This window comes from Homarus americanus, unplaced genomic scaffold, assembly GCF_018991925.1.
Source record: "Homarus americanus isolate GMGI-L3 unplaced genomic scaffold, GMGI_Hamer_2.0 scaffold33468, whole genome shotgun sequence".
Lineage (NCBI taxonomy): Eukaryota > Metazoa > Arthropoda > Malacostraca > Decapoda > Nephropidae > Homarus > Homarus americanus.
Window position 1 is genome coordinate 4,251,517 of NW_024714177.1, and position 67,886 is coordinate 4,319,402.

Below are 67,886 nucleotides of genomic sequence, written 5' to 3' on the forward strand. Positions count from 1 at the left end.
ACTCTCAGACCACTCTCTCTCCTCTCAGGCCACTCTCTCACTCTCAGAGCCCTCTTTCTCCTCTCAGGCCTCTCTCACTCTCCTTGGGCACTCTCTCTCCTCAAGCCACTTTCTCTCGCTCTCGCAACGCTCTCTCTCACTCAGGCCCCACTCTCTCACTCTCAGGCCACTCTCTCACTCTCCAGGCCACTCTCTCTCTGCTCCTCAGACCCTCTCTCTCACTCTCAGAGCCCTCTCTCTCCTCTCCAGGCCACTCTCCCTCCAGGCCGCTTTCTCTCACTCTCATGAGCCTGCTCTCTCTCTCACTCTGAGCACTCTCTCACTCTCAGGCTCCTCTCTTTCACTCTCAGACCCTCTCTCTCTCTCAGGCACTCTCTCTCACTCTCGACTTGCGCTTTCTCCTCTCAAACCTCTCTTTCACTCTCCAGACCCTCTCCTCTCCTCTCAGACCACTCTCTCTCCTCTCTAGGCCACTCTCTCTCACTCAGACCCTCTCACTCTCAGGCTACTCTCTTTCACTCTCAGACCTCTCTCTCACTCTCAGGCCACTTTCTCTCACTCTCAGGCCACTCTCCCACTCAGGCCACTTTTCTCTCACTCAGACCACTCTCTGCTCTCAGACCACTCTCTCACTCTCAGGCCCCACTCTCTCACTCTGGGCTACTCTTTTCACTCTCAGATTGCTCCTCTCTCACTCTCAGGCCACTTTCCTCTCACTCTCAGGCCACTCTCACTCAGGCCACTTTCTCTCACTCTCAGACCACTCTCTCACTCTCAGGCCCACTCCTCACTCTCAGGCCACTCTCTTTCCTCTCAGTCACTCTCTCTCACTCTCAGGCCATTCTCTCTCACTCTCAAGTCACTCTCTCTCCCTCTCAGGTCCTCCTCTCCTCTCCAGGACGCTCTCTCTCTCACTCTCAGAGCCCTCCTACTTTCACTCTCGACCACTCTCTCTCACTCTCAGGCCCTCTCTCTCACTCTCAGGCCACTTTCTCTCACTCTCCAAACCCTCTCTCTCACTCTCAAGCCACTCTCTCTCACTCTCAGGCCACTCTCTCTCTCACTCTCAAGTCACTCTCTCCTCTCAGGTCACTCTCTCTCTCACTCTCAGGTCCTCTCCTCTCAAGCCTCTCTCTCACTCTCAGGCCACTTTCTCTCACTCTCCAGGCCACTCTCTCTCACTCTCAGGCACTCTCTCTCACTCTCAGGCCACTCTCTCTCCTCTGTGATCACTCTCTCACTCAAGTCCTCTCTCTCCACTCTCAAGTCCTCTCCTCCTCTCAGAGCCCTCTCTCTCACTCTCAGAGCCACTCTCTCTCCTCTCAGGCCCTCTCTCTCACTCTCAGGTCCTCTCTCACTCTCCAGGTCCTCTCTCTCACTCTCGGAGCCACTCTCTCTCACTCTCAGGCACTCTCTCACTCTCAGGCCACTTTCTCTCACTCTCAGGCCACTCTCTCTCACTCTCAAGCCACTCTCTCTCTCACTCTCAGGCCATTCTCTCACTCTCAAATTCACTCTCTCACTCTCAGGCCACTCTCTCCCTCTCAGGCCTCTCTCTCCCTCTCCAGGCCCTCTTTTCTCACTCTCCAGGTCACTCCTCACTCTCTCTCGCTCTCAGGCCACTTTCTACTCACTCTCAGGCCACTCCTCACTCTCGGAGCCACTCTCCTACTCTCAGGCCACTCTCTCTCCCTCTCTGGGCCACTCTCTCTCTCCACTCTCCAGGCCACTCTTTCTCACTCAAGTCCTCTCACTCTCTCGCTCTCCAGAGCCACTTTCTCCTCTCAGGCCTCTCTCACTCTCAGGCCACTCTCTCTCCCACTCTCAGGCCTCTTTTCTCCTCTCAGGAAGTCACTCTCCTCTCAGGTCACTCTCTCACTCTCACTGGCCTCTCCTCTCACTCTCGAATCCTCTCTCCTCTCAAGGCCCACTCTCTCTCGCTCTCAGGCCCTTTCTCCTCTCAGGCCACTTTCTCACTCTCGAGCCACTCTCTCACTCTCAGAGCCACTCTCTCTCACTCTCCAGGCCTCTTTCTCCTCTCAAGCCCTCTCTCACTCTCCAGGTCACTCTCTCACTCTTGTTGCTCTCTCACTCTCAGATCACTCTCTCACTCTCAGGCCACTCTCTCTCACTTTCAGGTACTCTTTCTCACTCTCAGGTCCTCTCTCTCTCACTCTCAGAGCCCTCTTTCTCACTCTCAGGTCACTCCTCACTCTCTCACTCTCAGGCCACTCCTCTCACTCTCCAGGCCACTCTCTCACTCTCAGGCCACTCTCTCCTCACTCCTCAGATCGCTCTCTCACTCTCAGGCCACTCTCTCTCACTCTCAGAGCCCCCACTCTCTCTCACTTCAGGCCCTCTCTCTCTCACTCTCAGAGTCACTCTCTCACTCTGGGGCGCTCTCTCTCACTCTCAGAGACGCTCTCTCTCTCTCACTCTCAGGCCACTCTCTCTCACTCTCCAGGCCTCTCTCACTCTCAGAGTCCTCCTCTCCTCTCCAGGACGCTCTCTCACTCTCCAGGCCTCTCTCTCACTCAGAATCCTCTTTTCCTCTCAAGACGCTCTCTCACTCTCAGAGCCACTCTCACTCTCAAGGGCCACTCTCTCTCTCACTCTCAGGCCACTCTCTCTCACTCTCAGATCACTCTTTCACTCTCAGGCCACTCTCTCACTCTCAGGCCACTCTCTCTCCCTCTCAGGCCGCTCTCTCTCACTCTCTCACTCTCTCTCTCTCTCTAGTCTACACGGGGGATGAACCCAAAATGGCGGTTCTTTTTTTTTCTCCTTAGCTGGATTTTACGTCCTTAATATCGACAATGGTTTAATTTATGGTTTAATTTACTTAGATTTTTATCCAAGCAAGCTTCAGGTGGTTTAATTTATGGTTTTAATTTGCTTGAATTTTGTCCGACGAAGCTTCAGGTGGTTTTAATTATCAGTTTTAATTTACTTAGATTTTATCCGACGAAGCTTCAGGTGGTTTAATTTATGGTTTAATTTACTTAGATTTTATCCGACGAAGCTTCAGGTGGTTTAATTTATGGTTTAATTTACTTAGATTTTATCCGACGAAGCTTCAGGTGGTTTAATTTATGGTTTAATTTACTTAGATTTTATTCGGCGAAGCTTCAGGTGGTTTAATTTATGGTTTAATTTACTTAGATTTTATCCGACGAAGCTTCAGGTGGTTTAATTTATGGTTTAATTTACTTAGATTTTATCCGACGAAGCTTCAGGTGGTTTAATTTATGGTTTAATTTACTTAGATTTTATTCGATGAAGCTTCAGGTCTCAAGTTTTAAATAATTACGGCTTCATATCGTCAAAATTTCAATCCTGCAATTGAGTCGTTTTCAAACTTCGAGTTCATGACGTCATCCGGATTCATTAAAGGGTGTTACGTCATCGATCTTACTCACTTAAAAGTCTTCTGAAAATACCTCGTCCTTCGATACTGGGGCTTATAATTATTCGGGATATTTTTAATGGTGTTTATAGATTATTGTTACAGATAAACATAGTGTATGGTCTTTCTTATATAATTGTTGGCGCTGTGGTACGATGACGTTTGTAGTGACGTCATGGTTATATGATGACAGGTGGTGACGTCATGGTTATATGATGACAGGTGGTGACGTCATCCGCATGGAGGGAGTTGCTGAGGTATGGTAAAATGAAGCCTTAGTTCTCCGTTTCACCTTAACTCTCTATAATCGAATTCGTTGTTATATTGTAATACATCTATATATTTTACAGTACTCAGGTTTAAATAAATAAATAAATAAACCCACTGGTATTTACCTGGACACACTCACATAAAACATCTATTTATCAGTAAGTTAATTTATCTTGTCTTGAGGCTGAACGACTGTGTAAAAATCAGTCTTTCCGATAAAAAAAATATATATACTGTTAATTAAGCTTTATTTATACTTTGGATTTATTTTAGTATATAAATTGAACTTCATTTCACGTTTGGATTTGTTACACTAAAATTTTATCCTTAAATCCATCGAGACTGACGGGCGGATGTTGGATACTGAGGCAACGCGCGTATCTCTCATATAGTCATGGGTTCGAATCTCTTCCCAGGATTCCCTCCGGTTTCCTCCTGGACTAAAACTAATGATTAAGTTACCTGGATGTAAATAGTATATCCAAAATAATAATGAAAATAATAATGAAAATAATAATAATAATAATAATAATAATAATAATAATGATGATAATAATAATAACAATAAAGAATAATAATATCAAACTTGGTATCTTTATTTCAGAATTCCTTACACATAACAGTTTAAAAAATATATAGGAACATGAAGAACAGTACCAAAAATTATATTATTGTAACAAAAGACAGATAACGTGTGTGACCCCCTGAGCGCCTCGGATAGGTTAGCTCAGCTCAAAGCAGCAGACATACTCCAATCTAGCGGCTCACAGCAGATATACTCTAGTTCAAGGCAGACATACTCTACCTCAAAGCAGACATACTCTACCTCAAATCAGGCATACTCTAGATTACATCAAGCGTACTGCGGATCGAAGCAGACAAAATCTAGATAAATAGATAGACAGATATGTAGATAGATATATAGATAGATAGATAGATAGATAGATAGATAGACATATATTCAGTATAATCACCATACAAGGGCATATTGGCTCAACGTAAGGTAGACAGTTCAGGTAATATATACGTAATAATGAACAATAAATCGAATCATGTAAGGCAAGACCAAGAAAGTTATTAAACGGACGTAAACTTTTCAATTTACTTTACTTTACTGCAGACACTTAACACGGTCTAAATCATTGTCGACAACACGGTCTAAATCATTGTCGACAACACGGTCTAAATCATTGTCGACAACACGGTCTAAATCATTGTCGACAACACGGTCTAAATCATTGTCGACAACACGGTCTAAATCATTGTCGGTCTAAATCATTGTCGGTCTAAATCATTGTCGACAACACGGTCTAAATCATTGTCGACAACACGGTCTAAATCATTGTCGACAACACGGTCTAAATCATTGTCGACAACACGGTCTAAATCATTGTCGACAACACGGTCTAAATCATTGTCGACAAACAAGGTCGTGTCAGTGGCTCTACTCCATACTACTGTGATCAAGGGCGTGATTCGGGGGTGAGAAGGGCGTTGTCCAGTGTTAACTCCTACCCAACTTGGCAGGTTTTCTGTCTACTCCGACGTCCTCCTGTACCCACACTGGTCTAGACGATAAATGACGGAGAAAATAATAAGAAAAATAAATACATAGATTTTAGGCCTAGGCAGACATTCTCTCGTGGAAGTAGACTATAGACTACAGTTCCTACATTATTAAAACAGAAGCGCCAGCACAAGCAATTAAGAGCGCCAGGCGATTCCTTCCACCCTTGCAATGACACGACTATCGAGGTTACTGTCAAGCGAACGTGCTACCTGCTTTACCGCCACCCCTCAATGATAAACTTATGGGAGCTACGCCAGACGAACCCTCGCCAGCCTCATAGTGCTGTATCTAACTGTTAAGATCTCGGCCCAAGTTATGGAAGTCTGCTAGGCTAACGTTCGCCCACTTCGTACCTACAGTGGCGCACTTTTCTGACGTGTAAGTTGTGGAAGTTACGCTAGACGTATGTACGCTGCACTTTTATGGTAGGGCGAGTTGATGTCGCAGGTGGTCAAGATGAAAGGGTTCCTCTAACACTGGTAGTTTCAGAGACCTTGATAATATCTTCTGGACCTTCGTCACGTTCCTAGGAGTCGACCACACAAAAGTGTTTGGTGCGCTTTTGAAAATCCGGGCGTCGAGGAATGTATCTGGAGACTATCTGGGGTAGTGGGTGCGTCCACGTGGTGAATGTGGTGATGGCGATGTGCAAGCAGATCTGGTGCCGCCCTCCCCTCCCACTCCTCCCCCTCCTCCGCTGGGCAGGTCCCGGTGGCGGCGGCGGGGACGTAGGGCCAGCCTCGACGCCTCGCCGGAAGCTGGGACGTGCCTGTGCGTAACAGGAGAATTGTTCCTCCGTCAGATGGCGGCGTGGATGACCGATGGATACTGTGGGGGACGTGGCCGCTCTCGCACCGAGGACCACAAGGCTCAAGTTTCCTTTTGGAGGTTGCGCGCGCCCGTTTAGGCCGGCCCTCCGCCGCCCGCCCGCCAGGATTAGACAATGTAACCCGGACGGGCATTCCGACCAAAAATACCACCTTTGGCAACGACCGCAGCGCCATCTACTAAGTATAAAATTAACCCGCAACGCTGAAGCAGTAGTCACTTCAGGTCTGCCTTTTGCCCCGTTAACGTGGTGTGCTAGAGGCTAAGTCAAGATGGTAAGTGTTCTTCAACTCTTGGATACCCACGACTTTAGTGAAGCAAACAAACTAATATGGTGAAGAGCCCATACCCAGTGCCCTGTGGATTGTATAGTGTGTTGAGTTATTGTGCGATGATCACACCAAGCCCTACTACACCCGAATCTACTACAGTGATACACTCAGTGTTGAGCCAGGGTGTAGTCTGCTACAACAGCCCCGCCCATAACTGCAGGCGGTGCCAACCGGATGTCTGTGTGTATGTGTGTTAGTTAGCATCCCAGTGAAGTTCGTTTTCCTGTCAGCAATACGGAGAAGACGATCATTCAATGATCTGCAGATGAGAAAGTCTTGCCTGTCACCGAGCACAGAGATAAAGTGCGCTTGTTCAGCCATGGTTCTGTTGTTACTGGCATGTTTGATATACAGTACTGTACACACCTCAGAATCCTAACGCCAGGTCTCCCTACACCGGCTACATTCACACAAATTCGACTCAGTTTCGATTCACAGTGCTTTATTTTGTTTTTTATTTTATGTTTAGTTTATAATGCAATATTGATATTAGCGTCACAGCATTTCATCATTAGGATGGATTGAGTTACATTTGTAGTGAAGCTTTTCATTATATCTAAAAAAATATTAATTGATATATGAATTAGTCTTTTTTTAGTTTTGCCTGTGCTTTTATTTATTTCTGTGATTTACTTATGTATTCTTCCCTTTTCTCCTTCCTCAGGCCGCGGATCTCAGTGCTCGTGATGTTGAGAGTAAGTAAAAAAAAAAAGTCAGTGAGTAAGGACATACCGCCAACATTCCACTGGATACACTCCAGCGACCTCATGGCAGCTAATGTTGAAAAATAGCTCTCGCCATCTGTCCGATGACTCTTGATCGCTCGCACCACAGCAGTGCTGCTGTTTGCAAGTCATAAAATAAATCATGCATAGAAAGCTATAACTAGGAGACATAAGCCTAATGTGTCGCATATTAGAAAAAAATTGAATTGTTACGTCGTAAACATTGAATCGAAGACTGCATTCATTTGTGAAAAACTTTCAAGAAAAAAATTACGCTGTATTCAATAAGTCTACCTTCGTGAATGAAACTTTAGTTTATAACAAGAGTTACTCCTTCAACTGCGATAACTACTTGACAAACAAGAGGAGGATCAAATATGGGAAAGCGTGGAGGCAGACGGTAGCCTATCACCGGCAGGTACTAAAAATACCGCGGGGGGGTGGGGGGTTGGGGGGGGGCAGCCAGCCAGCCCGCCCGGCCCTGCCCTCACTAACCGCCCAGCACCTCGCAAAAATTCTCCCGTTTATAATTATCTCGTAAAATTCTCTAGTCACTCTCGGATATGCTTTCGACTTAGAATAAATGAATGAAAATAACTTTAAGATAATTTTTGGGAAATAATTCCCACTTGGAACTACTTTAATATCAATGTAAGAAATAATTTCGACTTAAAAAAATACATAAAGATTACTTGTTATCCTAATAGAGAATAAAATCGACTTCAAACAATTTAATAACTTATATAATTGTTGTAAAAAACAATTACAACTTTAAGCAATTGTTTGAAAATAACTCCTTGCCCTCGGCCACATTTTTCTTGGCTTGCGTCACCATTCAAGTTCAGTATTTGCTTACGACATTGACAAGACTTGAGGTTAAGTTAATGGATATTGGTTACCATACACTGAAGCCAACCAAGGAAGGAAGAACCAACCTCTACACAGTTTCCAGCGTTGATGGGTGTGATGAGGCCAATTATGGTACAGTACTCAAGCGGTCTCACGGCCACGTCAGCCACCGCCGAATAGTTGGTCGACTTTCTCTAAATAAGGAAAGGCATCTTAACTAACTTCAAGCTCTCCTTACTTGCTGAAATTTTCTTTGAGAAAGCATAACCCTTTTTATTATTTTGAGTCAATAACTCGATTGAAAAGTCAGACTATACGCGCTTAAAGACCTTAGTTGTTGATGCGCAATAAAAACATTTTAACAATAAGTCAAACCTTCAAATTCCCTCGCCGACAAGCGCAAAAGACACTAGATAATGGAGACGGTTATTAGACCACGCTTGGTTTAAGTTCTGACCATAATAAACCCATAACCGAATTAAGAACCAATAACCACATAATGACAAGCACTTATCAAAATTTACGTGATAAATAAATGAACCTTGATGGACGCTTGACACCATACACTCGTCTGGTGTGGTGAACCCTAGGATGACTAAACTTTTGTTATCATTACTATACAGTTGCCTCTTGTAGCATGGCGAGGGTCCAGACGTATACACCATCCAGCCATTATGGGCTAGACATAGTCATCACTTATCCAACTCTTATGACGTCTTCAAAGTCGCCCAATATTCACTTACTCAGATGACAGATGACAGCTGTAGTGTATTATACTTACACCGCTAACATAGATATTTTGGCCTTTCTCGTTTTTTTTTCCGCTCTTTGATTCTTATTGCATTAATTTTATTTATATTTCTTTAGGGAAGTCATTTACACAGGAAGAAGTTTGTCTTTATTTATATAGCACTCAAGCTTGGAGTGAAATTGGCTCTGACACTGAACGTTTAATTATTAGGTATGACAAATTCTCAGTAACAAAGAAATACAAACGGCTTTTGTATCAGAATAGTCTCGCCCTTATCATAAAGATGCTCTGATGACTTGTGAGAGATGGAAACGAAATCAATTTTAATGGGTAACTAAATTATACCATTAACATATATATCAATATAATATTCGCCTTTTTAGCAAATATGTCAACCAATTCCTTTATTCTTATAGTTATTGAATTACTTTGTCCTTATAAGTATTGGACCATTTATGTAAGTAAGATCACCGAGCGCCATCATAGAAATACGACTTTGTTATCGTTAAGTTTAGGAATGAGCGGTTATCAAGGCTATAGATAGAGAATATCCATGGAGCTGTGGAGACGATATCCAAAACTAGTTGAAGAAGCGATATCCACGAGCTGTAGTGAAGGAACATCCAGAGGGTTGTAGTGAGGATATCAATTGGCTGTTGTAGACGGGATATCTAAGGAATTGTAGAGAGGGTTATCAAGGGGCTGAGACGAGATATCAAATGGACACTGGGGAGGATATCCAAAGCGCTATACGGGATGTCCACAGGTTTATAAAAGATATCAAGAGGGTTGTAAACGATATCTAGAAGGTAGTGGACGATATCTAGAAGGTAGTGGACGATATCTAGAAGGTAGTGGACGATATCTAGAAGGTAGTGGACGATATCAAGAAGGTAGTGGACGATATCTAGAGGGTTGTAAACGATATCTAGAAAGGGCACACTCACAGAAAGCAGCTTGTGCGTGTGTGTGTGTGGGCGGGGTACTACCTTATTTGGTCTGGTACTATTTTGGGCGACACCTGATAGCATTGCGACCTGCCAAGAGTGTTAGTGGGAGGTAGAGGGTGCCAGGAGGGGGAGGGGGGGGGGTGAGGGTGAGGGTGCCAGGGAGGGGATGAGGAGAGAATGAGGTTGCCAACTATGCTAGACAGACTTTATCAGAAACAGCTTATAAGGCGGTCTTGGTGTAGCTAGGATTTCTACAAAGTGAAAACAGTTCTTCTTTTGGGTAGATATTAACTTCTTACTTTTGGCGACAAGAAAGGAAGTAATATAATGCTTTCTTACTGTAGTATTAAGTCATAAGTGTTAGTTCTAGTTTCACAACGTCTCCTGGTAAAAACTCCACATTTGAGATCATAGTTTTACTCTGTACTTTTTTTTTAAATTTGGTCGCGATAAAAATTTTGCATTATAGACAGCCTTCTTCATCATAAAGTTCCATAAAAGTTTCGTATGTCGTTTGAGGAAAGGAAGAAAAATTTACCTTATTTAAGAACATCAACCCCGGAAAAAAAATTACAGCTTACTCTTCGATTTTATGTAGAATATAAAGGTTATAGCATTTTTTTACACTCATGTTCACTACCTAATATGATGGCATAAGTAGTTGTTCTAGTGTGTCCAATTAGGTACCAAAAGGTTTATATGGCGTAAAAATAAGTAAGTAAACACATCAAGACAATACAAAAATTACACTCATTTTAATTTATCTACGAGATACTGGAGTTCTACAGTACATGTGTTGTTTACGTCGTAAGTTTGTTTGTGACAATGTAAACAAACATATGGGTCCAAGCAACGCACCTTTCGCGCCAAAATTGTTCGTACGCTAATTTCCTGCCGTCGCTTCCTTCCGCAGGGGTGAAATTCGCCTTCTCCATCTACGACTTCGAAGGCAATGGCACCATGGATGCCTTCTACATTGGCGACTGCCTTCGAGCCTTGAACCTCAACCCTACCTTAGCTGTCATAGAAAAGGTTGGAGGCAAGGAAAAGAGGAAGGAGAAGATGATCAAGTTGGAGGAATTCATGCCTGTCTTCGCTCAGGTTAAGAAGGACAAGGACGCCGGCTCCTACGAAGATTTCATGGAGGTCCTCAAGCTCTACGACAAGTCTGAGAACGGCACCATGATGTACGCTGAGCTTGAACACATCCTCATGTCCCTTGGTAAGTCTATGACAACGCTTCTTCCTCAAGAGAGTCACGGAAGTAGCTCAAATTTACTCTCCGTCCTCAGCTTACTTCATATTCAAAGCAGTTAGCGGTTCCTCGCTGCCTTTAGCTCTTAAAAATTTCAGTAACATCTTCATATTAAGATAAAGACGAAATATTCAATGGCAGTTGTGACATTCTTAAGATAATTTGTTTGTTAGGTCACTTTTGGAACTTAAATGTTACCTACAACATTTTAGCAAGGATGAAGGTCATCTTACCAGTAACCCAGGCCATCCTACCAGTTACCCACGGCATCCTAACAACAGCAGTAGTCTTGTTACATTACTTAATACTTATCACACAAGGTATTGCGTGTGTGTGTCATTAACCAAGTGCTGCATCCCCAGGTGAGCGTCTCGAAAAGTCCGAATTGGAGCCCGTACTGAAGGAATGCTGCGACGAGGAGGATGAAGAAGGCTTCATTCCTTACGAGCGTGAGTATTCCACACCACCCTATGGCAACCCGAATTCAGGGGACCTGCGTCAATAGCATCTCTTTGTTGACCCCCTAAAACTGAAGGAATGCTGCGACGAGGAGGATGAAGAAGGCTTCATTCCTTACGAGCGTGAGTATTCCACACCACCCTATGGCAACCCGAATTCAGGGGACCTGCGTCAATAGCATCTCTTTGTTGACCCCCTAAAAGTCCCCGGGAAATCATTCTTTTAATTGATTTCGTGGCAAGTGGTTCCCCCCTCCTCCCCTCCCCCCACGTCTATGCGACCTAGGGTTTGCACTTTTCCATATACAAGGAAAACCCAACCTATTATCTTTTCATTATAACGAAAAGATTATAAACTTGTTTTGTACGAGTTTAGTGAAGCCCCATCTTATTCCCCCTCTCCTCCCCCAATGGTTTTAAGCCCCTCTAAACCCCCATTAGCTGAAAATCGTAAAATAGTGGACATTTCCCCCATAAAATGACATGGTTTACATCCCTCCCATGCCCCATTAGTTGAATATAGCGAAACATTTTCCCCCATGAAACGACCTGGTTAAATTCCTCCATCTCCCACTAGTTTGAAATAGACAACTTCTCCCTTTAAAACTGCTTGCTGTAATATATACAGTAAGAAGAGTATGCATATGCCCCCATCCCCCATCATCCCTCCATACGCCCCCATATGGAAAAAGACTCGTTAAATTACCGCAAAAGTAAACACCGCATCAAGTAGTACTCAGATTAGCTCTATGCTAGCCATCTCTTTCTCATTCCTTATTATTATCTCCGTTAAAACGTGTTATTATTGAAATGTTACATGTTATTCCGTAGATTTCATTGTCAAAAGTATACATTAATGTTTCTTTATATTTCTTACAGTGTTTGTTCCTTTCTAAATAAAATTTTCATTGTAAGCGATAAATTTGACCTTAAAAATTGTCTAATAATATTTAGTTATACTTTACACTTGGTAATTTATTCCCAACTTAAAAGAATATAAACTTATTGATTTTAATCTTATTTTCTTCTATGTTGTCACTTAAAAACTAAAGTAAGAATTCTTATTAATATATAATTATAATCATATATGTCTTTAAACATCATTGTTTGTCTATCACCGTCTTTTATGTTTTGCATTCACGAGAAAGGCATAAAACAAACTAACACCTTCATCAGTAACTCCAATATAAGTCTCAATAATCTTGTCATTTTCATATTTTCTTTCAAACTTCGCGCGTCTGGCTCTAACGGTATCCTGTAGGCGTCTTACCAACAGTAGTAATTGTCTTTAGTTTGCTCAAAAGTCTAGCATGTTCACATCATTTTGCTCAAATGCTGTGTTGAACAATATTGGATCATTTTGGTTCAATTCTCATGAGCTTTATTGAAACTTCTGTATTTAAAAATCATCTTTATTTTGCTCAACAGTCTTTCGTTACTCATGTTCATTGTCCTTGAAAAAGAGTCCACCGTGCCCTACTAAAGGCGCGGCCGCTGGAATAATTCACTTTTATAGCAGTGAATTATTCTGTGTTGCTTGTGTAGCCTGTCTGTCACCTCCTTGCTAGTGTGTGTCCCCTTCCTTGCTCGATCACATCCTCATCTCCGTTCCAAACACCGCCAAACTCCTTGTCTCCTGAATTTTCTGTGTGTAATCCTAAGCTAATTCCATTGGGTGACTTTCTCTTACAGCTTTCCTTACGAAACTCTGCAAAAGCATCAAGTAAAACTCCAGAATCATGCGTAAGTAAGTGTGCGCTAAGCTGGGACGAGAGTGTGCGTCCCAGCGTCTCCCTCACCCTAGCGTCATTTTCTCGCCCTACCATAAATTTGTGATGATAATCTAAATTTACCAGCATGGTTTATCCTTGACTTTATATAGCGGAGATAGATCGTGCTTATGAGAGATTATCATCTAAAATTACTTCCAATTACCCAATAGCCCCTTTGTAGCTAATTGCCCTCTCCCGTTGCACACCCTTGGGTCAATAAATATATTTTTACGAAGGAAAATTATAGACTTATCCTTCTTTGTAGATTTTTCATACTCATTCAAATTAATGTTTGAAGTTTTCTTAATGTAACACCCAAAGAGCATCCCCACTGTAGTTGTAAATAGTCCTCCCTCGTCCCACATGTATCCCATTTACTCCCACCAAACCCTTTTTATTGACAAACATGTGAAAAGCTTTGGTTAAAGTGTTAAAGTATCCTCCATAACCCCACCCTGAAACATGATTTCTTGGGCGTATATAAACGGACGAGAAAATACTTTGTGATTTTTTTTTTATGGAAAAGGTACAACCATTCCATAGAGCGGAAATGACGCCGTATGGTGATGCATTTTCTGTCATCTCCCTTTTTTTTTAAGGATTCAGATAACCATTTTTATTTTACTCTGGGTGTTTGAGGAATTTAATCCTTAAAAAAAGGATCAAACCTCATATTTTTTGTGTACCAAATTTTTTATTTTAAGACTTTCAGGGATTTCTTGCATATTTTGATTACAACTTTCAAATTATTTTTACAGCGTTCCTTAAGAGAATTTTGAGCTTCAAAATCTAGAGGACAATTCTAGTAAGTTTTGGTACAGTGATGATTTTGATGTGTATTACTGTATATGTGTAGATTTTTCCGCGTCTTAACAACTGGCAGATAGTGCGCCTGGCCGCTCATAACCAATTATTTTTTGTCATACATTTTCGTCCGTTTTCGTCTATTATTTTTGTTATTTTATGTTCCCAGTGAAGAAACTACATCTTCATATCTTGGTAATACTTTCTTTCTTGTTTTCCCGTGATTATATATTTTTGTTTCCGTTCAAGATCAGTGGTTCATTGCGCCTTGCGGGTTTCTCTTTTTTTCTCTTATTTTTGTTGAAATTTTACGTTGTCGATAATTCGTGATTCTTCTTTGATTTTCTATTTTACACTCATTTCCACTTTTATTTTATTTCTTATGGGCTAACTTTAAGAATATATACGTACATGTATATATTTACAAAATGCGCTTCCAATTATATTAGTCTGCAATAGATTTGGCTTCTAGTTAAACAACAGAGCACATTTAATAGCTCTAATAGACTGCTATAAACAAAATTACTAGTATATTATATGAAAAGGCATGCTTAGTGTATACAATTCGGTCTTTGAATTTAGTGATATAAAAGTACATACAGAATATATTTTTAGTATAGAGATTCAAAAGTTCTAAATGACAACAGTATTTTTGTGGTAAATTTCACTGTTCATTACATTTAGAAAGGCTGCATGATATTTTTGTCTATTTGCTTTTGTAGAGTAACATATAATATACAATTTTTATCAAGAGTCTAACATGTACTTTTCGTCTTCACAGCTTTCCTGAAGAAGATGACCGCCTTGCTCTAAATACGTCCGCCATCTTCTTTTGTGACGTCATCAGAGTGCGCATGCGTGCAACACCACCGCCATTCGGAGTGTCAGTGTGCAGTGTACAATCATTCTGTGGGCTCGACCAAACCACAGACATTTATTAGCCATATTACACAAAAATATAATCTATGGAAAAAAAAAGCGAATATGAGTGAAAAAAATTTATTTCCATATTTAAGAAATGTGAGCCACCCGTTACATGCTCATTATGTCCTTCTGTCTGTATGTGTGTGTGTGTGTTCGTGTAGCGTCGAAGGTCCCATGGATCAGTTGAACGTCTCCTTTCTCATCCACGCGGGGTGAAGGAGGGGTCAAGGCAGCGGCGACTCGTGTTGACTCGTAGACCTGAAGTGACCACTGAGCGATCCGCCTATAGTTGACTACCCGACACCACCTGGAGGTAGGAAGCTAGAAGCCATTAAAACGACGCCCGCGGCCCAGCCCAGACGACCATCCATCGCCATCTTTCCTGGGCGGCACGGGACCGTCACAGAAATAAAATACAAAACATCTGACATCCAGCATCACGGCCGCCCGCTGCCTTCATTGACCCCTCGTCCCCATGAGTGCCTCTGAACGCGCCCAGCGAGGTGACCAGGGGGAGTGTCTCAGTCAGCCAGTCAGTAAACAAAGGCCCCACAGTCAGTCGTCAGTCAGTCAGTCCGCTTGGAACGGCATCGTTACCAACTGCTGTCTGTAGACACATTGGTTAAGTTCTTTATCGTCTCAATAAAACAAAACAACATCATGGTGACTTTTTTTATTCCTCCACGAACGAAGCGAATGATGTTGAAATGCATACATGAACAAATAAAAAGTGAATTATAAAAGGTTTTAATAAAATAAAATATTTGTATTCTGTCTTTTTATTATCTCTGAGCTAAAACAGAACCACTTCACTATAAGGGTTACATACTGAAACACCTGAGTAGCTATGTTGACGCTTAATGACTAAACGATATTGTATTTTTTTCACTAATACACTCTATTAAAAAAACTGATAGAACACATCAAAGTAACTAGAAAAATCATGTTTATTTCTCGACAAAATCCAATGGAAGAAAAATTCAGTGATTTTCCAAAATTAGATAAAATGGGAGACAGTACTGGGCGATAACTGTCAATGTCATATATTGTGACTTAAGCAGAGTACATTAGCTAATACGGATTATCTGTTTAGGTTGATTACCTACTTCCAAAAGACGATCGTTATTGTCTTATAAATCTCATAATGTTTACTTGTCGATAATTAATTATTGGATTTGTTAATCTTAAGCGCGCTAAAAGACTTTAGTTGTTGAAGCGTATTACTACATCATAACATCATTCAGCCTCTCAACATGAAATTTGGAATCTTGTGTTACACTGCGTTGATATAAAAAGAGCCAAGTATCGTTGCAATATTTTGATTGGGTTCAAAGTTATAAAGCTGATGCAATTCTTGTTTGGACAAAAATTATTGTTTTATACTCCAAATTTCATAAAGTATTATTGTAATGGTGTACTCCCCCCTCGTTAATTTTTTTGCCTTTACAATTTGAAACGCTGGGTGAAATACTTTGATATTTCTCTGGTGCATCGTTACATGTTGGCATGCGTCCACCCTTCATCGGTAGCATTTGGAAAAGAGATATAATATATATTCAGAATTCTTAATAGAGAACTTAAAAGTGATAATGAAGGACTAAAAGTTAATGACAAAGTAATATTAAATAACGTTATGCAGATGATACTGCTCTTACCACAGATAACGAAGAGGCATTACAAAAACTCGTTAACAAATAGTGGAAAAGGTGAAAATATGGTTTTAGGGTTAATGCCGTAAAGACTAAAGTAATGGCTGTTTCCAAATTTGAAATAAATCCTAAAAAAAATAGTGAACTGCGGCTCCCCAGTGTACGAGTGCTCGTATAAAAATTTCATAAACCATGGAGTCGTTGCAGCAGTCACCCATAATTCCACTGCCGTTTTCTATGGTGTGCAAACATCACGTCTCTTTCTTTTATCCTCTTCACCACTGACCGGCTCGTTAGCTGCTTGGGCGATCGGTCACGTCTCTGATTACTTTTCCTTTTCTTTTATCCTCTTCACCAAAAGATCGGCTCGTTAGCCGCTTGGGCGATCGGTCACGTCTCTGTTACGCACTGTTGGCAAGTACTGGGCATGCACTGGCTCCTGAATGTACCTGAACCCGCTCCAGTGTTGGTCAAGTCTTCTCTTGAAAGAGCTCACACTCGGTGCCGTCACAACACTTTCTGGCAGATTGTTCCAAGAGTTTACAACCCTCACTCCGAAAAAGTTTGCCATCACAGCTTTCTGGAATTGCGGCTTCTTCAATCTTGAGCTGTGTCACACGATCTGAGAAGACACGTGACAACCTTCGCCTTCCTCCGATCAAGGTCACTCAACCCGGTCAAAGAACAGGGGTAGTGGAAATCCACAGACTCCTTCTGGACCAGCACATAGAAGACATGCCATGCGTGGCACTAAGGGGGTTCTTCCTTCGTCGCCGGAACCTCAATGACCTACACCTCCGTCACGCCTACGATCATTTGGTGAGCATGAATCTAAGTAACGTATTAAAGAACACAAGGACAATTCCATGTGTCTTTATTTTTCCATTAATTCTGAGGTATAACTTGTCGATTCACTCACATACTGGAAACGATTTCTGTAGACGTGGCTTCCTGTTGCAGTCCCCCACTTGGAAAGTAATGCTCATACACTAGGGAGGCACATCCACCAACAATAGGCTTTTCAATCAACCCTTCAAAGCCTTTATTATGGTAGACAACAGGGAACTTAAAGAAGTTTGAAAGTTTGTGTATTTGGGAAGGAACAATTGCTGTGATGGCAGATGTATGGAAGAAATCTGAAAAAAATAGGGCAACCTAGCAAAACTAGCATTTAATAAACTGAAACACCTTATGAAAAGGGACATACCTTCAATTTGAGAAAAAGGCTGCTAAAAGCTTCATATGGCAAGGACTGATGTATGGATCAAGCGTGGACACTTTCAGCAGACACCAGAAAAAGGTTGGAGGCCTTTGAAATGTGGTATCACAGGCGAATGGTAAGCATAAATTATACTGACAGAAAAACAAACGAAGAATCAGTAAGATTAGCCAAAAAAAAAATCAAGGGAAATACTTGAAATGTACAGAAAAATAAAAATTTGACACTTTGGCCATTTAATTAGGGATGAGGGAATAATGACAGAAATATAAATAGGTAAAGTTGGGGGTAGAAGGGCCAGGGGAATGCAAGGACTGGTTGGAAGTACTAATGTACGCAGTACAACAGCTCGAGAATGTTTAGAGTGGAGACTGTGGTCGCCAACCCTCAGAGATGAGGAGGGTACTCCGAATGACGAGTGTGCAATATATATATATATATATATATATATATATATATATATATCTTGATAAAATCACACGGGAAAATGGGGATATGTAAATATTCCAAACAAAACTGTCCAAATATCTTAGCCTATTATTGTTTTAATTAGAAGCTTATGCTACTTTTATCCTCTTCGCCACTAATCGGCTCGTTAGCCGCTTGGGCCGTTGGTCACGTCTCTGTTACGCACTGTTGACAAGTGGTCTTGAAAGAGCTCACACTTGGTGCCATCACTTTCTGGCAGATTGTTCCAAGAGTTCACAATTCTCACTCCGAAAAAGTTTGCCCTCAGTGTTTTCTGGACTTGTGGCTCAGGGGTGGATCCCTTTTCATCAGAAAATTTCAATACTTTTATTTAATGCAGTATTGTACTCAGGCATTTTTGCAAAGTAAAAAAGTATTACTCAAGTGCACACGGCTTCAAAATGGCAAAATGCCCATGATATAAATCATTTAAAAAATTCTGGGGTTTACAGCCCCTAAAAAAAACGGGCCGCTATGCTCGCCATGTTCCCCCACCTACAACTTCTTGGACCCCCCTCTTGATATTCCTGGATCCGCCCTTGTCATCTTAAACCTCGAGCTGTGACCCCTTGTCCTCCAGCTCCAGGATGTACGTAACAATATATTCAACTGAGTGGTACTTGATGTTTTGGGTCTGCCCTGACTATATGTTTTTTTTTTTGTAACTATTGTCTTCTCGGAGTGTATATACTACATTTTTTTATTAACATTTGACATAATTTATTTTAGAGACTAGGAGAATAATGTGTTTTGTGCTACTGCTGTACTCCATAATTATGTAGTGCTATAAAAAGTTAACGAACAACTTAAATAGTAGGAAAACAGAGGGATCCGAAATTGTACTGTGACATAACAGTTTATTTCTTATAAATGACATCAGACAAATGGGCCCCAATTATTTCAGAAGTTTGTTGGAATTAAATTGAGTAAAGCCTCAGGAAGGTTAGGCACTATTGGTTTCATTATATAATCAGCAATTATTTAGTGCGACCTAAGGATATGTGGCTCCAATTTTCCCCGTTATTAATAGAATATACTGTAACTATTTGGAAACAGTTACTGTGTTACAAATTAAAGAATTTTGTGGGCGAGAAATTACGCCTTAATTTAACCTGACTGTTTGAAATTATCGTTTATAACAGCTGGAGCGAACTACTTTATTTGTTCCCGTAATTCATATTTCAGGATATATTATGGATTAAAAAATAAAAGAAATCGGAATATTATGATGAATAAGTATAACTATAAAATGGAGTTGTAGAAACTTCGACCTTATAATTACGGAAGAGGAAGCTCCCGCCAAACACCCTTGTTCGAATGTTCTAAGAAACAATAATAAATAAAAACAACAAAATCTCATGCATAGATCTTGAATATAGCAATTTAGATAATATAATATGAGTTATATTTTAATATATATATGTCTAAAATAAAAGAGAGTGGAAATAATCGTGGTATTAACTTTGGATTCTCGAAGAAGTTAAGGGAATCGGACGAGTGTCTCTAACAATCAAAACAGACGCCATATTGCTCGTCTTGTTTACCTTGTCCGTTAGTGTCTTTAGGAAGGTTTTTCCCTTCTATTATTACATCTTGGTATGCCTATCTCTTTAGTCTAAGGTAAGTTGTGTTCATAGTTTAAATTTGAACGTATGGATAGAGAGATTTTACTGATATATGACATGAATTAGATTATCTGACGAGTGAAATGACCCTCAGCTGTTACCCCAAAACGTACTGAAACTGAGAGAAATTGTATAATTTCTCTAAATGTTTTTTTTTTAATGAGTATTAGGATAATATATTGGTCATCAGTGTAAATATATGAATATCAGGATAAAAATTTATAAAAACGTGAAAATAAATTACAATTAACGAGTAACACAGTACCGTAATTGATGCCACAGACGGAAGGTTGTCAAGTATTACCTGCTGAAGCTGAGGCCCGTGACCTGCATAATTCTGTGTATTTAATTGTGAGAGAAGTTTCTATGTTTATAAACCAAAAAATTCAATAATATTGCTTTATTCTTGCTATTGTTCGGTAGAAATCAGATTTTAGATTGGCCACTGCAGTGCATTATTCAGTGTAATATGTCAGAAATTTCACGTTGATACTGAATTTACTTACTACATGTATACAAACAATGATAAACAGTAATTTGATTTAATAAGTGATAGATGAAAAAACTCTTTAAAGCTGTTTCATTGAAATGTTTAGGCAAATTACACGGAAGTGAGCATGCTTGGAACTACTGTATATTAATTTATGTATAGGGAAATACAAAGAAATATACTTTATATTATTTTTGCCAGAAATATGTACTGTATACTCAGTTTTTACCTTTTTATTTCACTTATAAAAATAAATTTTTCATTACACAAGGTGGACAGAGCTTTGACATTGTGGGAAATTGTGGGGTAAAAACAGTAACGGTAGATGAGATATTTATCACCAGAAAAAATTATGGAAATGCACCAATAATTGTGAAGATGTTCCATGCATAATACTAAGAAAAAATATGGAAACAAATAGCCTACATTACAGATCACAGCAAAATAGCTTGACAGGTTGTTTTGGGCTATTTTGCTGGTCCATTGTTTAAGTAATAGACAGAATTATATAATAGTTTTTGTTGCATTATGTAAAAAAAAAACGACCTATGATATTTATGTACAAAAAATAATATTTGTTATATTTAATTATCCTAAATTAGGGATAACTAGGAATAATATCTGTGGATATGGTATGTAATTGTGTAGCCGACTCACCACTCAGTAGAACACAGAGCTGAGGATCAGTAAATAGTTGAAGACATAATTTGGATACACTAGTATGGTGTTTTGTGTGTTTAAAGATAATTTCAGACAAAACTAGATGGTTTTCTTCTATGACACTTTAAGGGCATTTTACCCATAACCAAGATATTGTGAGTTGAAAATCAGAATACTACCGTACTAGGAAAATTCTAAGCTGTGGCGAGAAATACAGGGAGGTTTCTCTCACAAATGACCTAGAACAGAGATATTTAATATACTGGGGGTTACGGTTAGGAAGTTAGGTAGGTTTGGTTGGTTAGGATAACTAGTAATATGTGGTTGATAATACAATAAATTCTATTGTATTATTACTTCTATTACATAAACACTGGACCGACAAAATACCCCAAAACAGCCTGTCAGGCTATTTTGCTGTGACTGGTAATTTAGCCACTGCCATATGGAAACGACAATGCACAGAACCTGACCTAACGTACCCAACTCAACCAAACCTACCTAACCTTACCCTAACTTCCTAACCGAGCCCCCCAGACTCCCCGGCGAGTAAAGCAGAAATAACTTGTACCACCAAAATAATTTTTCTTGAAGCGGTATAGTTAATTTTTTGCTTTTTGTAGACGTAAGAGTTCGAGCATTTTTACAATGAAACAAATAATGCTGTTAACTGTAAGTTTTCTATTGCAATTTGAACACTTACTCATCCTCCCAAATAGTCCATGTTCACAGGTGAACTCATGCATATGGTCTTGATCCTCCACAAGCAGAGATTACTTGCTATGCAATAAATAACAAACTGAACACGACACCATAACTACATCAATGAAGTAAGAGAAAATTTTACTAAATTTAAATTGAGAATCAGTGATGAAGAGAATAAAGTAAACTTACAGCAGAGGTGTGTGTGAGGTGCATGTGTTTAAACTGAATAGGCCTAACTCATTAAGTAACAAAATATGCTACTGACAAACCTTCCACTGCCTCCACACATACATTCACCTCTGCCACACAGAATAAACACACCCATGCTCTTCGTTTTTCTTATTTTATACTTTTATATTATACAGGTAAAAAAAAAATTACCAGACCACCTGAGTAACGACATGAATCTTGGGGGAAAATCTAAAAGATATGTTTTTTATTTTGTGGGTCATTGTTATTGAGTTTACTTTGTGGAACAAAATGATCTCAAACAGAAAAATCTGGGTTGAATCATTGTTTGATGAAAACCAACAAACCAGGAAATCTGGTTTTGATGTCTGACGAGTATTTACATTTCAAGATGAAATTTGTCTGACATCAAAAATTATATACCTTTATTTTATTTGTGCTGTGGAATGGATGATAATTAGATGGGAATGAATTGATAAGTCTGATGATTAACTCACTGGTATATTTTACAATATTTTGTGAAATATAAAATCTGATTTACTAGTTCTTTCCAGATATGGACCGTGAATATGAAAGACGTCTATTGCGTCAACAAAATGGCCCCGTCACTTCTCCAACTTCACCTTTGTCGGTTTGTTTTATTTTTGTTTTGCTGCCTTTTCCTTGGTAAGTTTTTGTTCAATACAATATATGTACAGTACACCACTGTACTCCATTTAGGGTACATACAGCATCAGGTTCACTATTTGTATAGAATAAACATTTTATTGGTTTTGAATTTTTTGTGCCGTATGTTTTATTTTTAATGTAAATCCCACAATTACTCTTATTGGTTGCAGCCCCGTCGTCAGCTGACTCACATATCGGTCCAATCACCAAGTAAAGACCGCACGGGTGATAGATTTATTCCAACTCGTGCTGGAGCCAACTGGGACGTTAATTTCGCTCTTATTCAAGTAAGTGATTGATAAAAATTTATGGTGCTTGATTGTGTGGAAGTGAAAGTTGTTTGGGCACCATCATGTATTTAGCTGAAAGATGGTTGCTATTTGTTACACTTTGTAAAGCTAAAGATTGAGGGTGTGAATGAAATTTGCTTGAGAAAACCCTGTGATATTTACACTAACAGCTTTGAGTTTAGTTAATTATGATTTGCTATATCTTTTCAATTTCTTTGCTTGTGTAGCTCAATATTTATATTGGATTGAATTATTATTTAATTTGTTTCATCATTACAGGAAAATAATAAAGTAAATAATGAAGTGCGTAAAGGTCGTGAAGGAGGGGAAGGCAAGGATGGCGTTGCGTATACTACACTGTTACGCAATGAACTTCTAGGCACGGATATTGAGGATCTGAGAGACACTCCAGATGAAAGACGAGCACTCTCACCTGTTCAGAATCCTAATCTATACCATGTAAGTTAAGCTTCTTGTACATTAATATAAATCATATGCTATTTTTTATTTTGAAAGTTAACTGAATATAGTACAGTATTGTGGTACATTTGTCATACAGAACCTGGCAGTAAGTGCAACCTTATTCAAAACGCTCATGTTTCAGCTAAGTTAAGAAAGATTAATCGTATGTGTATGTGTTCATTTATGTGTTGATATTGATTTGATTTACTGTTTTTCTTGACAGTTTTCCCCTCGAAAGAATCACATGAGAGAAGATGCTCTTTCACCATATTCTTTGTCTCCTGTTAGTGCCAAGAGCCAAAAATTGTTACGGTCCCCAAGAAAAGCTGCACGGAAGATATCAAAAATCCCCTTTAAGGTATAGAAACATTGAATTGTAAGGTGGCTTCCTTCATTGAAGTGTGTGTATGTGTGTGTGTGTGCATGCGTGCATGCATGCGTGCTGAGGTGGAGTATTCATAGTTGAATGCATTTTATGCCAATAAGGATAGTCTATCAAGCTTTGCTCCCTGGACTGGATGTAAACATCTTGTGTTTATTGTTCGTGTCCATTTCTGTGAGAAAGCAGTACCTGTAATATGTTTTCCTTTTAAAGGGCTCCCAGAAAACACATTGATAAGCTTTACATGAAAGTTTTACAAACATATACAGTAAAAGCTTGAAAATCTGGACCTTGTAAGTCCAGATTTTGGATAGTCTGGACCCTTTCCGTGTAAGAAACATTTGTCCAAACTCATAAATATTTGTCAGTTGAAATCCCCACCATGTGCAGTCATATGAAATTGCTGTCAGAGAGCAATCCCTTGAGGCCTCTCTTCTACTCTCAGACCCATTAGTGAGCAGTTTTTCCCCCATTCTGAAAATAGACTCACCCATAATGCTGCACTGTGATTGGTTAGCTTTAAGTTCAACACATATTCTGAGGTGCTCCAGACCATCTCTTTATTTGCCAGAAATATTTTTTAAAAAGTCTGGAAAATCCAACAGTGGTCTGGACAGTTTGTGTGTTTGTATGTGCAGTTGAATGTCTGTGAGTGGGTGTCGCACAGGTCCTACCTTCATATATATTGTATTAGTGCACCATACTCTCTACCTGCACTTATTTACGTGAACTTTTTATGTAGATTACGTATTGTCTTTAATTGGAATACTGGAAAAATTTAAGAAATGGGTAAAATTGTGTAGAATACAGGTATCCCTCAAGATATGAACGGATTAAGTTAAAAAAAACAACAAATATCTTTAGGTGAATTTTCTTATCTCAAATTGAAAAACATGGGAAAAATAGGGTTTGGTTCCCCAATGACAAAAATACCCCAATATCATACCCCCTAAAACACTAAAACAGTTCACAAACAAGACAAAACTTACTTGTATATATGCATTTACTAGACAGGGCAAATTTATTTTTATATACTGTAGATACTATTTCACATTTCCCATCTTCAGTTAAATGGAAGAAGCTGAGAATGAATTATATAATTTGTTATGATTTACATTTTAATTTTTTTCTTTTCCTTCAGGTCTTAGATGCACCTGAACTTCAAGATGATTTTTACCTCAACCTTGTTGACTGGAGTTCTCAGAATGTTTTATCTGTGGGTCTGGGACACTGTGTTTATCTGTGGTCAGCTTATACCTCACAAGTTACTAGACTCTGTGACTTATCTCTGGATAATGATTCTGTAACATCCGTCTCCTGGTCAGAAAGGGTAAGTTTTTTCGGTAATAAAGCTTCAACATGACAACTATGAATCCCAAATCTCTCCCTCTAGAAAGTCTGTTGGAGTTCCATGTACTGTTGTAAGTTAATGGTTTGAGATATACTTGGAAGTCAGCCAGTATTACTTGATATCAGCATTGCTGTTTTGTATATGTTTGGAAGGGAATGTGCTTGAGTGAGAATGGGTGACTGAGATGAGGTTAAATCAGTTTCAGGTTAATAGGATCTCAACCCAAATAGACCTAAACCTAACTTGACTATTAAGATTAGGTCCCTTTAGGATTAGGACTGGACCCCAATACAGAGGGTCAGTTTAGCTTGGGACATGTTAATCCCTGGCATACATAACATACAACTGTTGGAATATAATTCTCGTGGGATGCTTTGTGGAAGCTTCTGGCAACTGTCCCGAGGCAGTATAGGCCTCTCATCCATTAGTAATGAATAGACCATGGCTGAGTCAAGATGTACTGCATTTGTTTGTGTGTAGCCTTCCCCTGAAGGAAGAAATTTATGTTGTTATAATTGATCCTGGAGACAAAGGTGACCCTCCCATAAATAGTGAATGTGATGCAAGTAAAGTTAGTAGCTTTCCTCAAGGTTGAACTAGTGACTGTAGTAAATCTAAGGAGGATTTGAGTGTAAAGGATGAAGAATATGCTAGTGCTGTTTGGGTAGGTTCCACCCCTACCTCTGACATTCCCCCCATCCAGTAGGCAATGACCATAAGCTACCATTACTGTCCTCAAATGGGTAAGACTTAGGCACCAGTGACATTGTAGGTTCTAACTTGTTGGTAGTTGCTTGGGTTGGAACACCCTTACCGGCTCAGTTAAATTACATGATATGTTTAAATACATCACTACAGACTAGTACAAGGTGCATGGTTGACAGTAGAAGTATAAGAACATTATTGCTATCATTTAAAGAATTATATTTGATATACTCTATTCAAATTATTAATTGGAATTGAACTTCAATAATATGAGATCAATGCCTTTTTCATGTCACAGCAGTTTCAGGATAGATATATATTAATTTCCAAATACAGTACCAAAAAAGCAGGAAATTGAATAGTTATTCCTTTTTCCACTATTTTTTGGGTGGAAAAAATTGATTTAATCAAGTGATTAAATAAATGCCAACCCTGTTGTGCATAATGTTTTTGTTTTTGTTTTCTTCAGGGAAATCAAGTTGCTGTAGGAACACACAAAGGTCTTGTTCAGGTTTGGGATGTTGCTAGTAGTAAACGAGTTTGTGTTCTTAATGGGCACACTGCACGTGTAGGAGCTCTAGCGTGGAATGGAGATGTTTTATCATCAGGTTCCAGAGATCGGCTCATCCTACAAAGAGATGTGAGAACACCTTGTATCATCCCGGACAGAAGGCTAGTAGGACACAGACAAGAGGTAGGAAATTCTGTTCCTATGACTAATAGAGGAAAATAAAAAATTATGTAATACCAGAGACTAAAATTTTCACAGTTGAATATAAATAAAGAATTGTAAATAAAGAAACAGTTTGCTGGCAGAATTGTGAAATTGTTACTGACCCATTCTATATGGTTATAATTGGTAGGAGGCAATTGGAGCTGATTAATATTGTTTTATATTTGCTTGCCATTTTGTGATTTCCACTCCAATGATGATTTTTCCTCTGTGCAGGTGTGTGGGTTAAAATGGTCTCCTGATAGTCAATATTTAGCATCTGGTGGGAATGACAATAAACTTTTTGTGTGGAATCTACACTCACTTACCGCAGTCCAGACCTACACAGAACACAATGCAGCAGTTAAAGGTGAGTGTTTGGCTCTTGTTACCTGGATCCTTCAGCAATGGCCATGTACTTTTTGTATGTGTATCAGATATTGAAGTATTTATACTTATTTCCATTCCACGAGTATTTCTGTACCACTCTTACCTGTTGTCTGTATTATCTCTCATGAAATTTCTGGAACTTTTACTAATTAAAAATTGACACTATTACCAAACTCAAAAGTAAGATTCAACTTATTTGTATGTGACATTGTCTGATGCTTATAATAATCCATTTTGTTACTGTATTTACTCATGCATGCATGGAAGCACACACACACAAGAATAGATACCATAATACAAGTTCAGTGATTTGTTTTATTATAATAATCTGTTATTTTATAGAATTTGGTGAAAGTTATTTTTTATACTACTGTACAGTAACTAAAAAAGTATCTGTGCATACATTGTGTGAAACAATGTGATACAATGGACGATAGGTATTGGGATAGGCATGATGTCTCCTTATACCATGTGAAAGTAATCACTTAACTGTACAATTTTACTTTTGTTCAAAGAAATGTATATATTCCCTTTATGTGTTTACCCTTTGGACAATTATTTCTTTTACCTGTACGGTATTGTACTTATATATATGTGTGTGTGTATGTTTACACAAACACTCATATATACAATACAGGTAAAATAAATTACAGTCTCTTGAATGAACAGATCCCTGTCCCAGTTTAAAAAATGCCAGCAACTTTAAAACTACCCTAAGACTTTCTTGGGTACATCCAGGGTGTCATCCGCAAATAATTGAGGTCCATGAATTAAAAATCGGTGAATTGTCAGGGCATGCTGTACCTGTAAATACACAAAAATCTGTATGCATGGCCTATAATAGAGCAGTGCACAGGTCAAAAATAGACTTTTGAGAACTCACAAGTCCAAGTATCACTTGTTTAGCTTTAATTTGCTTTAATGATCAATTTTTTGGGGCTCATTCTCACTTAACGTTAGGCCAAGATTCAGTGTAACGATAGCTTAACTCACTGGGAAGGGGATATCCCTCTTAGCTGGAATAATTGGAGGTATTTTGGGGACATGAGGCTTAAATCGAGCGGAGTATGACATCGGAGTCAGCGACATGGCTGGCAGACGTATGAGAGTGCCCGGTAACACCAGCTGATGGGTGACTGTCTGAGTACAGCTGTACTGAGAGCCAGTACCTAACTATCAAGAGCATACGAGAGTCCGAGGAAAAATGGACTTTTTTCCACGTGTTAAAATCCTAAGCGGCTAAAAAAAAAAAGAGTAGGTTTAGTGTTGTAAGGTATCTTGAGTCGTAAATCCCACATCCTCTCAAATTATCCACCTTGCACTATAGACAATACAGACCCGCTCAACCCGGAATTTTGGCCAAACTGGACAGGCCTTACCCCCAATTAATCCAGATTAGAGGAAGTTTACTGTATAGTGGATTTTGGTACAGTATACTGTATAGAAGTTCAGTATAGAGAGGTAATAGTGTAGATTATATTTAAGGTTTTGGTTTAGGTGAAAGGACAGGGTGAAAGCGTTTAATGAGGTGGACAGGTGTGCTGTGGGAAGCATCATTAATTTCCATAGTCTTGATCACCGCTGCAGAAGATTCATGTGTTAGTGATAGACCATTAAAAGTATGACATGTATTTTTATTGTTATAGAACAAACTTCATTGAGAATTTCATGTTGTCATCTTATACATACAATTTTACTGACAGCTATTGCCTGGTCGCCACATCATCATGGGTTACTCGCCAGTGGAGGAGGGACAGCTGATCGCTGTATACGTTTTTGGAATACATTAACGGGTCAGCCTATGCAGTGTGTGGACACTGGTTCTCAAGTTTGTAATTTGGCATGGTCGAAACATGCCTCTGAACTGGTAAGTTTGGATTATCTTAAAGTAATTGCATTATTAAGTGCACCACTTCACAAGGTAACAGCATTGACAGTCTCTGAGATTTGATTTTAATCATTGACTATAAAGGGTTAAGAAGTTGAAATGTGTTGTAGTTGGACGGACACAGATTTTTTTTTTTTTTTTGTTAAGGGACCAATAGTGTATGCAAATTTGTCATATAATCTAAGCCAATAGTGACAGTGAGAAGGCCTATACTGTGTCGTGTTATTTTGAAGCGTTTTCTCAGTCAGACCAGTTTGCTTGCTTTATAAAAAGTTGTAACAGTTATCTAATGCTGTGCCGCATTATAGTGGTTTAAAATGTTTTATTTCTGGGATTGGAAAAACCATAAAATTGTCAAAGTTCTAGGCACAGTGATGGGCTGGATGTGGCCTGCAGGCTGTATTTTGTCCAATCTTGGTCTAGGAACTCTTCACTTCCATCCTCTTCTAGTAGTGATTCTGCAGGGGTTACATTAACCTCTTTGTTTTGTTTTATGTCTCATACTTCAAATGCCTTAGAGTGGAGTAGCCACTTCTAACGTGTAAGTTTAGAGGAGTTGTGGGAGGCTACAAAAACACCTTCAGAAGGGCAAAGTCATAGGTCAGGGGGAAACTGTAGCAGGTAGATCTTCCTGGTTTCATTATATTGATGAAATAGTGTTTTAGTGAAAATATGACCCATGGGCTTCCAAAGAACTCTGTACCACCATTAGGTTTCAAGTTAATTGGAATAGTAGGCTGTGTGTAATTAATCTCTGGATGTAGGGTGTGGAGAAACTTTATAATTTATTTGAATGGTTGTTGTCTCACACATGAATGAGAGACTATAAGTGCATAGAAACCTTTAGTTGGTACAGGACGTAAATTATGTAAATTAAAAATAAACACCTAAGTGCGACCAGTTGCATAAAGTGTAGAAACGATTAATAAATATCTCAGGTTATTCAGAGATTAGCTTTTGCATGTTCAAAAGGGGTTCTCAAAGAGACACAAGAGAATTATGACCTACATTGTTAAGTAAGTATTTTCTTGACAATAGTTTCAGATTACTTTGAGGCTTCAAGTGGGCTGCTCCTTTAGGTAAAAGATGTGATATCTGTCTGTTAATTTTAAGGACGCTGGTCGTTCTTATAAATTGAAGTTAACCATTATTTAATATACCTGTAGAAATAATATCAGTAATGATCTTAATTTAGGCTTGAAAAGAGCTTGGAGGATCTTTAGATAAAATCTTCAGGAAAAAAGTGGTCTTCTGCATTGACAGATTGGATGATTGATTCTTTGAGACCATGAGACAATCTTGGGGGATGTTCTTTACCGGGCTGGCTACTTGATGAACAAAGAGTGAAATGGCACGCTGCAAGAGCAATACATGTACACACATTATCTCTTGTTTGATGTCTTTTATTCCTGTTAAAGATGTGTTCTGCTTCTGTACTACTCGCCTTATTACTTCACACACGTCTGCATCACCTACAGTATTAGCAGCTCATCCTTCACCAAAATCTCTTGAGGCCTTGCTCTCCACTCTTTTACAAGCTGCTATTTATTTATAGAATATCCTTATAGAGTGTGAGTTTATAGAAAAATGGCAAATATCTAACATGTACTTTTCTTTCAGGTCTCCACTCATGGTTATAGCCAGAACCAAATTTTAGTATGGCGATACCCATCGTTAGCACAAGTGGCCAAGCTGACTGGCCACACGTACAGGGTACTTTACTTGGCTATGTCACCGGATGGGGAGGCGATTGTTACTGGTGCAGGAGATGAAACTCTCCGATTTTGGAATGTTTTCAGTAAAGCTCGATCTCAAAAGGTCGGTAATATTTATGTATTGTATTATGTATACACAGTAAATCTTCTCAATAACCCATTAACAGAGCATCTAGGAGCAAAAATGCTCTTGATGATTCCTGATGTTTGAATAACCATACTCGTAAAATAATTTATTAATGGAGGCTGCTTTGGCTTCACTAAGGTTTTTTATTTTGCACAGGGCATAATCTTATTTGCTATCAACATAAAATGTACTGATAAAAATTTATGGTAATTTTGGATTGTCATACACATACATACTTGTAAAATTGATTGTTTCTTCTTTCTTTACAGGAGTCCAAATCAGTACTGAATCTTTTTACTTCCCTGCGATAGTTGCGTTGGAGATGGAGAAATTCAAATGGTGTTCTGTGCTTTGTAAATAGTGGGTTCAACAGGTGGTGTGTGTTTGTATGGTCAGTCAACTTTTTATATATATATATGTATATTTATCAAGTGTAGTATAATGTATATACTTTAAGAATGTTGTAGATCTTTACCAATCAGTTCGTCTTTACATGGATCTATTTTTATTATTTTCAAGTACTATTATTCATTGTTCTGTATTCTCAAATTATTCTCTTATTTTCTCCCTTCTCCAAATTGTTTATCAGTTTGTTTTAAGAGAAATATTTTCATATGTTCTCTCTTTCTCTCTCCTTTTTTTTTATCTGTTTTGTTTTGAGAACTTGAAGATTTTCAAGTGTTGGGCTTTGGGGGTTTGACCACACAATGTCACTTGTTTGCTGGTAGATGGGTTTGTTATTTTGTTGTTAGCCAAAAAAATATACTCATTATTTTCCATGACAGTCACTAGAAAAAAATTTATTTTTTCATCATGATGTAACTTATAGCCACCTGGTGTATTGTGGATCATTGTTTACCAGAGTGAAGAGATATTTTGGCATGTGGACCCTAAGAGAAGGTTATAGTTGGACAGCCACTCGCCACCCAAAAGGGTAGAGGTGATTTTTTTTTACTTATATATATATATCTTGAATGTAAAGTCCTGCTGTCTTTAAGGTCATTTCAGCTACAGACTTGTAAACCATTATTTGCTTCTGTATGAAGAGTAATACTAGTTAGTAGTTTTTTTTTTATTCTAAGAGATATACAAACGATAGAGGGGAAAGTGTACCCAGAAGTGTGGACATGTGAATTGTTGGTTTTTGTAATCATCTAAAAATTCATACTAGAGTATTCTCCAGGATTTTTGTATTACTAGACTAGAAGATTTTATATTAGGCAGCTCAAATAGGCATCAGATGTCATGTTGGTTTTTAGTTGTGATCACTTAAGTTTTCAGAAAGCTTAAGGTACATGTGATGTGAAAATTCAAGTGTCATATGCCGGTATATTTTGTAAGTCGATCTATCACCTTATCCTGAGTCAGGGCAATGAATAGAGTACACAGAGAGGCTATGAAGGTGAAAACTTAAATGTTCATGATGTTATACAGTTGTGAATTATTGTCATCCACTGAGCATTATTCCATCATTTTAATGCAACACTTCAAGACTGGATGAGTCTAAAGATACTTGCATGTATAAACGTGCTACATGGAAATTACATAACTTAGCATTGGATTCTAGTGATGCTACTCTATCTACATAACACATTAGGTGATTCACTACTACTGAATACATGTTGTATGTGAAAAAAAATTTCCCAGTGTATACCAGTACTAATTTATGTTAATGTGCCCTTCCAACTTCATAGTGAGACTCCCATTATGAATGGTTCATCCCAGTTTGGTACCTGTTATCGTAACATGTATGGCATTCAAGTAGCTATAGTACCTTCCACTCACCTCAGAGGGTAGGACAGTTAACTTGCAAAGAGTTGTTATCATCTTTCACTTTTGTATTGCCTTATAGGCCTTGTTGAGGCTCCTTTATTCAAATTTTGTATATTATTTAAATCTTTAGAAAATTTGTACTATTTCAGTGTATCAGTGAAAAATACTTGAATATATGAGCTATTTAGAAAATTGGTATTTTTTTTATCCTAAATTGCTTAAGTTTAAAGTGTAATTCAACACTGTAATAGTTTGTGTGTGAAGAATGATCTTGATTGACACTTAATAAATTATAAACCATTGGAAACAGTTTAAAATTTTTATTACAACAAAATTGAAGTAGATAATATAATCCATTTGTTGCTTTTGCATTCCTTAAAGATAAATTGCATCTGTTAGATTTGACTCGAACATGACATTTCTCAAATTGATAGAGTTATGCGTTACTAACAATGTTTTTAGTGCAACTGAAAAATTTTATAAACAAATATTTGGCATGAGCATGGGTAATTGTCTTTGTGCTCCTTTAGCCTGTATTTACATAGAGTTTTTTGAAGCTGGATTACTACCCAACAAAGGTGACTTTATTCCTCTATGATATAAATATTGTTACGACCATGTCGTATTTTTCTATTATTTTTTATAACATGCTTCCATGTTCCATATTATTCCTGTAATGATGTGTTATATTTATTATTATATGTTCTAATTACCATACCCTGTGCTGTTAAGGTTCTAACTGTTATTATTTGTTCAAGCCCATCTTATTTCTTCATTTAGTATTGTAACAAGCATTCTTTGTTTCTCTAACGACCATCTGCATCGTTAAACAACCCATGTTTCACCAGCGTGTCGCACTGGCGGGAGCCGACCTTACGTATATATAGTACTCCACCAGCAGACGGAGTTCAGTCCAGTCCTCTTGTCATTCAGTTCAAGTTCTGTTGAGTGACACCCATCACCTGTTACTTATACTTTATTTTATTTCTGTGTTGTTCCTGTTGCCACCAATGTGGTATATCTATGTGAGTACCTATTCATGTCTCTTATGTGTCCATCAGCGCTTGCTTAGTTACATTTAAGTAATTCAGTGTTGTTTCACGATAGTTAATTTCAGTGTTAACGTAATCCAGTGCTTTATTTTTATATGTTTAAGCAGTTCTTTTGATGTTTCGATGTTTTAGTATCATTTGTGACTTAAAAGTTTCGATAGTGAATCAATTTGTTGTGACAGCATACGAGGCTCTTTATTGTGTTAGTATTTAATTTAATTCAATTCTTAAAGGTTTACTTTATTTATTTTTATTCCCTTTTGATTTACTTAACTTTTTTTGTTTGGTTACGCCTAGAACCTGGATATTAAAGTAAATTAAGAGACGGCGTAACAATATGTAGATGATGTTCTTTGTCTATGGCCTATAAACAGTGACCCACTGGAATTTTTGGACAAGCTTAATGACCATGTCCCTATTATTACCTTCAAAATTTAAAGAGAAATAAATGGATCCTTTCCATTTATTGATATGCTTATCATGGGAAATGGTCATAATTATAAATTTAAGGTGTACAGAAAGGCTACACAGATACTGTAGACAGTTTCATACATTTTTGATCGAGTCACCATGAGTACCAAAATGTGTTTTTTCTGCCATGTTTTGAAATGTTTGCAAATTTGTGATTCTTAATTAAATTAAGGAAGAACTGCAACACATTCAGTTCATTGTACAAAATCATGGCTATCCTTTATTGTTTGTTGATCGCTGTCTTAAAAGGGCCAAAAATTCCTTTATTCTATTCATAATAGACAAGTTCCTACATTAAAGAATATTTTGAGTGGTAGTAGGTACTACCGTCTAGGAAGATATTGGAAGCATAATGTGTTATCTAATGGTAGACCCTGCTGCCTTATTTATGCACAATTGCAGGGTCTCAATTGTTCTCTTACTTTGACAAAACAACATACATATATCATTTCTCACTATTGACCCTTTTTAGTGTTATTGTCCATTATTATTAGTATTAGTATTATTACACTATTATTATTATTAGTATTAGTATTATTATTATTATACTTCTATTTAATATATATATATATATTTTTTATTTATTATTAGTATTAGTATTATTATAATTATAATTTTATTTTCGCCCACCAGGTCCTGATGTGGGCCATTGACCTGTGCCCTAGCAGGCTAATCCTGTACAAAATAAAAAATAAATTGTCCCGTTAGTTCAATCCCTCAGTAAAAATCTAAGCGCCATTGAAAACTTTGGGCAAACACAGGAACACAACCGACCAGCCAGGCTTATGTTAAAAATATACTGAAAGAAGAAAGCTGAAAAATTATCATGTGTTATGTTGATGAACCCAACTTAATATATTCCAATAATAACAGAGTACCTTTACCTGAATCATATCAGTTTTGATTAATTTATTTTAGGTAAAAAAATAAATATGTTACAGTATGTTCGTGGTTATAATATTAACATTGATCACCCATCACAACACCCCAGCCCCAGCATCACCTGTGTGTGGAGTGACATATTAAGACACGCCTAGATACTAACTACCCTATTGGACTGAGATAACAATAATGAAAAGCTTTAGACCCACTTGTGCTGTGTTATGAGTGACTGTTGTGGTCACATTTACTTGGTGGCTGCCCCTCCACTTTGAAAAAATTACAGAAATTTACCTCGTTTTAGGTTTAAGGTAAGAGTTTGGTACTGATACTGGTTAAGATTCGGAAAAAAAACACATAACTTTATATTGATATTTATAAAGAAGTGGATACAATTACACCAGGTTAGGTTAAATAAGGTTAGTCGTAATTATATAGGACTAACCCGCGAACACAATTGATTTAATTTTTGTTTTAAAACACCGGATTTTCACTGTCATATTATTGTACAGTATAAAAGCTCTTAGTGCCTTCATACTGCCTGCCAAATGGGGTAATCTAGTGTGTTGGGACAATAGATGTTCCGGTAAGTTGAATATTTATATATAATTTTTCGGTGGCTTTTGCCCAAGCCCAAATGCTGCATAAGTGAATTCCATGAAACTCAAGTTGTATTCTATACCCAGTAAATGATTAATATAATTTATTTATTCTAGAACAGCCATCTATCAATTTTAAGATACAAATGCCTGTAATCATTTGAAACACGAGTCTGCATAGAAGATGACACATCCTATGTAAGCAAAGTAGAAAAAATCATGTTAAAAAAATATACTGTAGTATAAAAAGATGCGAACAAGGAATGAAAAAAAAAGATGTAGCTAAATGCAACGTTCTGAATTAAGTCATAGAAATTTGAATGTTTCAGTGGATTGACATGAAATGAGAATGTTTTGAAATGATGAAATGATAAGATTAGGGAAAAGTTTCTGGTGATATGCTGTCAGAGAAATTCTGGTGTAATTTTAGCTACAGTATCTATTTGTATGTATGGCTAAGAATATTTATTAAAATTTGGGAAGAATTATGTGTGTGCAGTACTGTCCAGTACAGCACACTTCCGTCTTTGAAAGAGAACTGATCGCTTCACCCATGTCGTGTCACTCGCGATTATGACATCTGATAACCCTTGGATTAGTGACGCTTCACTGAGCATGACACGAGCATAGCGAGCCAGGCGCAGTGAGCCAGGAATAGGCAAATATTGTAAAAAAAAGTCTTTCTCCCATACAATTGTTCTAATCGCATGGAAATAAATTTGTCACCTTTTTTTTTACAAATAACAGACAAAACACTAAAATAAGACAATATAGGTATAATTCAACAACATAGGCAATATTTCACTTGTATGTCAAAAAAAAAGGAAAATATAGGCATATATGGCATTTTGCCTGAACATCCGGGTTCTAGTAATAACGATTTGTTTTCATTTGCCAGATTGTATGGCAGCCGTCCTGTCCAGACCGCAGCAACTATGAACAGTAGAGTCAAGGCAGAAACTCAAGCTACAGTGTACCAAAGAGTCTCCCTCTGTTGTTAGGACTCCCAGGTCACCCATTGTGCAGCTCATGTTCACCCTAATATTACTACAATTCCAACATCCTGGCAGTTATTCTCTGATTTTTTTTTTCTATATTTGCCTCAAAAGATGATGTTTATGGCTCATGAGAAATTTTGGGGCAAAATGAGATTCAAAATTATCAGGCAATACAAAAATATTATTTAATATCTCTTACTGAATTACAAATTTTATTTTCTTGTTTTCATAGCTGGTGGACAGCACATGCAGTATCAGATCTTTGGTAGCTGATGATTCACACATCTTCTTTGCAGCAATACAGTATTAATTTTGTTTTTCATAATGTAAGTTGAAATTTGAAATAAATGGGTACTCTGGAGATACCCTATTTTGTTTTTTTAAATATCTCAGGATTTTGTGTACTAAATTAGTGATATTCTGTAAACTTAAGTAAAAGTTTCCTTATTTAGAATGGTCACAAACACAAGAAGCCTCTGTAGTGTTCAGAATGTATTTTATCCTTTAGAAGAAAAAGGAAGTTTAATTGTTACAATCAGAAGATATGCTTGTTTAGTGGTAAAGAGGTACCGTACTGTATTAATTCCTGCAGGTGAAAATATTCATTTAGAAATATGGAGAATGACACTGCAGTGAGGCCATTTCAGTGTTCAGAATGTAGTAAAAGCTATAACTCTAAAAAGAGCTTATGGAAGCATATGGTAGTGCACAGAGGAGAAACACATCAGTGTTCAGTATGTTTTAAATCTTTTCCACAGAAATATAGACTTATAGAACATGGGAGAGTTCACACCAAAGAGAAACCATACCAGTGTTCCATATGCAATAAAGCTTATCGGCAAAATTGCAGTCTGGTTAATCACATGATAGTTCATACTGGTGAGAACCCATTCCAGTGTTCAAAGTGTAACAAGTCATTTGGCTTGAAAAGTTATCTAATGAAACACATGTCAGTTCACTCACCAATTCAGTGTTCAGTGTGTCAAAAATCCTTTGTCCGAAAAGAGAACTTAAAGAAGCACATGAGTGTTCACACGGGAGAGAAAATATACCTGTATCATTGTTCAAATTGTAACAAAGCTTTTAATAAGAAAGGGAGTATGTTAGATCATATGAGAGTTCACACAGGTGAGAAGCCTTTTCAGTGTTTACAGTGTAATAAGTCTTTTAGTCTGAAGTCTAATTTATTAAGGCATGTAACTTTGCACACTAAAGCTAAGCCGTTCCAGTGTTCAGAATGCAATGAATTCTTTAGCCTCAAGAGTTACCTAGTAAAGCATATGAGGATTCACACTGGTGAGAAACCATACCATTGTTCTGAATGTAATAGATCTTTCTCACAGAAAGGAACTCTAATAGAACATATAAGAATTCATACGGGTGAAAAACCTTTTGAGTGTCCAGAGTGCAGCAAAACCTTTCATCGTAAGAGAACCTTTGTAGAGCATATGTCAGTTCATCAAGGAGAGAGAAAGTTATTTTATGAAAATAATGCTATGAATTATCAGATATTGTGCACATCACCTCAAACTGAAGGTAGCTATGACCAGTCTTCCCCGTGTGATATGGAAACATCTTTGAAGCAGACAAATAGTGATCCTATGATAAATTCTTCAGCAGAGGTAATAGACTGCTCTGTGGCAGGAATTAAAGGGGAAATATTTGACCCAGACTCCATCATATCAATGACAGAAGATCCACTGAAGGTGGACTCACATCTCCAGAGTGACATAAAGATGGAGAACCATGAAGAGAACTGTGTCATCATCAAGGAGGAAGAGTTAGGAAATTATTGTTAAAAAAGGTTACTGTATTTGTGCATCAGCCTTGTTTATTTCTTATCACGTGTGCTAATGACTGTAATCCCGTCCTTTTTTATATTATTTTTTATTTTTCACTCATTTTGTCTGATGGCAAATATATGCAATTATTATGATATTTTCCATATAACTTATGCTTTTCTTATATTTGTTTTGGAAACTTAAAGGTCTACAGATTGAAAACTCCAATGTTGATTCAAGTTATTAGGATCCAGGATGCTGACAACTTTATAAATATGTAGAGAAGATTACACCATATACTGTAGAAAGTTGGAATTATATCAATGAAAAAAAAAGTCTGTGGGAGTATCATATGACGAATACTGTACATGGATCTCCTGAGGATTAACCCCAACTTATTTCATCTAATCTCACCTGTAATGTAAAGGTGTTAATCCATCAGCTGAAATAAGCTGGAGGAATTAAACTTCAGGTGATCCAAATACTGTATACAATTGACCACAGTATTTTGCCATATAACTGAGCCCTCTGATATTTATAGCAAATATGTTGTCCTTCAAAAATACTAATAAACAAAATGGAAGATCTGGCTTGTTTGGCGCATCATCCTTCTGATTTGTTTTATTGCCATCATCGGCCCGAGTTGACTGATACAGTACATGGCATCTTGACTATTAATACCACTTTCATAGTACTGTACAGTGGTCAGGCCTGGACCGAGGGGGGGTGGGCTTGATGGTCACGTATCCCACTTGAGCACATGTAAATTTGCCCTTGTGGTCGTGAAACATGGGTCCATATACAGGGGCCTGACAGTATTATTTTATAGCCCAAATAATTTAAACATTCAGTGAGGATACACACTGCCAAATTGAGATGTTAGTTAATTCACCATTAACAAAGTCCAAAGTTAGTGCTGCAGACCTCTAGCAACATAGTGGAACAGAGTATCGCCAAGAGTCTATGGCTCATTATGCTTCTTTCGTCAGTATTATGGAACAGCACCAGTTCAACATTTTGCAACAAGCCAGGTTCAGGATGGCAGCTCATATCAAGGAGAAATAATGTAAGCTCAGTCGATTTTGGAAACGGTTATCTTATGTGGCCGACAGAATGTTGCTCTCCATGGAACAGTACTGATGAAGTGGATTACCTCTCCAGAAAACAATCGTGGTAATGTTCTTGCTCTGCTAGATTTTTCTTGTAGCATCTTTCTGAATCATCTCTTGCTGATCATTTCAAGCATGGTTCTAATGCTACAAACAAGTATAAAGGGATTCAGACTGACCTCTTCCATGAGTGTGCAAGATATATTCACAAACAACTAATCTCAGAAGTGAAAATGGCAGGGTTCTTTTGCATTGTTGCAGACGAGGTGACCGGTGTCTCCATCAAAGAACAGATGTCATTGATGCTAATGTCTTATGATGAGGTAAATATTCGGGAATGTTTTATGGAATTCATCAGTGTTATAAGGTTGACAAATGTTATACAGTGTTTATAATAATGTGTCATTTGTATTCAACAAATTGTGCAGTTAACCCAAAAATCATAATCGTTATCAAAAATTAAAAAAAAAACCGCACAATTAGTTGAGTTACATTACAATAAGCAAATTATTTATGGAAATTGCTAAATTAACTAATATACTGACAGTGCACAGTAAATTTTTATGACAAGTAGTCATCAAGTGCATGTGTATTCCGAATAGGCTAACATTTTATCTCCATTTAGTACTGTTGCTTTACAACTACTGTATAATTAAGACATATATTGTACATAAATTATGTACTGTGTATTGTCTAGCTATTAAAATGTGCATGGGCATGATAACAGTATTTTTCTTACCTAAAATTGGATTTAATGGAATAAAAACACATAACTTGTGAATTACAGTAGGAGTGCAACCAAACATAACCTAACCAAATTTTAACTTATCCTAATCTAATTTAACCTAACCTAACCTACCCAAATCTAACTTAATTTATTGTGACCAAACCTAACTTTTCCTAATCTAACCTAACCTGATCTAACTTAACCTAACCAAACCTAATCTAACATATGCTAATCTAAAGTAACCAAACCAATATACTGTACTAGAGTTCCAAATAATCCTGAAATCCATTTATTCTTATAAATTTTTTGCTGATAATCTATAACGTAAAATTCATTAAACAAAAATTGATTAAAATTCCATTGTGACCTTTTTTTTTATTAAAATTTCAATATCTTAGATTAATTTCTTTAATATAACTGTCCTGAATTAACTACATGATAATCATTCTGTACAGTTAATAATAATAATAATAATAATAATAATATTTAATCTCATTCAAAGCTATTTAAGTTCCGTATTTAAACCCATTCAAGAACTGTTTATTTACATCTATTTTCTATGTTGAGTTGTTGTGATAAAAGAAAATGGAACTTCTTATGGTAGGATTGCTTTATTTATCATGGTTGTAAGCTAGAGCACTGGGTCTTTTCTCACATTTCCACCACAATTTGGTTTTACAAGTGACAAACTTAGTATACATGAACTTATTGCAGAAAATTTTGAAATACGCTTATATGTTCATAATTTCCATGGCAGTAGGGGTAAATTATAAATAAATGAATAAAACCACTCCTATATTCGTTTTTGCTTTTATACTCATTTGTGAATAATCATATTAACGAATATTATATAGTTTATAATTATATGCCATATTGTACTAGAGTCGGACAAATTGTTCAGTTACCCAAATATCATACTAGTCATTAAAATTTGAATAAAAGAACCCACAATTAGTTAAGTTACGTACAACAAGCAAATTATTTCTGAAAATTGCCTATTTAACTAACTGTAAAGTAATGCATAGTAAGGTATACAGTACACGGTTCCTCTGTGGTGTGAACATAATGCCAGAGGAATTGTCAAAAGTACCGGCCGCTGTGGGAACGTTAAAGAACAAAAAGTTCACCTAAAAACAAGGATTGCGGGAGAAAGAATATTTCTAATTTTCCGGAAGGATGTGAGTGCGCCCCTCCCCCCTTGCACCCCTCTGCGAACGCCCATGATTACCTGGCAGGTGCTTTAATGAAGTTACTGGAAATTAACTGCTATTAAAACGTATTTATGTGTATCCTGCTTAATGTGCATGTTTGAATACAGTTTGTGCTTGTTGTCAGCATGTGTGTGGGTTTTTTCATGTGTGCCGAAGTGTAGTCCGATTTATGAAAATGCCATGTGTGTATATACTCCTCTGTGTGTATACCTGGTCTTCCTTTTCTCGTCTCATGTCTGTGCAGTACGTCCAGGTATGTGAATGGGGAGTTCATATTTCTATTTATGCCGTTTTATGTTCACTTATAAGATATTGTCTTAAAGTGTGTGTATTGGTCATCCATACATAGGCTATGTATGCATCTCCATGTATGTTTGTGTATTTTCATGTACTGTATCGGTATGTACTCCCATATTCGTATATTTCCGAAAGTGTGTTCTTTTTATGTGTACTTCCCCCCCCCCCTCCACCCACCCACGAGTGTGGGTGAACCATGAGTCATGAGCTTCCGGTTCTCTCTTGGTCTACTCACTAGTTACTGCTGGTGTTTCCTGGTCTCGAGCTTCTCAGAGGACCGTACGTTACAGCTGGAGACATCTGATAACACGTTAAATCGCTACGACGCGGAGATAGAGATGAAAACTGAACTTAAGATCGCCCTGGGAATGTAGCGTAATTTGTCATATCACCCGGATAGTTCTTTGTTACAAACTTTCTTAATTCAGTGTTAATATAGGAGGAAACTCGAGTAAGCGGAGTTTGGTAGGGTCACACTGGATAACGCCCTTCCCACGTGCGTCCGGGCCAAACAGGACTCGAACCCATGACAGTTCTGCGTGTTACCGCTGTACCACCAACACACTACACCCATCAATTACTTGTTAAATGTTTTTGACATTTGAATCTTTTGATCAAGTATTTGCGTCTCTACCTTTCATGACTTTATCGTGTTAATTCTCATACTATATCTGCTTTCATTTATATACAAATACCTGATATTCTTAAGGAAACCGATTGAAGACATTACATGTTCTTCCCCATGAAGTTAGCCGATATCTTTCATCTTCCGTAGGCCAAAACTATCGTGTTGTTTGATGGTGAATCCCTGATGACGATCAATAAACAGCTGCTGTGGAGGGAGGGAAGATGTTATCACCACCTATTGGTCAGTCATGCACGGTGCTCCAGTACCATGCTCCAGTTCCCTTAATTAATTTAAAAATTCTTTATGTATTTGCTCTAAGCCAACTGGATATAGTACACACTAGGGATCAAAAACAGTTGTAAGTATGGTGAAAAGGCTAGAAATAATGACTATATTGTACAGTATAGCTTTTCTTATTCTCATTTTTCCCCTGGAAGTGTATTGCAATTGTTTACCGCTGTAGTGGTGATTGGCTACCAGGTGTGACGCCATGTTTCCAAGAAAACATATTTTGGTGACTAAAACAAGTGGAATTTAAGGCGTGCAGTTACGGTCTACGATGAACCCTTACACTGCCCTGCCGCGATGATTGCAAGTTACGTCTGTATTGGGCCTGAGAGATGTATTTTGTAGCTCAATAAACCCCCGGCGACATCTGTGAAGCACATGGCAGCTTGAGGATGCAAGCAGTAGGTGTGTAGCTTCCCCTTGCCAGACGTAAGTCTTCCCAGGTAAACCACACCATTGGCGTGACGTGCAACTGCCAAGTCGAATATTTTTTATCGTGATACGTTTATTATGTTTAGAATCTTGCTATAGACCAAATTAAATATTAGTTATCGACTTAATTTTAGGATTGCTACATTGGTACAACAACTTGAATTTTCTCTAGGGCAGAACTAATACAAGGCGCGCGGTTGGTTTAAATAGATTTACCTTAGTTTTCGGCTGTGTTTCGGGTGAGGTGTGCGGCTAAATTTGTGTCCCAAAATGACCATAAACTAATATTGTATCGTGTTCAAGAAATTGTTTATTGTGTCTATACAAAGAAGACGACCAACACTAATAATGATTCGGTGTAAAGGATATATAACATTAAGCATTTTAATAATAGGTAAGTATCTTATTTAAAAATTTCCTTTTGTTTCCCTGTCAGTAAAAAAAACTATGTCCCGTGATTGATTTATATTTTATATTTAATTATATCATAGACCTGATGGCATCGTCTAAAACACACAATTAAATCACATAGAAAATAAATTAACCTAATAATAATAATAATAATGATATTGTTGTTGTTGTTTAAGAGTTATTTAAAAGCTGAAGTTTCCACCTCTTAACTATACTCTGCCATGTACACACGCCTTTCATGTACACCTGTATTATGTACACACCTGTCTGTTGTAACCTCTGTTATGTACACTCACAGCTCCATTATATACACTCATATACCTATTATACACATATCTGTTGATGGTGTGCACTTTTATTAAGTACACGTCGGCTTTGTACACCCTATAATATCATATGTCATAGGTGCCAAGTTCAGATACTGTAGTAAGTGCTGGAACTCAGGAAAGTTTCAAAAGGAGGCTAGATAGATTCATGGATGATAGAGAGTGGTAGTAACTCTCGACAGGAGCTGCCATGCACAGGCCAACCGGCCCATTGCAGACTCCTTATTTTCTTATGTTTATGTTTATACACATAACTTTCCCCAGGAAGAAAGTTGTGATTTCGGGGCTGCAGGTCAAATAGGCCCTAGTCATAATAACCCCTAGTCCCAATAGGCCCCAGGCGAAATAGGTCCCGTGCTGACAAACCCCAAGCTAACCTTTAGACCTGAATTCCACCATTAAATTGCTAGGGTAAGTTGGGGCCTGTTTAGACTGGGACCGATTCAACCAGTCAGCGTTTTCAGTACCTGTGGCGCGGTGACCTTTGACCTCAGCTGCGGTCAACATTCCAGGGGTCAGGTCACAAGCGATTAATCCTGTCACAGAAGCACGAAATTCAATGTATTTTTTCTTTATTTTTCGGAACTTTTCAAAAATACATAGAGGAAACACGATAAATGAGGATTTTGACAGACAAGTAAATCACTGTAGTTGCGCGTGATCCAGGTATATGCTGATAACCACAAGGAAAGAAGAAAACACGAAGTTCCCAAGCGCTTTCGTGTAATTCACATCTTCAGGGGTGAGTACAGACTAAGGAGAAGTACAAAACAAGGTATATATATACAGAGGAGGGTGAGATCAAGTCCACAATGGTCAGGTATTAGGTAATGACCCTATTAATCTTTAAAAAGCACCGTAACGGTCGGTAGTCAGGTCAGAGGGTAAGGTGACCCAACCTTCTCACCTGGTTACAAATCTTCTTAATTACAAAATTGTCCAGTTTGTACCATTACTCAAATTCATGTTGACTGCTTCGGTATGTTTAATGAGACTAGATTCTATAATGTTCCTAATGTCAATTGAATTACAAGGTAATATTGAGGAGGCATTATCCCAGTCACTGCAATGCTTATTATCCCTCAGATGAACAAACAGGAATCCAATACTCCCCCAGTCTAATCAACTCTGTGATTCCTCTGTAAATAACGTCAACGCCGAAAATCAATGAACTTTCTACAGTGTATCAAACAGATCTCCCACACCATGAGCTTGTACATGAAGAACTTGCTGTATGTGTGTGTGGAGAACCATAACGCACCTGGAGTGAGTGACCATATGATGTTATGCTTCCTAGAGTAAACACTTAAAGGGGGGGAACACTTCCAGCCAGTAAGGAGGAGTGCAGTGTGTTAGTGAAGTTTTTCTGTACTGATACGATTGCTTTGTGGTGTGGCAGAGAACACGCTCGTCAGGTCTGGTATTGATCAATATTCATTACGGGTATTAAATTTTTCTCTTCTCTTCGTATCTAAAAGACAAATTTTCTTGACAGGACAGAAGTTGTTTTTTTGCTTTTGTTTTTTAATAAGATCTCAATTTGTTTTGTTTTAAGGGTGTTATTTTATATTTTTCTCCACCGAGGATTATGTTTTGTTTAGCCAAATTGTAATGGTACGAAATAATTACCCCCGGAGAAATATGTGTAATAACAATACTTCACTTACAACTAAGGTAGGTGATATTATTTAATTATAAAAGAAACTCTGATTCAGGTGTAAAGGAAGGTGTTTAAACGCCCCTTGATCACCTGTGTGTGTGCACGTTACTGTTCCCTGACCACCTGTGTGTGTGTGTGCACCTTACTGTTCCATGACCATCTGTGTGTGCACCTTACTGTTCCATAATAATAATAATAATTGAAAGAGCTTGGCAGCCAGAAGGATGAAAATATACAGTTACATATTTGGGGAATGGGTTTCGAACTATAAATAATATACAAGTAACATAAGTGATACAAAAAAGATATATAATAACTAGATGGGGAAAAGCTCAAACTACAGTGCATTTCAACATAGTGACAGTGCAAGAAGTAGTATTTACTGGGAGTGAATACACTGGTTTATTACAAGTTATTGATAATTTTTACAATGGTTGGGACTGGGCTGTTATAGCGATCAGTTCGTGCACGTATGGGCTGGATGCGGTTGTGGTGTCGAACAGCAATTCCGGGCTAGGGGATCTCAGGTGGTAGTAGGAGCGGTGTCGAGGATGGTGTAGAAGCTTCTTACCAAATTTGCAGATGAGGTCGTGGTGATGGTCAGTGAGAGTCGAAAGGGTCAGTGTGTTGAGCGCTTCTTGATATGGAGTAGGAAGGGGAGAGAATAATCTTGCATGCCCTCTTTTGCACTTTTCTAGGTGTTTACGTTGTGTGGCATTTAGGGAGGAAGACCAGGTAGGGGAGGCATAGGTGAGCTTGGGAAGTATGAATGTTGTGTAAACACTGAGGAGCTCGGGTGCAGGAACTCCGAGGGACTTGAGTCGGCAGAGGAGGTGGAGACGGAAACTGGAGGATTTGACAACTTCACTGACGTGTGGTTTCCAATTTAGTTTGTTGTCTATGCTGACGCCGAGGAGCTTCGTGGAATCTACAACCTGGAGTGTGTTCGGACCTAAAGTAATGGAAGGAGGTGGGACAATGTCGGAGGAGAGGTTGATGTGCATAACCATGGTCTTGGTATGGTTGATGGTGACATGGTTGTTGGTGGCCCAGTTTTGGACCTTACTGTGCACCTTACTGTTCCATGACCACATTTTCAAACGTTTTCACGTAACTGGGAGCCAAAATTATACGCATCTTGGTTCAATAGCCTCTGTAATTTAGTCGCCATTTTTTACACGCACACACACACCTGGATAACAACAGGCCCGTGGCTCTCAAGGCAACTGTGGGCCAGCTTTCAGCATCGATAATCTATTTATGTCTTTCCGTTCTGTCTCAGCCTATTCTTCCACGCAGGACGGGACAGTGGAAGGTGGTGGAGAGGGGGTAGGGGGTGAGATCAACAAAGTAGCAATATGTGCAGCCTCTCTCTCTCTCTCTCTCTCTCTCTCTCTCTCTCTCTCTCTCGGAATTCATTGGGGCAGTGTGAATGGTTTCAGCATCAACGTCTTATTGATCAATTGCAATGCTGATACCGCTCTCATGTTGCCAAAGTCAGTCGACCTTCATAACACACTACAGGTCGTGCTGACTCATGAAGGTGTCGGACTGGGTGACTGACGGGGGCAGGTGGGAGGAGGAGGAGGTGGGGAGGAGATGGGGAGTGGAGGAGGAGGTGGGAGTGGAGGAGGAGGTGGGGTGGAGGAGGGTGGGGAGGGAGGTGATGGGAGAGGGGGAAGGAAAATTTGGGGAGGAGGAAAGGAGGGGGTACTATTATAATTTTTTAAGGGGGGTTGGAGGGGAGGAGGGAGTTAGGTAAGTGGTAAGGTGTTTGGATTTTTATAGATATTAACTATGTACGGAAATTGCAGAGTGCATGCATACTTGTACCCAAATACCAACATGCAAACACACACGCAGGAGGATGGTAAGGAAGGAAGGGATGATGGGGGGTCTTGCTCTACAGTAGTCTTGGGATGGAAGAGGGAGGAAGGAAGGAAGAGTGCTTATGTCCCGCGCTACACACAGAGTGAGGTTACTGCTCTCTCTCTCTCTCTCTCTCTCTCTCTCTCTCTCTTTCTCCTACTCTCTCTCCTTGACTAGCAAACATATCGTACTCAAAGAGTTAAAAACATCGTACAGTGATACTCAAGTAGATGCGTGTCATAGTAAAAAAGAGGTTTTTTTGTTATCGTACTCAAGGGACTTAAAAACATCGTATACTCAAAATTTAAAAAAACACGTCATGGTATAAACGACCCATCAAATAAAAGGCCATTAATTACCTCGTCTTGTCATGATTAAACAACTCTTCCTAATTGCTTCGACCTAATTACACTAATAACTACTCGTGTCTTGTAGTTATGCTTCATTAGGTCTTTTATTTTGAACCATTTTGATATACAGTATAACTTTTTTTTTAACTAATAACTTGGTGGGAATATTGAGGATCTTGTAAAAAGTTATACGAATTGTAATGTTTTTGTTCTTATTTATTTCGTCTTTGTTTTTTGTTTTTATTTATTTTCTTTGTTTTTTGTTTATTTGTATGTTATTTTTTTTGTTTTTAGTTTGTCATTTTTTTATTTGTGTTATTGTTTTTTGTTTGTTGTTATTTGTCTTTTTTTAATTGTTTGCTATTGTTTATGTTTTTAGTTATTTTGTCTGAGTTTTTTTGTTTCTTATTGTTTCTGTTTTGTTGTTATTGTGTTGCTGTTTTTGTTGTTCTCTTTTCTTTTAGCTGTCATTCTATCATGAAGCTGACGAAGACCTGACATCCTCCTGACGTTCCTAGACTGACGTGACTAACTGACACTGGGGTAATGTTTTGTGGGGAAGGAACCGTAGGCAGAAAAAGGAGTGGGGTGAGGAGAGGGTGAAGGAGGGGAAGGAGGGAAGGGAGATGAGGGAGAGGGTGAAGGAAGAAGAGAAGGAAGGAAGGGGGAGGTGAGGGGGAGAGAATTGAAGGAAGAAGGAAGGGGAGAGGGTGAAGGAAGGAAGGAGGGGGTGAGGAGAGGGTGAAAGGAGGGAAGGGGGGGGTGAGGGAGGGGTGAAGGAAGGAAGGAGGAAGGGTGAGGAGAGGGTGAAGGAAGGAAGGGAAGGGAAGGGGGTGAGGGAGAGGGTGAAGGAAGGAAGGAAGGAGGGAGGGGGGTGTTATTATCTGGTCAATATATGAGCTTACCAGTCCCTTGTCTACGCCTGTATTCTTGTTGTTGTTGTTGTTCTTCGAAACCTCAGCTAATATGGCATAGTGATAGGAGATACATACATACATTACCACTACACACACACACACACACACACACACACAACCACACAACACAAAACACACACACACACACAACCACACAACACAAAACACACACACACACACAACCACACACACACACACACACACACACACACAACCACACAGACACACACACACACACACACACACACAACCACACAACACAAAACACACACACACACACAACCACACAACACAAAACACACACACACACACAACCACACACACACACACACACACATTTGACAGACAGGCAATTAATCCTCTGCGTGTATAAGATCTGAACCAATCTCTATGGGCATTTCGATACCTTTTATACTCATAGCTCCTTCCTGTTGCCTCCTACGCGTCATTATCCAACCTTCACCTCGTGCAACAGTAAGAGTTGACTAGATAAAATAAACTAGGATGATAAAATAAACAATGATTTAACCTGTAGTAATAATAGTTGTTGTGTAAGCTAGTGTAGGTGGAAAATATCTCCCTAATTAGCAGTTGAATATCCCTTACCATTCCTCACTTAATTCTCTCCCTGCTGCTAATCGTCTCCACTATATGAGAAAGTTACTGAAGATGATAAGAAATGTCTGATTATTTCTCTTCTTCTCTGTTTTGTGTTGTTGTTTGTTTACTTTGATTGTTATTATTGGTGTAACTTGATGTATGGCAATGTTGTTTCAGTAGAGCATTTGGTCACTACTTCAGCAGGCCTCAGGGGATAAGAGGTATTGATGCTGACGCTGGCCACTACAGCCGGCGGGACACAGGTACATGATACGTTACTGAAAAATGGTCCTCTGATAAACACGGATTTACAACATGATAATTAACGCCATATTGACGTGACAAAAGCGACCTTTGAAACAAACAGACGATCAAACCAAAAACTAACAGGTAGATATGTACTAACTTGGCCATTTGGATTGGTGTGGTCATACAAACAGACTTCATCAATCTTTTGCCTCGAGTCTCACCTGTGATGCCAACAGACAGACAGGTGAGCGAAATATTGTAGGAGAAATGTCTATAAAATGATGATAAAAAACAACACATTATGGAAACTCTCATCACGCCTTGGAGGTTTATTGTTTTGTGTGTGTGTGTGTGTGTGTCGTGTGTGTGTGTGTGTGTGTGTGTGTGTATGTGTCGTGTGTGTGTGTGTGTGTGTGTGTGTGTGTGTGTGTGTGTCTCTCTCTTGTGTGTGTCGTGCAGGAGCGTCATCACCCAGCACACACCACTGAGTCAAGTAACGACGCCGCCATCAAGCCATTACACTGACTGCCGCCTTGCGTCTCCTGGGAGAGTAGGAGGGAGGGGTCAGTGTAGAGAGAGGGAGAGGTATTGACAAAGGTATTAACCGGCTGTTAACCCCTGCCCTCAAAAAGGATTAAGACCTGTTTGCTAGGACCTGTTTGCTAGGACCTGTTTGCTGGGAACTGTTTGCTAGGACCTGTTTGCTGGGAACTGTTTACTAGGACCTGTTTGCTAGGACCTGTTGCTGGCACCTGTTTCCTAGATTCTTTTTGCTAGGACCTGTTGCTGGGAACTCTTGCTAGGACCTGTTTGTAGGACCTGTTTCTTGGACCTGTTTCCTATTCTTTTGCTAGGACCTGTTGTTGGGACCTATTTCCTAGATTCTTTTTGCTAGGACCTGTTGCTTGGACCTGTTTGATAGGACTTGCTTACTAGGACCTGTTTGCTGGGACTTAGACAGACACAAAGAGGTAAGCAAAACAAACGCGTCCACAGCCCCCCCCCCCCCTCGTTACCTATATGACTGTCAGGGCGGAAAGATGACTGGTTTATGACAGACAAAGCAGACCTTGGTGAGACAGGGAGAGCGACAGACAGACAGAAAGACAGTCAGTGTAATAAATAAGTTGACAGCGAAACAGACAATAATAATAATAATAATAAATAAGACAAAATTGACCTTGAATATTTATAATTTCTAGACAAAAACTTTTAACAATATAATTTCAAATATTTTCGTCTCTTTTCAGCCATGACGTGTACTCCGCATCCACCAATGACACGACGACATTCCCGACCATCATCCAAGGTGATTGGTTCTCCTGGGAAAATGGACGGGGCATGGAAACAGAAATTTTCCCTAATGAGATAATCTGGGGCAAACCTATAGACCGGGAGGTGATTCGTCGAAGTACCAGTACGTCTTCATCCACCAATCAGGTGCTTGTGTCAGATTCATCGTCAGGTCCTGGAACGTCATAGAGACTGGAAAGTAAGGGTAAACATGGCTTCTGATTGGCTGTGGTTAATTACTTTAAAACAAAAAGTGACGTCGGAAAAGATATTGTGATTTTCAGCTTTTTAATTTTAATATATTTATTCTAAAAGCAATATAGATAGATGGGGGATAGAGATGGACAGATAAATGTGAGACAGATGGATAGAGATAGAGAGAGAGAAACAAAGGCCGGAGATGAAAACACAAAGGAATTAATCTCAGCTCAGAAAAACATCCAAATCCTCTCTATGAAAATTATCTCCCATATCTCAGGAAATGAACCACCAGAGCGATTAACTGTTTTACTTACACTGCTAGACCACAAGATAGTGTGTGTGTGTGTCATCCTGGGAGTCTGTAGGGAATGAGATAATTACATGATGTGAGGGGAGAAGGAGGGAGAGGGAAGGAGGGAGAGGGAAGGAGAGAGAGGGAAGGAAATTGGTTAGATATATGGAGTGTGTGTGTCTGTCTCTCTGTCTTGGTTTGTCTGGTATGAGGTCTTTCCGTCTGTTTTTGTTTGTATTATTTTTTTTTGCCTGTCTCAATGTCTGTTTGTCTGTCTGTTTATCTACCTGTCTGTCTATCTCTGTCTGTTTATCTACCTGTCTGTCTATCTATCTGTTTGTCCCTTCTACACTTGATGAATAGTAATGTAGTTTTTTTTAATCTACATCTCAATACTTCTTCCAGGTTCGTGTATCAGTCGGAGAAGCCTGAAGGAGGAGGTATCGGCGTCGTCAGTGTGTGTTCTGCAGGAGGGTAGGCACGGCTACCTCATGTTCAGGCAAGACCCGACCTTCCTTAACTGTCGGCCAGCCATACACGGTCTCTACCACTTCGCCTGGCAGAACAGATTCAGGTGAGAGAGAGAGAGAGAGAGAGAGAGAGAGAGCAACGTAACCCCAGTCTGTGATGACATATGGTACAGTCTGCCTTGCAAGGAGTTCGTCAAATCAATGGTATACTTTCACTCAGCTACGGGTGACCTGTCTGTGTGTACCTCGACGATGCTTTGATGTTTTTAACAGTTTATGCGCCTCTGGAGACCATATCGACTCACCTGACTGCCATCCCTCTCTAGTGTAATGACAATGCGATATGTACTTTATTTACGGTGACATTTACGCCGTAGTTGAATACTTATATGGCCCTACAATAACACAAAACTAAGTACCTTCATTGTGGGCCATCAAAGTATTCAACTACTGCATAAATATCACCGTAAATAGTCTGCCTTTACTAACTGGGAGTCCTTTCATACATAGTTGGGTTGGTATACTTGTCCTTAACCACAAACACAACAAAAAACTATATGACCCACGGAGCTAACCCGATGTTACGTGTTGTAGTACTGAAGTTTGTCGCCAGGAGTACTGAGCGTCTAGTGGAGGCAGTAAATGGTTGGGGTACTGTAGAGGAGGAGGTCGTGTAGGAGTGGTGAGGGTACTGTAGGGGAGGAGGGAGGTCGTAGGGGAGGGGAGGGTACTGTAGGAGGAGGAGGTGTAGGAGGGTGAGGGTACTAGAAGGAGGAGGGAGGGCGGGGAGTGGTGAGGGTACTGTAAGAGGAGGAGGAGGGCGTGTAGGAGTGGTGAGGGTACTGTAGGAGGAGGGAGGCTGTAGGGAGTGGTGAGGGTACTGTAGAGGAGGAGGTCGTAGGAGTGGTGAGGGTACTGTAGGAGTGGTGAGGGTACTGTAGGGAGGAGAGGTGTAGGGAGTGGTGAGGGGTACTGTAGGAGGAGGAGGGCGTGGGGAGGGTGAGGGTACTGTAGGGAGGAGGAGGTCGTGTAGGGAGGATGAGGGGGCTGTAGGAGTGGTGAGGGGTACAGTAGGAGGAGGAGGGCGTGGGGAGTGGTGAGGGTACTGTAGGAGGAGGAGGGCGGTAGGGGAGGGTGGAGGGTACTGTAGAGGAGGAGGTCGTAGGGAGGAGAGGGACTGTAGGGAGTGGTGGGGGGTACTGTAGGAGGAGGAGGGTGGGAGGTGGGAGGGGTACTGTAGGAGGGGAGGAGGGCGTGTAGGGAGTGGTGAGGGTACTGTAGGAGGGAGGAGGAGGGCGTGTAGAGTGGTGGAGGGTACTAGGAGGAGGAGGGCGTGTAGGGGAGGGGAGGGTACTGTAGGGAGTGGTGAGGGTACTGTAGGGAGGAGAGGCGTGTAGGGAGTGGTGAAGGTACTGTAGGAGGAGGAGGAGGAGGGCGTGGGGAGTGGTGAGGGTACTGTAGGAGAGAGGCGTGTAGGGAGTGGTGAAGGTACTAGGAGGAGGAGGAGGAGGGCGTGTAGGGAGTGGTGAGGGTACTGTAGGAGGAGGAGGTCGTGTAGAGTGGTGGAGGGTACTGGGGAGGAGGAGGGAGGGCGTGTAGGGGAGTGGTGAGGGTACTTGTAGGAGGAGGAGGTCGGGGAGTGGTGAGGGTACTGTAGGGGAGGAGGAGGGAGGGCGGGGAGGGTGAGGGTACCAGGAGGAGGAGGTCGTGTAGGAGTGGTGAGGGTACTGTAGGGGTGAGGGTACTGTAGGAGGAGGAGGGCGTGTAGGAGTGGTGGAGGGTACTGTAGGAGGAGGAGGTCGTGGGAGTGGTAAGTACTGTAGAGGAGGAGGGCGTGTAGGAGTGGTGTATACTGTAGAGAGGAGGGCGTTTAGAGTGGTGTTGGTACGTAGAGGAGGAGGATGGCGTGTAGATATGTAGCAGTGTACAGTTGGTCCTGGAGTGTGTTGTTGTGTTGCCCCTGTTTTCGCCCCATTTACACCTATCTCAACCTTTCCTACACCTACTTCCACCCTCACTACACCCCACACACCCCACACCATACCCACACTCCACCTTCCCACACCCACACACCACACCCACCTTCCTACACCCCACCTTCCTACACCCACCCACCTTCCTACACCCACCTCCACCTTCCCCACACCCACACCCACCTTCTACACCCCACTATGCCTGTTTACTGTCTTTTATATAACCTCATTTTCCCTGTTTCTCCATTTCTCTCATTTCTTCCTTCCTGTACCCTCCTCCTTCCTCCTTCCTCCCTCCCTCCTTCCTTCCCTCCCGTCCCCTCCTCAAACTTTCCCTCTCCTCCCTCCCGTAATTACCCACTACCCACTCCAACTTTCACATGGCGTCCTCCCTCTCTCTCTCTTAACTCCCACACAATTTAATCTCATATGTATATGTCTACAAACCTATTAATATGTTTTCTTTATATTATTTGTTTACCTCCGTTTACTTGTGCTTATTTATCAGTGTTTGCCTGCGTTAATATACATGTATTTACCAGTGTTTACCTGTGTCTAATTACCTTGTTTACCTGTGTTTCAGCTTCACGGGAGAATGTAACCATCCAGGGCTATCCTCAAGTCGTGCCAGGAGCCAGGTAGCCAGTTCCTCATCGACAACCAGATGTTCTCCTCACAGTACAGGAAGTGCCAGGGCATAGGTCACTCCTTTGATGCCAGTGAGTGTTTCTTGCAACCCTTTGGAGAGAGAGAGAGAGAGAGAGAGAGAGAGAGAGAGAGAGAGAGAGAGAGAGAGAGATTCCCAATGAAATACTGTAATCTATTTGCATACAACTTTTCCATCCAAACACCATCTCACCTGGCCCTCCCACTCCCCAGCTGTGGTGTTCTCGTGCCTGGGTGACTGGTATGTGGGCGGGAATCATTACTTCACCGTTGTCAATACCAGGGAGTCCAGGAAAGAGGAGAAATACCGCTGCTTCGTCAGGAACAGGGAGGACGACCTGTACATGGGTCACTCCATTACCCCGGAGTGTTCTGTGCTCAAGACCCCAGAGAACAGCCCCGTCAGGTTCAGGCTGTCTTATGGTGAGGAGGGGAGGGAGGAGGAAGGGTTGTGGAGGGAGGAGGGATGGAAAATTAAGCCTCATTTACATTAAAAAGAAAATTATTATTATTACCGACAAAAACCTTTAAAAATAATTCATCATCTTCTTACCTTCTGCAACTCTTTCAGTAAAGCATGAGGAGGTGAGCCCCGGGTGTTTCCTGCCGAGGAACCTGACGGGCAAGTGGCAGTCTACGGGGAAGGAGCCGAGATGCTGGTCAACGCCACCCATATCAAGGAGACAACCTGGCGGGGGGCTCGGCCAAGACCTCCTCCTACGTGTGTCTCCAGCATCGTGGTAACCGCTTCCTTATGGCCAAGCTCAGTGTGGAGGGCTGGTGAGTACTGGTGACACATACACTATTTATGAAATCCGTGTTCTTTGGGTGAGACTTGAACATGTGTCGTGTGATATAGCATTATACAGCCTTGTTTCCTCACCATTTTCAAACCTGATATGAAAAGCCCTACAATGATTTAGTCTTATGTAGTTTCAATGACGGTCGATTCGGAATCTTTGTGAAGCAGGTTCGAATCCTCCTTAAAATTAGTTATTTTAATACAAATTACAAATGTTAATGTTATAGATGCACCATCTTCACCTTACCTAATAACTCAAGTATTTGTTGTCCGCAGTCAGACGGAGCATGCGTGTTGGGAGCTGCTGTCACGCCACCATAACATCGCGTCAGGTAAATCACTCACCTGGCCTCTCTCATCTCGCAGCTTCCAGGTGTGTGACTACTCCAACTTCAGGAGCGGCCGAGAGTGGAAGTACGATACTCTCATAGGTGGGTCCCTAAGCCGACGTGTAGTGTGTGTGTAATAATAATAATAATAATAATAATAATAATAAACGGTTTATTGAAAAAGTTCTGCAGCTCGAAGGCTGAAAATATACATTGGACATAAATGACTTATTACATACATTGGTGGTTTAACAAAAGCCTTTATTAGAGAAAGGTAAAGGAACATACAGTGTACATACAAATTAATGTAGGTGTTGAACAGCAAACACGTAGTGTAATAACTCTCTCCCAGATAGTGTTAAGAGGGACCTCATGTGGTGTAGTAGTTCTCTCACAGATGGTGTTATGAGAGACCACGTGGTGTAGTAATTCCTTCACAGATGGTGTTATGAGGGACCTCACGTGGTGTAGTAATTACCTCACAGATGGTGTTATGAGGGCCTCACGGTATAGGATTCTCACAGATGGTGTTGTGAGGGGCATCACGTGGTGTACGAATTCCTCACAGATGGTATGAGAGGGCCTGACGTGGTGTAGTACCCTCACAGATGGTGTTATGAGGGACTTGACGTGGTGTAGTAATTCTCCATATGGTGTTATGAGGACCTGACGGGTGTAGTAATTCCTCACAGATGGTGTTATATGAGTGAGATGTGGTCCCAGGCCTTCCTATCGTAGACAGATTAACACATATCTGGTTGTTGTTGGGTCTCACGGGCCGTTATCACTGGGTACCTGGGACCTCACTGTGTGAAGGTTAACTTGGGTACGACTGTTACTGTTGAGTTGTTCTCACTGACTTAAGCACTGTTCACATCACTGTTCACCCTGTTTAACACTGGTTCCATTCCTTTCCTAAATGAAATTGTAACTTCGGCAGAACTTGATATTCGTGAGGTGGGTTCAGGAGGGAGTTGGTATGGGCCAACGTAATAGTTGACCTGGCTGCTCCGGAGAGGAGCCAGGTACGTCTTGACCTCTCGGTGGCTGGCGATGTAGTGTGTGTGTGTGGCACCAGGATACATCTTCACATCTTGTCGTCTCACAGTAGTCTATGATTTCTTTCTCGTTTTGTCGTCTCAGTGTCAATCACGCCACCATTTCCTTACCTCCTCCTCTCAGCTCTCAATAATCCTCTTATGTACGGCCATTTGCGTCGATCCTGACCCAAATCTTCCCTTTAAATACCTAAAACGGTCTGTGGGGATAATTTCTTCCTCACCTCCCACCCCTCACGCTCCTCCACCAGTGAACTTGTCAGAATATCTACTGGAGTCATATTTCTACTAAACCGCTAATATTGGTCACTTTCTCACTCAGCTGATACACCAGACCCGATCTCCTGTCCCCTTGGAGGTCGATTCTCATTCGGGCAAAGTGGTCCATCACCCCTCACACCTCGCATCGTTGGGGGCATTACCTCGTCCCCTCTAGACACTTACCCTTGCCACACCCGCGTCTCGGATATGTCTGTATGTGACGAGAACCGTAAATGGATCATCATTGACACGGACCTCTGCCTCTCCCTCAACAAGGACGGTCATCCAGTGGACTTCAACAGTGAGTAGTGTTGGTGAAGATAGATAAAAAGTTGACTCTGATCCGATTCTTTTGTTTATGGGAATATATACAGTATAGATTATTTTTTCTTGTCCCGTTTGTATATTTTGAAGATAATTGACGTTTTTTTTTTAGATCTAGGTATGATTTTGATGATCGAAAAAGCAATGACGAGACACTGAACTATTGTGATTGTCGTTTTATATTAGTTACAATGCTGGCCACGTGCTGCTTAATATCTCATATTGTTCTTTTTATCATTTTTATTACTCATTATTACTGTTTATTGCTTGTTATTGGTGTCATTTTCACTGTCATTATACTTTTTTTTATTTCACTTATTATTGTGGTTATTTCTCGTTATTTATGGCATCTTATTGTTGTTGTTATTAAGATTATTATTATTCTATTACTCTCTTGACATATGTTATAAAATTGTCCATGTTATCAAAGTTATTACGTTATCCTCTATGTTATCCCAATTCTTCAATCTGTTTCAGTCTCTTTAATGTGAAAAATTGTATAGTTATTCCGAGGATTTAAACATCGACGTTTTCTTTTTCTTCCATTCTCTATCACACTGAGTTTAGGCCATACTCCTCTATATTGAACTTAGAAACGCTGCCATTGTCTCACACGTATATAAAAGCCAATCGGTGACCTTAATAATGTAAGTTTCAGATAGTGACAATTTGTATACTGTAAGTGTGCACGTTCATGTGTAGATTGTTTGTAAATTGTAAGTGTACAGTATACGTTCGTGTGTTTGTAAATTGTAAGTGTACGTTTTTATATATGTAAATTGTGTGTGCGTTCATGTGCATTTAAAATTGCATAAATTGTATTTGTGTACGTTGACGACTAAACTGTAAATGTGTTACGTTCATGAGTCTAAATTGTAAGTGTGTATGTTTATGTATCTTTTTAAGTGCATGGTCCACATGTCTTTATAAATTGCAGGTACTCTATGTTTACTGTATGTATTAGTTGAAAGGGTTCTGATATTAAGCCTCTATCTTTAATTGGTATTTGAGAGAAGAGAGAGATAGAGATTTTGTATTAACTTTGTCTTTCTGTCGCAGGTGTGACCGACTACCGCCTTCAGTGTATAGGGTACTGGCAGAGAACCTCTTGTCCTACCTCATCACCCACGACCCGTCTGATTCTGTGTCAAGGTTCAGGTGCTGGGTGAGTACAGTATCTTCTTTCTCTTTTGTCAAGATTGAGAAATGTTTGTTTAAGTTTTTGGTAATAATAATAATACAGATAAAACAATAATAGTAAAATAGTTGAGTTATACAAACAAGTTAACTCCGTTTTCTGTTACAGGTGTACCAGGGTCGGGTAACTAAAATACTCATGTCACAGTCAGTGGGAGGGGCGTGGTCTGCGGCAAAACTTCCTCTCCTCCACATACGAAGAGAGCGCCGCTGTTGCGCTTAATCTCACACTTAGTGAACGCCTTTGTGAGTTTTTCTTTAATGATTTATTGACATACTGGAGTTTATTTCATACGTACTGTACACGCATAGATATATAGCTGTTATATTTTGGGTCAAGATTTAGAAAGCGTATTTGCTTTCCTGATTCTTCAAAATGTTTTAGACTGTCTCTATATGTCCTGAATTTTTCCTTCTAAAATTTTGACCACATTTCCGTCTTCGCCGTTTCCAGACGACCAGTGCCCCATGTTTTATGACAATGGCAAGGACCCTTGGCAGCCCAGGGACGAGATGTTCACTATCTTTAGGTTCTCGAGTCACGCCCCCTCCCTCTACGTCACCGCTGACGTCACCATACTTCTTCCACTCGTCATGCTGATTAGCTGGAAGTGATATACAGTTTAACCTTAATAACATTTAATTTACTGTGGCTGTGATCTTAGTATTGTCTTTATGTATCTAGATATTAAGGAGATGTCTTGTGAGCATTATTATTATTATTATATATCAGTGTTTTCGTTGGGTTAATAAGAATCTTAATGCTAGAATAAATGCACCACTGTTTGGGTCTTCCATACAGTGAGGTGACCAGGACTTTCTTAGTGAGAGTGACTGTGTGAACTTTTGTCTTGTCTTTGTAAGGAAAATAACTGACTGAGGAAGATAAACAACCATACTTTTAAAAGACTCGTTGTTGGGGCATACAGAACACTAATAGCGTAATGTTGACTAATATGGATAAATAATGATTGTTAGGTGTTGTGAAGGTCAGCAATGTGTACAGTACTCTAGAATGCGTCAAGCTAATGTTTGTATCAGAGTAACAATGTGCAAACCTCATTAATTGAAGTAGAGATAGAGCCAAAAAGCCCTTAACATGGATCATCCTTGGTGTGATTTCTTCAAGGTGAGAACTGTTGTATTGATTAAAGCTTTTCCTGTCGGGTATTATGGCTAGTCCTGTAGGTGAGAAATGAGAGGACCTGACAGTTTCCCTTATACACAGTCATGAGAGGTTGTATATGTGGTAACCTTAAACTAAATGGAAACTATTCATATTACTTCAGATAAATGATGATATGTTATTGATATGATAGATGGATTAGAATTATCTTTAGTTATGGTCTTATGTATCTGTGAGATGATGTACTTTAATGCAACTATTATCTGGTATCTTTGATTCGGTATTTCAGAGATGGGGAATATTTTTAATGGTGGTTATATTTTGTAATGGAAAGTTCTATGGGTTGAGGTTAGCTGGTCTCTGAGAGGTCCAGTGAGGAACACCCCTCCCCAGCGGTCCAGTATTAGATGTAGAACACAGAGAAACCCTGCCGTGTTCAGTAGTCACTAGATAATTCTCACTGAACATGGATCGTAGTGATGAAAGGGAACCGTTTTACAGCCGTGCAAAAAAAAGAAATAATAACATGAATAACTAAATGTAGACTTCTGAGTAATATTTTACTCTTTGTATATGAAGGATAGCTTAAGGAACACATGACTATTATTCAGTATACGTGCTGAGAAAGTGTGGTACTGTAACACTATTTCGAGCTGTATAATACTTACCTCTTGAATATTTTGTGATAGTAACGTTCATGAATTTCGTTAATAGACTAAGTTTGTCTAATTTTAATAATTATTTGGAGGGATGATTAGCAAAACGTCAGGGAAAGATCATTAAATTTCCTTGTTAGATGCTCGAGTTGTTAGAGGACGGGATTAACTGGATTAACTATAGAGGAATGATATGAATGAAGAAAAGTATGAACCAAATACTTCATAGAGATATAAGGATATAAAACTTGCGTGAGGGTGAAGGACCTCTACCACAGCCCAGAGTCTCTTTACACTATATATTGCTCAACACTGTCTGGTGAAGTAAAGTGATACGCATCCTTAAAAAGAACTCGAACGCAAGTCAGTCAGTCAGTTCACTAGTGTATAATTGATCTAGGACACAGGATTATATATTCTGTTTATGTAATTCAGTTCCAAGTAACAAAGAGACGATAGTAAAGATACTGTATATATATATATGTGCAAAGTCAGGTCATCCCTCCCATCAACATTGTTTTGCTACTTAAGATAGATTCAAAGTTCATAAGGAATAGTTAAAAATCACCGTATACCAAAGTCGTATCAGGAAGCCGTTGTGATGCTTTTTTTGTGTGTAAATAAATTGTTGGTGTTGTGAGGAACGGAGGGCTGCATTTCACCCATTCACCCCACCATGATGTTTTCTCCCACCTTTGTTTTGACATTTGATTCTTTCGATTCGGTTCTGTGATTGTAATTTCCTGTTTTTATTCGATACAAATTATGGCCACACTTCACAAATTCAAATCTGGAATCAGGGATACAATGACATGCGCTGTAAGGTTAAGTTTCATTATTTACTATAGCATTATTATTTGGGCTAGTCAGTGGCAGGTTCTCAGCAGTTCCTATTACTAGTGTAAATAACCCAGCTTGCAACACAGCTGTACCCAAAGATCTAGAATGTGAGTGAATTTACCACCGTTTCTGTATCCTTCTCATGCAGTAAATTGGTAATTCTTCATCAGGTTTATTTTGGTGAGAGAAATAATCAACCGCAGAGATATTTATAAAATCGTTGTAATATTTTATTTTCGTCCATTTAATATTTATTTGGAGTTATTTAAATTAGTAATCCGGCTATATGCTGAATGGGAAAGAATGACGCAAACTCTTGACCGAGTGTAAGCAAACCACTGAACACCAAGTAACTCCTGTTTGTATTATTACTAAATGTTTTGTACATTTCTCTCTACTGTTTTTATTCTCATAGTTGTTATGGTCAGTAAACACTCATGTTGATGAAGACACATTTGTCCGTCCATGTTTAGTTTTTATAATCAGATCAGTATTGGGCCCATAATATGTACAAAGTTATTATGTGATTGTAGTTATTAAATATTATGTTACTTTTATACTTGCTAATATAAATAAATTTCCAAGAACGTATTGAAATAAACTTGGATAAGAAATTGTTTTGTTTTTTCACATGTTATCATTTTTTTTAATAAATCAATTAAGAGACCTCGTACAAAGAGACGACTTACCTTCATTGTAAAGCTGGAATTTCGGTGGGAGTGTTGGAGAAAATGGTGGAGCTGAATAGAACATATAACCATTCCGTAGAAATCACTGCCAGTACAGTCATTGTAATATCAATAATTATATTTTTTTACATGAGCTACACCTGCGATAAAGCCCATTTTTTATAATATTTTTAAGTCACGGAGCTAGAGTCGGAAACGTTTGAGTAAAGTTGACGTTCTTTCTAGTTTTTCCTATATATTTTACCATGTTACCATATTTTGTTGAACTGTTGTTAGAGGGATCTGTTTTCACCGTTTTTATTTATTTTTATTTTTTTTATTGGGCATCCCCCAACATCCTTGTGGAGGTGAAGCGCAGAAGCGTTTACAGCGCCCAACAGGGAAGCATGCTTATGTCTCATGCGTTAAGGGCGTAGAAGCCTGAAGAGTCAGTGGTTTATGTCTAAGCAAGTTATTGAAGTCTCAACAACTTGTCCCTGAATACGAATTCGCAACTTCCGATTTACAGCAGGTACCTACTGTGCTAAGGTGAACAGGGACGAAGGGGACTAGGAAGAGTGTCCAAACAACTTCCGCCGGCCCGGGAATCGAACCCGTGACATATTCACCGAGCTGTCATCAGTTGTGTATTAGTGAGCTTGTGGGAAACTCTAATAGCCAAATACTATATAAACTGAAAATAATTACCACGATATAGAATCGTAAGCTATTCTCGGAATACTTCTGTGTATCTACAGCAGACAACGTAGCAAACAAACACGATAGAAGCCATTGAAAAATAGGAAAATATAAATTGAAGACTGAAAGACGAGTAACACCACAGAAGTACAAGAAAATGCCATTAGAATAACTCCGGACCACACACACACAAGGTAAGTTAAGTTGACAACGGACTGTCATGCAAACTGAAGAAATATTGATGCATAATCTTATTAAGAATTGATAGGTTCGTGTTATTTGTTGTGAAGGACGACTTAACCCACGTATCAATTGTGTGCTACTTGATGATAATTATGTGGTTGTATTAGATAGTATTTGACAGTGGACGAGTTGAAGGTCGGAATTTTTGAGTACGATGGCAGGTCAATGGGAAAGAAAAAGCTTAAATTCACTATGGTAATGATATTTTTAAATAAATTGGACAAAAAGTGTCAGAAATAAGGGTTAAAGTTGCTAAAAAGTCACGTGACTGCGAAAAGCTCTGTGATTGGTTTTGACGTCTCTGGTTGGGGGGAACTTACCACCGGGAGGCAGCTGTAGTTGTCCAACCTTCTCAGCTGATTGGCTCAGTAAATAAATATTATTAGCTAATTAATTGTGCTTTATTGTGCAACACAGTAATACTATTTTGAATATATAAATATTACTAAGCACATTAACTAATTCAATGGATATTAGCTGCCCATACAACAAATTTCATAGTATAAACATTCGAAACAATATTCATATTATTTTGGTTTTGGTCAACTACTGTAAGTAACCTTAAGATTCTAACTATGGGCTTAAGTACTTTAAACAATAAGACACATTATCTCTACAGGATTTCTGTCGCAAAACATACTTCGATCGCATAAGAAAATACAGATCATAGGTTAGGTTAAGTTATGATAAGTTACAAGGTAAGGGGGATAGTAACTCAAAACTAGTGATATCCGATAAAAATTAAGCCATCAGAAAAAAACCCAGTCTGTATGTCTATGTACAGGGATGACCAAAACATAAAATTTACCCGATATAGCCTATCTCGAATCTAAACTTATGGTAGTTATAGTGAATGGATGAAATTAGTTAGTCCTATTTTATTTCCGTTTTCTCTTATTGAGTTCAAGTATCAGTTTTCTATGGCTGCAATGGCTCTCCGTTAAATAATTTAAAAAAAATATTCAGGTTAGTTAAAGACTTAACACCCTTTAAACTGTTATGGCAAATATAAACCAGGTGTAAAGAATACCAACTTTACTTTTGATAAATAATTGAAGGTGTAATCTGAGTAGACAGGACAAGCTGCGGCAAGAATCAGAGACTTGGCTGCGACATTCCACAGTCCCCCCCGACCCCACCCACCACCATGGAGTATTAACCTTTCGCACCCCACCTCAGCTCTTAGCCCGGCTGAGTCTTGCATATATTATATTATTTTATAGTTCTTTATTGCAATTATCTCGCTTGCATCCTGATACATTGATGATGTTGAGAATAGCGAATCCGAGACATCACCAACTTGATTGAAATTCGCTGAAGCACAGACTAATATACTATGTAGAAAGTGGATTGCGTTTTATACAAGTTATTTCACCAAATTAGGGTCATATGACCTCACCCCCCGCCTCTTGCTCCCCACACCCCTCTCAGCGTCCCCCCATTCACCCCCCTCCTCCCTCTCTCCCGCTCCAGTCTCTTGGTCAGGTTTGAGAACATCTGAATAGCTCTTGATAGCCGAGATTCGCATATTTTAACACCGGATAATATAGAGACGATTGATAACTAAGGACGTGAGAAATGTTCGGTTATACATTTGGGCGTCTTGTAGGTATATACTCTTGACCTGGTGGTGCTGTCAATACCGCCGTTGGTTGTGATTTATTGTCTATGGTTGTCAATATTTACCCAAAGTGACTAACAGTGTATAATACACTATACATAACCCCTTTAACCAGACCCTGATAAACTGGACGCCTGCCACATGTTATATCTGTGGCTCGGAGGGAAATAATATACTTCTGGGGGAAAATTGGAGAAGTGGTAGAATGTTTTAGCGCCGGGGCCATACTCGACACTAAGAATAATGAAAACGAGATTCGGGTTATTTCTCCAACCTGTCACTTGGCGGCGCTGTACACACTCTGGCCAGCCAAGCGCCCAACCCGCCACTCGCTCTTGCCACAACGAGTTCCATTTATTGAATCAATCTTGAGTTAAACTGTGGTAGTGTTGTCCTCCCTCGCTCACTCTTCACACTCAGGCTACCCACACGTTGCGTCAGCTTGTAGTAAGAGTGACCAGCGTATAAGATGTGTTGGTTAAGGGTAGAAAAATAGTGTGAAAAACCTTTAGGAGGTGCATGGGGCGCTTCCGTAATCACCTTTCACCATAAACAATCGTTCACTTGTGAAGTTTACCGCACTGACGGTCACGCTAATGAGGGCCACTGCGGACGGAGCATTCTGACACGGGGAAGGCAGCGTGATGAGAAATACTTGTAAGATGAACGTACAGAGAATGCCGGCCACTGACGAAGACGACTGACGACCACTGACGATGACTGACGACGACTTACGACGACCACCACTGACGACATCACAACAACGACGCTCCCTGTCTCAAGCGTCTCCTACTTGCTCCTGCCTGTCCAACCTCCTCCTGTCATCCTCCCTTGATCATTAATTACATTTCATTAAATTATTTAGCTTATCAAAATATATAGTACGTGTTTACAGGTAGCGGCGCGCGGTTTCAACACAATGACAGTCCACAAAAATTATATAGGATTTACACATTAATATTTTTACTTTTCTTAATTCAGGTAAAAAAAATACAGCCATACAATAACAGGTACAGATACAGGTACAGGTATATGTATTAGTTTGTCTACACGCACAGGTAGATAAGTACAGGTAGACACAAATACAGGTAAATTGCAAGTTTAGGTATTGGTTCAATCTACACCTACACCCCTCCCCTGGTACACCTACACCTCCCCCACCACACCCTCCCCTGGACACACCTACACCCCTCCCCTGGTACACCCACACCCCCCCTGGCACACCCACACCCCTCCCCTGGTACACCCACACCCCCCCTGGCACACCCACACCCCTCTCCCCGGCACACCCACACCCCTCCCTGGTACACCCACACCCCCACCCCTGTACACCCACACCCTCCCCCTGGTACACACCCACCCCTCCCCTGGCACACCCACACCCCCCCCTGGCACACCCACACCCCCCCCTGGCACACCCACACCCCCCACACACCCACACCCCCCCTGGCACACCCACACCCTCCCCTGGTACACCCACACCCCTCCCCTGGCACCCACACCCCCTCCCCTGGCACACCCACACCCCCCCCCTGGTACACCCACACCCTCCCTGGCACACCCACACCTCTGCCCCACACCCCCTCCCCCTGGCACACCCACACCCCTCCCCTGGCACACCCACACCCCCCCTGGCACACCCACACCCCTCCCCTGCACACCCACACCTCCCCTGGTACACCCACACCTCCCCTGGCACACCCACACCCCCCCCCTGGTACACCCACACCCTCCCCTCGCACACCCACACCCCCTCCCCTGGCACACCCACACCCCTCCCCTGGCACACCCACACCCCCCCTGGACACCCACACCCTCGACACCCACACCCTCCCCTACACCACACCCTCCCCTGGCACACCCACACCCCCTCCCCACACCCACACCCTCCCCTGGCACACCCACACCCTCCCCTGGCACACCCACACCCTCCCCTGGTACACCCACACCCCACCCTGGCACACCCACACCCTCCCCCACACCCACACCCCTCCCCGCACACCCACCCTGCACACCCACACCCTCCCCTGGCACACCCACACCCCCTCCGCACACCCACACCCTCCCCCTGGCACACCCACACCCCCCCTGGCACACCCACACCCCTCCCCTGGTACACCCACACCCCCCCCTGGTACACCCACACCCCTACCCTGGTACACCTACACCCCTCCCCTGGTACACCCACCCCCCCACCCCTACCCTGTACACCCACACCCCCTGCACACCCCACACCCTCCCCGGTGCACCCACACCCCCCCCTGCACACCCACACCCCTCCCTGGCACACCCACACCCCTCCCCGCACACCCACACCCCTCCCCTGGTACACCCACACCCCTCCCCTGGCACACCACACCCTCCCTGGCACCCACACCCCTCCCCTGGCACACCCACACCCCCCCCCCTGGTACACCCACACCCCCCCTGGACACCCACACCCTCCCCTGCACACCCACACCCCTCTCCCCACACACACACCCACACACCCACTCCCTGGTACACCTACACCCCTCCCTGGCACCCACACCCCTCCCCTGGCAACACACCTCCCTGGCACACCCACACCCCTCCCCTGGCACACCCACACCTCACCCCTGGCACACCCACACCCTCCCCCCTGGCACACCCACACCCCTCCTGGCACACCCACACCCCACCCCTGCACACCCACACCCCTCCCCCCCACACCCACACCCCCCCCCTGCACACCCACACCCTTCCCCACACCCACACCCTCCCCCTGGTACACCCACACCCCCTCCCTGCACACCCACACCCCCCTGCACACCCACACCCCACCCTGGCACACCCACACCCCCCTGCACACCCACACCCCTCCCTGGTACACCCACACCCCCCCCCTGTGGTACACCCACACCCCCACCCTGGTACACCCACACCCCCACCCTGGCACACCCACACCTCCCCTGGCACACCCACACCCTCCCCTGGTACACCCACACCCCTCCCCACACATCCCCACACCCCCCCCTGGCACACACCCTCCCTGGCACACCCACACCCCTCCCCTGCACACCCACACCCCCCCCCACACCCACACCCCACCCTGCACACACCCACACCCCCTCCCCCCCACACCCACACCCCCCTGCACACCCACACCCCCCCCTGGCACACCCACACCCCTCCCCTGGCACACCCACACCCCCCCCTGGTACACCCACACCCCCCCTGGTACACCCACACCTCCCCCTGCACACCCACACCCCTCCCTCACACCCACACCCCCCCTGGTACACCCACACCTCTGGCACCCACACCCTCCCCGGCACACCACACCCTCCCCGCACACCCACACCCCCCCCCTGCACACCCACACCCCCTCCCCTGGTACACCCACACCCCCACCTGGCACACCCACACCCTCCCCCCACACACCCACACCCCCTCCCCTGGTACACCCACACCCTCCCCCTGGCACACCCACACCCCCCCCCTGGCACACCCACACCCTCCCCCTGGCACACCCACACCCTCCCCTGGTACACCCACACCTCCCCCTGGCACACCCACACCCTACCCCTGGCACACCCACACCTCCTGGTACACCCACACCCCCCCCTGGCACACCCACACCCCCCTGGTACACACTCACACCCCTGGTACACCCACACCCCCCCCAACACCCACACCCTTCCCTGGTACACCCACACCCCACCCTGGCACACCCACACCCCCCCCTGGCACACCCACACCCCCCCCTGGCACACCCACACCCTCCCCCTGGCACCCACACACCTCCCTGGCACACCCACACCCCCTCCCCGGCACACCCACACCCCCCCTGGTACACCCACACCTCTCCCCACACCCACACCCCCCCCTGGCACACCCACACCCCCACCCTGGCACACCCACACCCCTCCCCTGCACACCCACACCCTCCCCTGGCACACCCACACCCTCCCCTGGTACACCCACACCCC

At 40.7% G+C, this 67,886-nt stretch overlaps 5 protein-coding genes across 10 annotated transcripts; all 5 read left to right on the forward strand.

Annotated features, from left to right (window-relative positions):
* Window positions 1–6,258: 6,258 nt before the first annotated feature.
* LOC121877269 (myosin light chain 1) lies at window positions 6,259–15,555 on the forward strand. Of its 6 annotated transcripts, XR_006090961.1 has the most exons (7): window positions 6,259–6,349; window positions 7,071–7,101; window positions 10,595–10,903; window positions 11,299–11,385; window positions 13,087–13,137; window positions 13,925–13,971; window positions 14,752–15,555. XR_006090961.1 is itself a non-coding variant. In XM_042382954.1 (6 exons), exons 1-5 carry the CDS (start codon window positions 6,347–6,349, stop codon window positions 13,119–13,121), a joined length of 465 nt encoding a protein of 154 aa, XP_042238888.1. In that variant the 5' UTR covers window positions 6,259–6,346; the 3' UTR covers window positions 13,122–13,141; window positions 14,752–15,555. The 6 variants fall into 6 exon arrangements, 5 of the variants coding, with proteins under 5 accessions (XP_042238888.1, XP_042238869.1, XP_042238879.1 ...); XM_042382954.1 differs by lacking the exon at window positions 13,925–13,971 and having other exon boundaries at window positions 13,087–13,141; XM_042382935.1 differs by lacking the exon at window positions 13,925–13,971.
* A 4,166-nt stretch (window positions 15,556–19,721) lies between these two features.
* LOC121877299 (fizzy-related protein homolog) lies at window positions 19,722–32,555 on the forward strand. The gene is made up of 11 exons (XM_042382980.1): window positions 19,722–19,850; window positions 22,454–22,530; window positions 22,739–22,855; window positions 23,138–23,317; window positions 23,544–23,678; window positions 24,844–25,032; window positions 26,228–26,452; window positions 26,708–26,840; window positions 28,564–28,727; window positions 30,369–30,566; window positions 30,860–32,555. The coding sequence occupies exons 2-11, from the start codon at window positions 22,456–22,458 to the stop codon at window positions 30,899–30,901; spliced, it is 1,458 nt and encodes a 485-aa protein (XP_042238914.1). The 5' UTR covers window positions 19,722–19,850; window positions 22,454–22,455; the 3' UTR covers window positions 30,902–32,555.
* A 2,283-nt stretch (window positions 32,556–34,838) lies between these two features.
* On the forward strand, window positions 34,839–38,730 carry LOC121877307 (zinc finger protein 501-like). Its single transcript, XM_042382993.1, has 2 exons — window positions 34,839–35,076; window positions 36,263–38,730. Exon 2 carries the CDS (start codon window positions 36,977–36,979, stop codon window positions 38,159–38,161), a length of 1,185 nt encoding a protein of 394 aa, XP_042238927.1. The 5' UTR covers window positions 34,839–35,076; window positions 36,263–36,976; the 3' UTR covers window positions 38,162–38,730.
* Window positions 38,731–50,659: 11,929 nt separating this feature from the next.
* LOC121878342 lies at window positions 50,660–54,886 on the forward strand. Its single transcript, XM_042384512.1, has 5 exons — window positions 50,660–50,709; window positions 51,409–51,577; window positions 54,030–54,165; window positions 54,326–54,535; window positions 54,684–54,886. The coding sequence occupies exons 3-5, from the start codon at window positions 54,111–54,113 to the stop codon at window positions 54,854–54,856; spliced, it is 438 nt and encodes a 145-aa protein (XP_042240446.1). The 5' UTR covers window positions 50,660–50,709; window positions 51,409–51,577; window positions 54,030–54,110; the 3' UTR covers window positions 54,857–54,886.
* LOC121875997 lies at window positions 54,867–58,669 on the forward strand. The gene is made up of 6 exons (XM_042380853.1): window positions 54,867–54,892; window positions 55,191–55,345; window positions 56,624–56,863; window positions 57,946–58,051; window positions 58,193–58,329; window positions 58,538–58,669. Exons 1-5 carry the CDS (start codon window positions 54,867–54,869, stop codon window positions 58,209–58,211), a joined length of 546 nt encoding a protein of 181 aa, XP_042236787.1. The 3' UTR covers window positions 58,212–58,329; window positions 58,538–58,669.
* The last annotated feature ends 9,217 nt before the right edge of the window (window positions 58,670–67,886 follow it).

What these genes read in the sequence shown, in the direction of transcription:
- LOC121877269 (XM_042382954.1), top strand. An exon ending in CAGTGCTCGTGATGTTGAGA is followed by an intron (nt 7,102 to 10,594) that starts GTAAGTAAAAAA and finishes TTCCTTCCGCAG; the next exon opens with GGGTGAAATTCGCCTTCTCC. An exon ending in ACACATCCTCATGTCCCTTG is followed by an intron (nt 10,904 to 11,298) that starts GTAAGTCTATGA and finishes CTGCATCCCCAG; the next exon opens with GTGAGCGTCTCGAAAAGTCC.
- LOC121877299 (XM_042382980.1), top strand. Translation starts at nt 22,456, where the DNA reads ATGGACCGTGAATATGAAAGACGTCTATTGCGTCAACAAAATGGCCCC. An exon ending in AGAATCCTAATCTATACCAT is followed by an intron (nt 23,318 to 23,543) that starts GTAAGTTAAGCT and finishes TTTTCTTGACAG; the next exon opens with TTTTCCCCTCGAAAGAATCA. An exon ending in CCGTCTCCTGGTCAGAAAGG is followed by an intron (nt 25,033 to 26,227) that starts GTAAGTTTTTTC and finishes TGTTTTCTTCAG; the next exon opens with GGAAATCAAGTTGCTGTAGG.
- LOC121877307 (XM_042382993.1), top strand. Translation starts at nt 36,977, where the DNA reads ATGGAGAATGACACTGCAGTGAGGCCATTTCAGTGTTCAGAATGTAGT.
- LOC121878342 (XM_042384512.1), top strand. Translation starts at nt 54,111, where the DNA reads ATGTTCTCCTCACAGTACAGGAAGTGCCAGGGCATAGGTCACTCCTTT. An exon ending in AGGTCACTCCTTTGATGCCA is followed by an intron (nt 54,166 to 54,325) that starts GTGAGTGTTTCT and finishes CCCACTCCCCAG; the next exon opens with CTGTGGTGTTCTCGTGCCTG. An exon ending in CAGGTTCAGGCTGTCTTATG is followed by an intron (nt 54,536 to 54,683) that starts GTGAGGAGGGGA and finishes CAACTCTTTCAG; the next exon opens with TAAAGCATGAGGAGGTGAGC.
- LOC121875997 (XM_042380853.1), top strand. Translation starts at nt 54,867, where the DNA reads ATGGCCAAGCTCAGTGTGGAGGGCTG. An exon ending in AAGCTCAGTGTGGAGGGCTG is followed by an intron (nt 54,893 to 55,190) that starts GTGAGTACTGGT and finishes TGTTGTCCGCAG; the next exon opens with TCAGACGGAGCATGCGTGTT. An exon ending in GAAGTACGATACTCTCATAG is followed by an intron (nt 55,346 to 56,623) that starts GTGGGTCCCTAA and finishes TTTCTCACTCAG; the next exon opens with CTGATACACCAGACCCGATC.